Below are 72,089 nucleotides of genomic sequence, written 5' to 3'. Positions count from 1 at the left end.
GCCGGTGGTGCCAGTTTGGATGTACTCCTCTGGAAGGTGTGTTGGAGGGGGTGAGTCTGCAGGAGAACTTGGGGGTGAGGCATGCCGTTAGCAAGCTAGGTGGAGAGTATTGGAACTGCGCTCGTTCCCACGGGTATCCCTGTATGTAGGCCAGGGGGCAGGCGAGGGAAAGAGTACCCGCCAGCTCTTTTGTTCTTAGAGAAGTCGTCCAAAGTTCCCTGCCCTTCCAGCACACACTATGAGATGAGTAAATAAATCTCTGTGTATACTCCAGGCATCTTTCAAATTGCTGCTTCGCTGCTGTATCTCAGAGGATCTGTTTGTTGTGCTGTGTCTTTAATGGCAGGGGCTCGGTTTCCTATTGCCCTCCTGGCTCTCCAGAACCAAGCCTGCTGGTGTTTAAAGTTCCAGGTGGTAAGCCCCACTGATTGTAATAACTCATGAAGTTTAGCCCCCTTTGGTTTTCAACGCCAAATGTTATCAGGGATTTGTCTTCTCAGTGTGGATCCCCTGTGCCTGGGATGCCTGGTGTTGAGTCTGTGCCTCTCTCTTCTGTGTGCCTGTAGCACCCCTTCCTCACAGGGACCTTCCTGCAGGTTGGTTTGGCTCCTGACCACGTCTCTGCCCTTCCACCCTGCTCAATGTGGCCTCTTCTCTACATTTTGCTTTGGAGGATCTGTTATGCCAATCCTTGGGTAATCATTTACACTGACTATTATCTAGGTGTATCCAAGTGACGAGGTGAGCCTAGAATCATCCTCCTCTGCCATCTTAATTTGAAAATCACATCAATTTGATGATAACATGAAATCATTTGTTCGTGTATATCCAGATATATGGTCATTCAGTACACATTTATTAAGTAGTATATATACAAGGTGCTAGAACCATCCAGATAATTTGACTTGGGATGGAAGGATGGATTTTCCTGTCTATGTGTCTCACATATACTTGCTAGTCTGAGTGGATTTATAAATAGAGGTTTCTGGATCCAAAGGGATGATTATTGTGAGTCTGGTCTGCTAATTTGTCTCTAGGTCCCTTCCTTTACTCAAGTTTGGCATTTTTATCTCTATCTACAAATTCTCTACCTCCAGTTACTAGACTAAGTTATAATCTGAGAAGGGAAATTTTCAACCAGTTGCAGCCCGGCTTTCTCATGGCTTTTGCATCATAATCCTTGTCAATCTGAAATGAAGGTTGTATTAATGTCCTGAGTCTGCCATAGCCAAGTGCACCACTTTACTTACTACAGCTTTGTAGTAAAGCTTGAAATCAGGAAGTGTGAGTCCTTCAACTTTTTTTTGTATGATTTAGCGTTTCCATTAATTTTAGGATTGGTTCAGTTCTGCAAAACAAAGGCATCTCTATGCATCAGGAATATTGTTCTATAGTTTTCTTGTATCTTTGTCGTAGCCAGGAATAAAGCTGATTTTTAAGAAACCTATGAAACAGAAACTGTAACACAATCCTCGAGAGTGAATTTTGTATCGTTAAAGTAGTATTTGAAAAGATGAGAGAACATTTCAAATCAAGATATTAAAATTTTGAGTTAACCTGAATTATGATAAAAAGTAAAAGAAAATTACCTTAGAAATGAAGACTTAGTTACATGGTGATCAAATAAGAACAGATGTAAGTGAGCATCTTAACTGACTTTGAAGAGGGTAATGAAAACAGCCTAGAGAATTGGAAACAAAGAGGTAAGAAGGCTAGGAGAGAAAGTAAGAGAGAAGATAAGGAAAGAACAGTCAATGAAGAAAACCAGCAAATTATTTTTTAATTATATTCAAGAGAACTTTTTATAAAAGGTCTGAATCTACACATTAAGAGTCCACCATGTACCTAAGAAAACTGAACTTACAGTGTTCAAGTTTGAGTCCTAGCCTTAACAAACTACTAGACTTGAATGACTTTTTAAGTTGGAGGCTCCAGCTAAAAATCTAGATCATTTAACAAAAAAACAGAAATCAGTGTGGTGTGATACTTTGAGTAGCGCTCGCGCGTTTGCTCTAATAGTAACTATTGCAACTATTTCACTTGCCACTTACTGCGGAGTCTAGGAGTTGAGCATTTGAGTACAAGAGGGAAACCACAGGTCTGTTCTAATTCCACTGATGTGGAAATATTCTTGGAACTAAAGGTATGTTTTTCTTTCACTCCCCATGTTGCATAAGGAGTTCTTAAACCTTTCACCTTGCCATTTTGTTTCCTTTTGTCCTCGCTTAGACATGTTCTAGCATGTTCTGTCCAACAATGATTTATTCTGTGTGCTGGTGCATCATTGTTTCTTTACCACAGACACAAGTTGTTGGTGACCGGTTGTTGGTGACCGTAAAATTCATTCCATACCCCACATACACACATCTTTTTCCTTCCCTCCCTTCTTCCCTCCTTTCTTTGCCTTTTGAAAGTATCTGATCCTCCTTTCTTTGCCTTTTGAAAGTATCTGATCTATTGTTGCTTCCTTGGAGTATCTTGACTAATGTCAGTGGCATTGGTTTATAAAGAAATCAAGTGGATCAAAGTTTGGTAATTATTCACTGAGTATTCAGCAATAAAGGCATTTCAAAGAATAGAGAAGCTATTTTAAGTATGGGGCACAAAAGCAAACAAGATTTTCCTGATTTAAATGTTTCATAGCATTGTTCTATTTTTGTTCATTTTGTTTTCATTTGGATCTCTGCTAGTTGAAACTACATGAAGGGATAAGAATATCCTGCATGAAATCCGAGTAAACAATACAAAACATGTAAAAAGTACAATGCCTGATGGATGTTCTAATCCGAACAGGCAGCAAGTAACACGGGCAAAGCAGAAGGACCATTCATGCTGCTTGAGAGGTTGGGCATTTGACAGGAAAGTGCTTTTTTTTAGTTCAGCCTCGGAAGATAAGTAGAATTTCAGTATATAGTATAAAGGAATGTGGCTTCTAAAGCCAGGAACCAATGTACAGGGGTATTAGCGGAGAGTTCTTTGAGACTCTGTTTTAGGACAGATGTGACACAAATTCAATAAGAGGCTGGGAAGCAGAGGCTTCACAGGCTGAAGCCAGAGTGAAAGAGGCTAATTAGGTTTCTCCTTCCTCTAAAAGAGACCATCAAAGGTTTTCAAGCTAGGGGATCGGAATTTTAGAAATATTTTCCTTGAAGCGATGAAGGAGGTAAATGATGGAGAGACTATCAGAATAATTCATGAAAGGAGGTGATCTACACAAGTAGTCCTGAAACATTTTCGCTCATGAAGTCCCTAAAAAAAATTTGAAAAACGATGTTCCTCTTCACATATTTTAACTTGAAGTATACATTTTTATCATAAATTTGAATAATGACAAAGTGCAATTTTCAACTTATTATAACAATATTATAAAATAAAATAGTTTAAGACTTTTTATTTTTTTAATGTTTTTATTTATTTTTGGGGGGAGGTTGGGGGGGAGGGGAAAGCCTGAGTGGGGGAGGGGCAGAGAGAGAGGGAGAGACAGAATCCAAAGGAGGCTCCAGGCTCTGTGCTGACGCGGGGCTTGAACTCACGAGCTGTGAGATCATGACCTGAGCTGAAGTCAGACGCTTCACCGACTGAGCCACCCAGGCTCCCTAAGACTATTTTTAAATGTATCTAATGGAGTAAATATGATATGATGTTTACTGATAACCATTTTTCTTTTACATATACAATTTCTTTAATCCTTTAGTTCTTTAGCTTATATTTCCATTCCACTAACCCTCTAAGAATGTTATGGTTATATAACATTTTATACTTGAAAGTCTTTCATTAATCATGATAAATATTTTTTGCAACAAAACACAGGTGTGTGTATATGTATATATGCATGTCTATATACATATATACATGCTAGACCCAAATCCCTTGAAGCTGGAAGTTAAAAATTGAGCTACCTCCTTGAAATAGTTTTTTTTTTTTTTTTATTTAAATCCAACTTAGTTAACATATAGCATAACCATGGTTTCAGGAGTAGAATTTAGTGATTCGTCACTTACATATAATACCCAGAGGCCCACCCCTCTACCCACCTCTCCTCTGGTAACCATCAATTTGCTTCTTGATTTCTCTGTCTCTATTTTCACCTTTTGTTTCTTAAATTCCACATAGGAGTGAAATCATAAGGTATTTTGCCTTTCTCTGACTGACTTATTTCACTTAGCATGATACTCCCTAGTTCCACCCATCCAGAGAGTATAACATTTTGGCAAATGCTCAAATTTCATTCTTCTTCATGGCTGAGCAATACTCCATTGTGTGTGTGTGTGTGTACATACATACATATACACAATACAATACACAGCTTCTTTATCCATTTATCAATCAAAAGCCAATAGGGTTGCTTCCATATTTTAGCTATTGTAAATACAGCAATAAAAAAAGAGTGCACCTATCTTTTCAAATTAGTGTTTTTTATCCTTTGGATAAATACCCAGTAGTGGAATTACTGCATCATATGACAATCCTGTTTTTCTTTTTGGGGAATCTCCATACTGTTTTCCATAGTGACGACACCAGTTTGTATTCCCATCAACAGTACATGGGGGTTCCTTTTTTCTTCACATCTTCCCCAACCATGTATTTTAGCCATTCTGACAGGTGTGAGGTGATGTCTCATCATAGTTTTGATTTGCATTTCCCTGATAATAAGTGATGGTAAACATCTTTTCATGAGTCTGTTGACTATCTGAATGTCTTATTTGGAGAAATGGCTGTTCATATCTTCTTTTGGTGTGTGTGAGTGTCGAGTTGTGTACATTCTTTATATGTTTTGGATACTAACCCCTTATTGGATATGTTATTTGCAAATATCTTCTCCCATTCAGGAGGTTGTTTTTCAGTTTTGTTGATTGTTTTCTTTGCTGTGCAAAGGCTTTTTATTTTGATGTATTCCCAATAGTTTCATTTTGCTTCTCTTTCCCTTGCCTCAGGAGACATATTTAGGAAAATGTTGCTATGACCAATCAGAGATATTACTACCTGTGATGTCTTCTAGCATTGTTGTGGTTTCAGTTTCACATTTAGCTCTTTAACCCATTTGGAGTTTATTTTTGTGTGTGGTGTAAGAAAGTGGTCTAGTTACATTCTATCGCATGTAGGTGTCAAATTTTCCCAACATTTATCTAACAGACTGTCTTTTTCCCATTGGATATTCCTGACTCCTTTGTCGTGGATTCATTGACCATAAAGCATGTGCTTATTTCCATGCTTTCAATTCTGATCTATGTGTCTGTTTTTGCGCCAGTATCATACTGTTTTGATTACCACAGATTTGTAGTATAACTTGAAATCTGGGATTGTGATACCGTCACTTGTGTTTTTCTATTTCAAGACTGTTTTGGCTACTCAAGGATTTTTTTTTTCTGGTTCCATACAAATTTTAGGATTATTCTTTGAAAAATGCTGCTGTTATTTTGATAAGGATTGCATTAAATCTATAGATTGCTTTTGGTAGTATGGACATTTTAACAATATTTGTTTTTCTAATCCATGAACGTGAAATATCTTCCCATTTGTGTCCTCTTCAATTTCTTTCATCCACGTTTTACAGTTTTCACAGTATAGGTCTTTCACATCTTGGTGAAGTTTATTAGATATTTTATTCTTTTTGCAGTTGGGATTGTTTTCTTAATTTCTGTTTCTGCTGCTTCATTATTGTATAGAAATAGATTATTACATTATTAGATTAATACATTATTAGTGTATAGTGTATAGATTGCTATATGTTATGTAACCTGCAATCTTACTGAATTCATTTATCAGTTCTAGTAGGGTTTTGGTGGAATCTTTAAGGTATTCCATATATAGTATCATGTCCTCTGCACATAGTGAAAGTATTACTTCTTCGTTACCAATTTAGATACCTTTTATTCCCTTTCCTGATTGCTGTGCCTAGGACTTCCAATATTGTTTTGAATAAAAGTGGTGAGAGTGGACATTCTTGTTTCCAATCTTAGGGAAAAAGCTCTCAGGTTTTCACTGCTGAGTATGATGTTAAGCTGTAGGTTTTTCATATATGGCCTTTATTATGCTGAGGTATCATGAGTGAATGTTATATTCTGTCAAATGCTTCTTCTGTGTCTTTTAAAATGATCATATGTTTTTAATCCTTTCCCTATTGATAGGATGTATCATGTTGATTTGTGAATATTGAACCACACATACATCCCGGGAATAAATCCCATTGGTCATGATGAATGATTTTTTTAAATGTATTGTTGGATTTGGTTTACTAATCCTTTTCTGAAGATTTTGACATCCATGTTCATCAGAGATATTGGCCTGTAGTTTTCCTTTTTTTGTATCTTCATTTGCTTTTGGTATGAGGACAATTGTGACATCTTCAAATGAATTTGAAAGCTTTCTGTCTTCTATTTTTTTTTTTTTTGGAATAGTTTGAATATAATAGGGATTAACTCTTCATTAAATATCTGGCAGAATTTGCCTGTGAAGCCATGTGGTCCTGAACTTTTCTTTGTTTTTTTTAATTTAATTTCATTGCCAGTAATTGGTTTGCTCATATTTCCTATTTCTTCCTGCTTCAGTTTTGGGAGGTTATAGGTTTATAGGAATTTATCCATTTCTTCAAGATTGCCCATTTTGTTATATAATTTTTCATAATATTCTCTTATAATTCTTTGTCCTTCTGTGGTGTTGGTACTTATTTCTCCTTGATTTATTATTTCAAATCCTTTCTCTTCTCAATTTTGTTTATCTTTTAATGAATCAGCTCCTGGCTTCATTAATTTGATCTATTGTTTTTGTTTGTTTTTTAGTTTCTATTTCACTTATTTCTGCTCTAATCTTTATTATTTCCTTCCTTCTGCTGCCTTTGGGTTTTGTTATCCTTCTTTAGTTCCTTTAGGTGTAAGGTTAGGTTGATTGAGATTTTTCTTGTTTTTGAGTCAGGCCTGTATTACTATCAACTTCCCTCTTAGAATAACTTTTGCTGCTCCCCCAAATTTTGGACCATTGTGTTTTCATTTTCACTTGTCTCCAAGTATTTTTTGAAATACTCTTTGATTTCTTGGTTGACCCATGTATTGTTGAGTAGCATGGTATTGAACCTACATGTAGTTGTGTTCACTCAAGTTTTTCTTGTGGTTTAGTTCTAGTTGCTTATATCATTGTGGTCGGGGAAAGATGCATGGTATGTCTTCAGTCTTGCTGAATTTGTTTACACTTGTTTTGTGGAGAATGTCCCATGTGCACTTGCAAAGAATGTGTATTCCCCTCTTTGAGGCTGGAATGTACTGAATGTATCTATTAGATATGTCTGGTCCAATGTATCATTTGAAGTCATTGTTACCTCGTTTTTCTGTTTGGGGGATCTATCCATTGATGTAGGTGGGGTATTAAAGTGCTTTACTATTTTATTACTATCAATTACTTTGTTAATAGGTGCTTTATGTATTTAGACGCTCCCATTTTGAGTGCACAAATATTTATAATAGTTCTATCTTCTTGGATTGTTCCCTTCATGATTATGTAGTGTTCTTCTTTGTTTCTTGTTACAGTCTTTGTGTTAAGGTAGATTTTGACCCATATAAATATTGCTACCTTGGCTTTCTTTTCACTGCCGTTTGCATGATAACTGCTATTCCAACCCTTCACTTTCAACGTGCACGTGTCTTTAGGTCTGAAAGGAGTTTCTTGTAGGCAGCATATGGATTAGTTTTGCTTTTTTATCCATTCCATCACCATGTGTCTTGTGATGGAACATGTAGTCCATTTACATTCAAGGCAATTATTGATAGGTCTCTTGTTGCCATTTTGTTACTTGTTTTATGATTATTTTTTTCTCTGTCCCTTTATTTTTTTTTCTTTTATAGTTGGCTTTCTTTAGTGATATGCTTCTGTTCATTTTCTTAATTTTCTTGCATGCCTATTACCATTTTCTTTTTTAATGGTTATCATTAGGTTTCTGTACAACATCTCGTGCATATAGCAGTCTATGTTAGGTTAATGGTCATTTAATTTTGAACACATTCTAGAAGCACTAAACCTTTACTCCTTTCCTCCCAACCCTCCATTTTATATATAGAGACATACTTCACATCCTTTATTTTGTGAAATCTTTGATTTTTAGCAATATACTTTTTATTGTTTTCATGTTTCCTACTTTCCTTATTCTTGGTTATTGATTTTCCTTTATACTCAAAGATTGCCTTTTAATATTTTTTTGTAAGGCTGGTTTAGTGGTGATGAATTCCTTTAAGTTTTTTTGTGGCTCCCCCCCCCCCCCCCCCCCCCCCGCCCTGGGAAACTCTTTATCTCTCTTTCTATTCTGAATGATAGCCCTGCTGGATGGACTATTCTTTGTTGCAGGTTTTTCTCTTTTAGTACTTTGAATATACCACTCCCTTCTGGCTTGTAGTTTCTACTGAAAAAGCCACTGATAACTTTATGGGGTTTCCCTTCTTTGTAATAGTTTTCTTTTAAAATTCTTTTACAATGCTGTCTTTATCACAACTTTTTGCCATTTTAATTACTATGTGTCTTGGTGTGACCTCTTTGATTTTATTGGGGGCTTTCTGTGCTTTCTGGATCCATAAATCTATTTCCTTCCCCAGATTAGGGAAGTTTTCAGCTATTACTTTTTCAAATAAATTTTCTGCCCCTTTTTTACTCTGTCTTCTCCTTCTGGGATCCCTACAATGCGAATGCTTTTAGGCTTGATGAGTCACTGAGTTCCCTTATTCTATTCTTTTCTTTTTGTTTTTTTTTTGAGAGAGCACTCATACACTCTAGACACCCTAGCAAGGGAGGGGCAGAGGAAGAGGGAGAAAGAGAATCTTCTTTCATTTTTTATTTTATTTTTTTATTTTTATAGAGTGTGAGTTGGGGAGAGGGGCAAAGGGAGAGTGAGACTTAGGCTCCATGGAACCTCACATGGGGCTTGATTCCATGACCCTGGGATCATGACCTGAGCCAAAATCAAGAGTTGAACACTCAACTGACTGAGCCACCCAGACACCCATGTCATTTTTTTTTTAATTAAAAATTTTTTCTTCTCCTGTTCAGTTTGATTCCTCCCCATTACTTGATTCTCCAGGTTGCTGATCTGTTCTGCTTCCTCTAGTATATATTTTTTTGTCTAGTGTAATTTTAATTTCAATTATTGAGTATTCATCTCTGATTGGTTCTTTTTTATGTTTTCTCTCTTTGTTGAGGGTCTCACTGAGGTCTTCCACTCTTTCCTCAAGTTCAGTGAGTTATCTTTATGACTATTAGTTTAAATTCTCTATCAGTCATATTATCTCCATTTCAGGTCTTGTGATTTTGTCCTGTTCCTTATTTCGGGACATCTTCTTCTGCCTACTCATTTTGTCTGTGTGTCTCTGTGTTTTAAGAAAGTCTGCTATGTGCCATGCTCTTGCAAACGGTGGCCTTGCAGTGCCGTGTCCCGTTTGCTAGAACTTGGTGCTTCTTGGGTGTCTGTGTGTGTTGCACGTGCCCTACTGTTGTGCCTGAGCTGCATTTGACTTCAGTCGTCTGCAATGGCTTTGTCTGTAGTGGGCAGGGTTTGGTGCCTGTGTTGTTCATGTGCCAGTATTGGGCTGCCCTGGGCTTAATTTGAGTCAGAACAGATGTTTGCCAGAGCTGTGGCGGCACTAAACTGCAGAGCCCTCTCCCTGTGTTGTACCCCAAGGCTTTGGGTGGGTGGGGTCTGCAGTCAAACCAGATGTCTGCCCCCAACCCATTTGACCAATGTCAAACTGATGTGTGGTTATTTTCCTCTCTCCATGTGACTCCAGTCACTTTGGAGTGGTTTTGATCCTGTTGGGCCATTTGCACACTGCCAGGCTTGTGGCACCATTTTGGGTGGTCTGCTGAGGGTGGGTTAGAGGGGGTGGGTCTGTAGGAGAACATGGGGGCTGGTTTCACTGTGAGCGACCTAGGTGGAGAGTGTTGGAGCTGCACAGGTTTCGGCAGGTGTCTGTGTCTAGGCTGGGGGGCAGGGGAAGGAAAAGGTACCCTCCAGCTCTTTTGTTCTTGGAGAAGTCTCTTAAAGATCCCTGCCCCTAGAGTGCGTGTTCTGAGATGAGTAAGTCAACCTTCTTCCTGTATATACCAGTCTTCTTTCAAACTGCTGCTTCTAGGTTGTATCTCGGTGTCGATATGTGCTGTGCTGTCTCTTTACGGGTGGGGACTCAGTTTCCTGTTGTACTCCTGCCCTCCCAAAGTAGAGCCCACTGATTTTTAACTTTCCAGGTGTCACCTCACTGATCGTACGAACTTGTCATGTTAGGCCCCTCTGGTTTTCAAAGACCAGTGTTAGGGGGATTCCTCCTCCCAGTGTGGGTCCCCCATGCCTAGGGTGCTTGGTGTGGGGTCTGTGCTGCTCCCTTTCCTGTGCTTGCAGTGGCCCTCCCTCCTGTGGACAGTCTCACAGGTCAGCTTGTTTCCCGACCTGGTCTCTGCCCTTACTACTGCTTCCAATGTGGCATCTTCATGTTGAGCTTTGGAGTTTGTTCTGCCAGCCTTTGGGTCATTTTCTGGATTATTTGCCGACTGGGTGTTGTCTAGGTATATTCATGGGACAAAGTGACTTTAACATCCTCCTACTCCACCATCTTCACTGGAAGTCCTCTGGCTACCATGGCTTAACAGTTTTACTACTAAAATAGTTTTCCACATTTACTTCTCTTTGTATTTCCTAATACTGAACAGTGAAAGAACAATGCCAAGTACCCTGAGTTTTTTTAAAAGGTGCATGCCTATATAATCATTCTTTACTGCTATTACTGTTTCTAGTTTCAGGCCTTCAAACTTTCGTGTACTTGAAACAAAAGTTGATCAGTATAATCATGATGTTCATAAAGGTTCACGTGGTCACAATCTCAAATAGTAAAACCGAAGAGTAATGTAGTTGTGGGTTGAACTAGATGGCTGGCCATCCCTACAAGAAGGACATCAAGGATTTCCAAAGAAAAATATATTACCTGCTGATCTTACTGATTTCATTTTTACATAATATCTTCTACTTCTTAATATACATGGTAATGGTGGTATAATTTATACTTTTGTTGAATTGTACATTTTCACACAGTCCATTTGTTGCCAGTCGTAGGCACCGGTTTTTGAGTGTTTGCTGTTCTAGAGGCATTAAAAGAATATCCTCATTCATGTGGATTCTATTTTCTTGAATTATGAAGTTACTTCCTCTAACATAAGATTCGTTCAAAGAATATGACCATTTTAATAATCCTTGATACATACATTGCAACATAACTTACTAAAAAGATTGTTAGCCATTTGTTAGCCACAAAGCACATGGCTAAACCTGGTTTGGCCATCTCAAGATCTCGGGGAGGTGCTTACGAACTAGTTCTAATTCCAGAGGTGTAAAATGCACTCACTGCCACATGTAAAGTCTGCTATGTCAGAAAGTCGAGTGACTCATTTCCAGACTCTTCTCTTCTTTACACAGTGACCTTCTTAGATCTGTTTTCTGTAACTTGACATGGCATTTTCACCACACATTAGCAGTGTAAATCCTTTGACAAATCAGTCTTTCCCTTTTTCTCATCTGTACAAGGAGACTGCCTGCTTCAGTTTTTTCCCCCCTGTGGCTTAACGCTTACATTTTGAAAGTAAGCCTATATTCTTTTCCGTACCCTAAATTGTGACCCCCCACCCCCAAATCTTTAAGGATATATTTAATTTTGGTGAACAGCCAAAAGCTATTGGGTGAACAGCCAAAGGCAGGTCGGCAAAAGAGCTCATTTATTAAGTTGAATTATAAATGTTTTATCTATCAGAAATGTTTAACATTTTTAAAATGTTGGCATTTAAACATTGGTTTATGAAGAAAAATCATCAAACTCGTATCATTGGGCCATTCCTTGTGTTGTAGATCAATGCCAGACAGCTGAGTTATTACTGTTGTTTGTCCTCTACCTGCGTTTGTCCCCTAAGTTTGCCTTGTTTCCCTTTAAATGGATGAATTTGGTCCCTGGGAAAGCAAGTAGGTTATTGTCTTCAGGTTGGAGACAATGATATTCTTTTCCACTTTCCTTAAGAAACTTCTATTAGAGGGGTGCCTGGGTGGCTCAGTCGGTTGGGTGTCTGACTTCGGCTCAGGTCATGGTCTCACGGTCCGTGAGTTCGAGCCCCGTGTCAGGCTCTGTGCTGACAGCTCAGAGCCTGGAGCCTGCTTCAGATTCTGTGTTTCCCTCTCTCTCTGACCTTCCCCCATTCATGCTCTGTCTCTGTCTCAAGAATGAATAAACATTTAAAAAATAATAAAAAAGAAATTTCTATTAGATAGATGTCAAAATTTTGAATATACCTTCCATGTCTCAATTTTTCTCTCATACTTTGGCTTAACTGGTCTCTCACTGTGTTCTGGAAAGGGCCGTAATTCAACCTTCTACCTTATTAACTCATTCTTGGCATTCATTCTTCTATTTATTTCATCTACTTATTCTTATGACTCATTCACCAATCTGACAAACTTGTGTTGACTGCTTGTGGTACCAGAGACTGGGACATTTTTTAGATCTCTAGATCTTTTTTGGGATTGCACATCCTCAATTCTAAGGATACTGAGGTTTGTCTCGTTTCGTTTCTCCTCAAATTTCTAGGATTTGGTTGTCTACTTCTCTTTGTCATTTGGGATCCCTGTTCATTCTTTTGGGGTTGCTGTTTCAATCACAGGTAGTCTGCCTCTGTTGATTGTGGGAGAACCCTGGAACACACTGCTGCATGAGGTAGGTCAGTAGTTCGTGGTCCTTTGAGGGTTCTCCATCCTATTGGGCATCTGTAACTAATGGTTCAGGGTCTTCTCTGGCCCAATGTCCACATTCTGTGATTTGGTCTGAGAACAATTGCTGTTTCTGCCTACTGCTTGGCCCAAGTAGGGAAGAAGCCAGATGATCCACCTAGGTCAGGTATAGTCTCCCCAAGAAATCCTCTGGGGTTTTCCAAGACCTTCCCCTAGCGTGGGGTATATTCCTCCACTTCTGCAAAGCTGTGGTCTCCTCAGTCTTAGGGGAACAGCATTTGACACAGATCTCAGAAAATTCCTCATAAGCATTTGTCAATGGGTGGGTTTTTGTCTTCACAATGTCATTAGACTTCATTCACTTCACTGTCATTTTTGTTGGATTTGGGGAAGGAAGAGAAGGCAAAGGTTATTTCTCAGTCTAACCATCTTTATCCAGTCTCCCTTCTTAATTGGCATTTATTTCGGTTCTGTTCAGTGGTCAGCCTATTAAATCTGTCGAAAGTGCTAGACACCAGTCACAATATTCACAAGAGGGTTGGCTCATGCATGATTCATTTATCTCCTATAAGTGCCAAAGTACAAAGTAAGTGCCACTTATCTCCTGTAAGTGCAAAGTACAAGGAAGCTGTGGAGTTCGGAGTTCTAGCTAAGTGAAGGCATCAGAACTGGACCTCTAACAGGAAGATCTGGACATGTTGAGACAGGTGTATTAAGATGAGAAAAGCAACAACTGGCTACTTTGACTCTGGCTTGAAATGCTGAGAACTTAGTCACTTAAAGCGATAAGGGTAAGACTCTGTCAGATACGTATCTTTCTAGTTACATGGTATGTAAGGTGCAGTTGGAAAAAATCATTCGGAGATGTGAAAATCTATACACAGAATAACTGAACATTCATCAGAAAATTAGGGTCAAATGATAAAAGTCATGAATTCCCATTAGTAGCCTATCTACAGAGATAGCCTCTCTACAGAGATCATTTAATGCCCATTTGTGGGTGCACGCGCATACCACAGATGTAGATTGGGCACCAGGTAAATCCTACTTCCTTCTCATACATGCTTTGAGAACTATAGGTAAACTTTGCACGTATGCTACTACCCAAACACTACTTAACAGGCATTGAATAGTTGGTTATAAGAATGTTGAACACTTCAGCAGGACTATGGGTAAGGTAACTTTGGGGGGAATGGCCCACTCTTGAGACCACGTTTTCTGGAGATTTTTCAATAGTGTAATTGTGGGGGCAAAGGGTGGTCTTCCAGGTAGTCATTTCTTAATATATTTTCATAAAAAGATTCACTATTAAAAAATGATTTCTTTATAACTGGAAAATCCTAGCTGGGAAATGGGGGCCTGAAATGGTCAGTTCTGTTTAATGGTGTCAAATAAGGGTAACATGAAAAATGTCATCTTTATCCTAAAGGGACATGGCTTTTTTCTAAATGTTGAACCAATAGTACTTTAAAGGATTGTTCTAGGGCCCGAAGTCTCCTTAAGATACTGCCAAGAAAAAAAAGTAAACAGTAAGCAAAACTCATCTTTCATACTGACCTAAAATTTAAGAAAAAAATTATGAATTTAGCTTTTATTCAAAATTAAATAAGCAAAAGCAAAAGTTTAAGAAACTTTTACAAAGTACTTACATAAAAGAAAGTTAATCGGGACAGTCACAAGTTTGCAACAAATAATTACAAAAGTATCTAGGGCAGCATGAATATAAACCATGTCACAGCATGGTGATCTAATTGTGATATGAATAAGGCATAACTAACATCTGCACCAAGACTAGAATTAAAAAATAAAACATACTTTAAAAGCTTACTTCTACATTAAGCTTCTTCTCTTCCCCCAGATCCTTAATGGGTTTATACTACGTAATATTTTTTTTTTTTTAAACACATCATGTCAAACTATAAATTATATTGATGGGCAGTTGATGTGAAAAGCCCCCTAAAATGCACAAACTAACTGGTACTGAATTGAGTTATCCATTTACCTTTATGTACAATTAAATGTAAACCATATTTTCACAGTTTTAAGTGTTTTATGAATAGATGCACAGTACCATGGCAGGTTTGCAATTGTTCCTGAAAACTGGCTCTAGGTTCTGCATCCAAAGCCTGTTGGCCGCTAGGATGCAAGTATTTACATAAATAAGAAACTGTGTCATAGTCAATGGTCAAGACAGTTCAGCAAGAGCAGTATTTCCAACAAAGAGTGATAGTCAATACCATAGTTTACATACTTGTGCAAATATAAGCATTAGGACAGATAAATCTGAGGCAAATTCAACTTGCAAAAACTTGTATCGCTATTGTTGTAAACTTGGGCAAAAAAACCCTCAGCAAGTTCTGCTCTCTATGGCTTTTTTTTTTCTTTTAAAATTTTAAAGCCAGAGAAAATGCACGCGCGCGCACACACACACACACACCCCACATACACACAGTTCTCATTTCGTTTTAGAATATGGTACATAGTGCAACTTCATCACAATGTAGAGGTTTAACACACATTCAGTGCGTGTTTTTCTGTGCAAGTTCTTAGTGGTCTAAGTCCTAGTTGAAGGTAATCATTTGCAGAACCACATGATTCAGGAGGTTGAAGGAAAAAAAAGTTTCGTTACATTTCTTAAACCAGCACTGGATGTGCAAAAGGCAGCAGACAATCTGGCTGTCAACACAGCCAGATTAGGGTAACTTTAAAGGAAGATCCAAGCAGTTAGTTACTTAGATTGGTCTCTAGAAAAATAGGTCAGTATATGCTGTATCTTTGTCAACCGTTCTTTCAAAGACTTCATTGACAAAACTGATAGCTGGTATCGGGGATCTACGGGAAGAACTGCAAGAAGCCACCAACACCACGCGGGCCCATTAGGGGTCGCCTAAAAATAAACAACAGTTTACAGTATTAATACAATATATGTCTATGTAACAAAAACAGTGCTCATATATCTGATCCTATCTCAAACTCTCAGCGATCATGGAAGCAAGGCTATTATGTCCCTATAAAATGGGGAAACTAAAGACCAGAAATGTGAATTGTCCAAGACTGAAATCCAGACCTGACTTCCATGACTAACACTCTGTCCCCTGCACTGCCTGAATGCAGGGTTTCTCGACTTCAGGCTGCTCACATTTGGGGCGGGATAATTCTTCGATGCGGGAACTGTCCTGTGCTCCTGAAGCATGTTGAGCAGTATCTCTGACCTCTATCCAATAAGATGCCAATGGCACCTCCCAGTTGTGACAGTGCAAAATATCTTCAATTTCATGAGGAGTGAAACATTGATAGAGCCACAAATAAGTTGAAGCAGCAAGGGAAAAAAGTTAGAAAAGACTTGCTAAAAGTATAGGAAATGATGCATCTCCCCACTGTCAAAGAACAAGACACTGCCAAATATGCCAGGGGGGCAAAACTGCCCTAATTCAGAGCTACTTTCTGAAAACACATATTTAAAGCATTAAGTTAATTAATATTTAAAAATGTCTCCAAGGAACTATGGCAAGATGTAAGATCCTAGGCAAGACACAAGAAAAGGTCTCAGCCTCTAGTTTTGTTTGAAAAATAAACTTTTCCAGCAAAGAAGTCCTTCTGATGTTGCAAAGGCTGACTAGTGGCCATTGAAAGAACTTGGAATTTATACTAAAGAATTTTTAAGCCATCTCTGTTGCACACCGAATTGCTTTTTATTGAACCTGGAACCTGAAGTTTCAGAATGACAAAAGGAGCTCCTGATCTCCGTAAGCTCCCTCTAGAATCACACTAGATTTCTGTAGTTGTGTACTATCTGTTGTCCACTCAGCATCACTATGCCATCCTTCTTGCATTTCAGAGAGGTCAGAAACATTTCCCAGAATCCTCTCCCTCACATGGTTCTGGGTTAGACTTGGCCTAGGAGAGGCATAATCCCGTGAAATGTGGAAGCTGGAAGAGAAGAAGCCATTGTTCACTGGAGACTGTTGCCAAGTGTCGGCAGATTTGCAGGAGCCTTCCAGAGGATTCTTAACCACCTGCTACACTGCTCCAGACTGAGAGATACTGGTGGGTACCTCCCTCGTACTCCTAAGAAATACGAAATTTTCCCTGCAAGTTCTTGAAAAGCACAGTGCTCCCCTGTGTCAGGTACCCCCATCCTCCTTCCGTGATGACCCTCATCTTCACTCCTCCAGCTCTGCAGACAGCTGCGTCAGCCCTCCATCCCACAGCACACCCTCCGTGCCTGGATTATGCAAGAGTGGCTGCTTTTGTTTCACTGACCAAGTCCTGACTCACAATACTACCAACAAAGCAGTGGTAGAGGGCTGAATCATAAAAGGCAAGAGTGGTGAAAGTTTTTACATTTAAGATGTACTTACTCAATTTTATGCTTAGCAAAGGCTATTTCTATCAAGTTTAATCAGATTTAGGAAGCCAGAATAAAACAAACATGAGCAACTGATAATATGTATGACACCGAATGAGTGCTCAGTTTAGAGATGATCTGATGTTATAATTTCAAGTTCAGGTGAAGGACTCAATTGGGATTCAGACAGACTGAGGCCAACCTTTGAAAACCAGAATGAGAGGCAGTGTCCATCACAGTGGGCTGTTTTCTCTCCATCTCCGTATATTTATAGCCATTCCATTATGTAATCTACCTTCTGACCATAACCATTTTATTCAATTCAAAATGCTTGTCTAAAAGTTAGCGCTTTGATCAGTCTATCAGATTTTCCAGAGTCGTCTTTCTGTGCGTCTTACAGTGCCTACCACACCGATCTGCTTGCACAGAAAGTTAAGCGTCACCCCTAAGCACTTGAACAAGACCATCAGAACAATAATTTCATGAGGAGTGAAGCATTAAACATGAAGAGACACAAGGGAAAAACCTGGAGAGAAAAGGAGAGGTGAAAAAAAGATCTCCCAATAATTTACTGTAATGTCCCATTGTTAATTTCCTCATCCCGCCTTTGAGCAAATCCTCAGTGAAGGGCTTTCTCCTTCTGTGCAGTCACAGCTATGGACCCCTCAGCTCCCAGCTCTGTCCATCCCCTTCCCCTACAGATAGCAGCAGACAGCACTGCTCTGGAAATACGGTCATCACTGTAAAGACAGTGGGGACAATGGAAAGGCTGTGCAAAAAGGAAAACAAAAAAACTTAAAAACCCATTGCTAAAAAAAAAAAAGTGAGACTTTTGGAAACAACATCAAAGCCATCATACCTGAAGGTTTTCCTCCCTCCCGGGCATTGAGCCAAAGTGCTGAAGAATTTGGCTTCGAAATCTGTCTCTTAAATTCTGAAACCAGCTGCAGGCTTGTGAGTATACCAAGTCATGAAGCTGTCTGAGATTCTTGATCTCCTCGTCATTCTCAACCTAGAAACAAAACAGTAAGACTTGCATCTAGTCCCCCTGGTCCAGATCACTAACCCAACAGAAATGCAAAAATAAAAATGTAAGAAGAGGCAATCCCAATTTCAGTGCTGGATCAGAGTATTCTTATGCAATACATATCCTGTGCTTCTGCCTCACAGAGCGCCAATGGCCAGACTAAAGAGACACCACAAGGTGTGACCGCCACCTGGCCTCGTCACCAAAGCAATGCAATACGGCGGAACCCTACTGCCGGCCTCCAGCTGGGAGGGGTACAACTGACAGTGAGTTGGGAATTTTTTTGTCTCTCTGCATTGATGGTTTTTGAAAGCAGTGGGATAAGAAAGGAATATCGTCACTACAATAAGAGGGAAGATTGGGAGAGGTTTCAGGCAGAGAGAACATGGCAGAAAGCAGGTAACAGGAGGGACAATAAGCATAAGTACACCTTTTACCAGGGAACTGAGAGTCAAAACACAACAAGAATCTTAGCATAGAAAACCCGTATATCAAAAGATAAGAGAAGAAATTATGCAAGGAGGAAGTTCTCTAAAGGCAAGGCTGTGGCTACCTCCATCATTCCTCCTTGCACCCTTCAGATCACCAAACTACAAACATAAAATTAAATGCATCAGCTTTGCAGCCTCAGATCCAGAAGAAGTAGTCTCACAGGACACAGGAGATGAAATAGAGCATTAACTCCTCCATCTTCTATTGATTTCTGTAGCACGCTCTTCTAGCCCACTCGCTATGTGCCGGTGGAGGGCTCTAGTTCACATACATTAACTCATCTGAACAAATACCAGGCCTGACTCAGCCTTTCATACTTCAAGAATGACTCACTATAAAAGGGACTCTGAACACATACTTTTTATTTCTGAAAGATGTGAAATGAAAAAACTAGAAAGCACCTGCCTTTTGCACAATACTGTGAATGTACTTAATACCACTGAGCTAAATACTTAGCTATGATTAAACTGGTAAATTGGGTTAATGAAAAGGTAGAGGAGCCAGTTGAAGACTTCTGCTCTTGCAATGACTATACAAGATTCAGTCCCCTGCTAACACACGTTGGTCTTGACATGAGCTGGAAATAAACTTGTGACTTGTTAAAACTATTAAAGAAAACCTCTACGTTGCACCCTTACAGAATTCAAGGAAACAAACCATGGGCTGTAGAAAACAAGGAACGACACAAATGACAAGTGTCTGACGTGGAAAAAGGAGCTGGCTAAAAAGCAGGCAGAACTTTAAGGGAAAAAAAGACTGCTTATAAAGAAAATTTGAGAAGCTTTTCCAGAAGGAAGGGACAAGAAATCATTACAAAGATGAGACATGAAGATGAGGAAAAATTATTTAGACATTCCTAAGACTGCAAAGACAGCAAACAGTTTCTAAACACCAAACTCATAATGCTTTCAAGATGCTATTCTATTGTCCTATATTTCTATCTAGGCATATGGTTGGCCATATACTCAAGGGATTGTGTCATCTAATCCAAATGTGAAGATGTAAACTTACAAAGAATATTGCCTTTAGCAAATGATTCCATTAACTAAGCATGCCTAAGGCACAGAAACTATCAATCAGCTCAAAATTTCAACTTCCACAACACTTTTGGCCTACTGCACAAAAAAGTCTCCCCATAGCATCTTAATCATAGGACAGGAAATATCAGCCCAATCAAGTTGATCAGAGAGGCAATATGGCATAATGATGAAGCACAGCACTTGGGGCCAGAGAGCTAGCTTTAAATCATTTCTATGACTCTAAGGTATATTTATTACCACTTTTGGATCTGACTTTCCTCATCTAAGGATCTCAGAGTTCTGAAAATTCAAAGAGCTAATGTTTGTAATGCCAGCGTTCAATAAACGATTAAAATGAAGGGCCCAAATGAATGAACAGGGAGAGCACATGATCAATGGTTTTATAATGCCCTTCCAAAAGAAACTGCCTTTCATCTGATACTCATAGCATCACAAATCATTTTTTTGGTACCTAAACTAACTGCAGATGGTGAATTACTGGAATCATCAAAAGGCCCACATTAACCCTTTGCAAGAAGGTTATCACAGTAATGCACTCCAGGAAAGATCTCACCAGTGAGGCTAGTGACAGTACTTTCTCTGTGATGCCCTAGAGTTTGAACACCTCTCCTCTCACTGTGTCCATGTTGTCATTAAGGCTATGTCAGATACATACAGAACAGTTTTTAAAGGCTTTCATGTGTTTGCCTAGTAATAGATTCGATTAAAAAGGGCAGGGATTAGCAGCTTTCATAACCTAGATGGGTTCTAAGTTCAATTCAGTCCATTGCTGGTGTTAAGTGCCCACCATGCCCACGTACACTCTAGACACCACGTTGGTTGGGGAGCCTGCAGAAATGAAGAGGATCTGTGCTCTGGACTCTTCCAAGTTGACACACCGTAAGAGCAAGATAAGCAAAAGCTAACTGGGAGCTAACTTGTGTAAGTATCGACCAGAGTCTCTGGGACAAAGAACTGTTGTATGCGGCTAGACTACCAGCCTGTGCAATGCCAAGGACAGAGTACCCCGAGGTGTGGTCAAGAAGCATTTAATACCTTAACATCTTCCAGATATTCAATGTCTGCAGTGCAATATCCATCTTTCATTCCTCTCTTTAAGACCCTAAACCGCTTTCCTCCAATTGTGTCAACCACAGACCTCCCGTCAGGTAAGAAATGTACATTCCGAATTTGTAGCATACACCCATAATCTGCAAAACTAAAAGAAAACTTCTGATTAATATCAAAGTTCAAGTAACAAGAATGCAAGTTCCAATGTAAACAAAAATGTTTCTGTACAAAAACATACCTATTCTGGGTATCACTAACACACATCCCAAACTGTTTAGTTCCAGTTTGTATACTTCTTCGAATCATCAGTCTGTATCTTGGCTCAAATACATGAAGAGGGCAAGGCACAGTAGGGTAGGCCATAGTGCAAACAAATATTGGAACATTCTTGGTCAAGCTGAAGAGGAAAAAAGTCTCATTATCATCCATCAGAACGTACCACAAAAATGACTGAAGCTTGCAACACTCATCAGCATCTATTTATAAAACTAAATCTGAATTTAAGATACCAGCTTGTCATACAGAGCTAAGTATCTTTATGAATCAGGAGTACAGTTAGTATTAATACAAACTTTTGTTTATATTTTGCATTAATCTGTTTAAAATATTTAGAACAGTTAGTCTTTTATCCATCAGATACTCTTCCTTATAGATAATAAGAAAAAAATGGGCTCCCACAGTCCACAAAAGGCAAATCATTAAAATTCCTAGTGCATTAAAATATTTTCAAATTCACAATCAAAAACATAACTCGGTAACATTTTTTCTAGGTAATTAAAATTATAGAATATTTTTCACTGCCAGATTGGCAGGAAAGAAGGAGGACAACAGTACCGCCCAGTTCTGGCACGGGCATGGGAAAAACTGGCAGGGCTGAGGGCAGTTTCAAACAGTACAACCAAACTGAAGAAGAATCTGGCCGACCCTTTAAAAAGTTCATATCCTTTAAACTCCTAGAAAAACTTGTACAAGTACTTGAAAGGAAAGCTCACTGTAACATTGTGTACAGTAACCAAAACTTAGAAGAGGGGACTAGTAAAATAAACTGACATAACCATAAAATGAAGATATACGTATGTGTGTGTGTGCACATACACACGGTGATATGGAAAAAAAGATCCCACTTTTGTTCAAAATGTATTTACACATCTTAAAATCTGGAAGGATACATGCCGAAATGCCAACGGTGATTCCTTTTGGGTTATAGATGACCTTTGCCACCCCTGCTTATTTACAGGATCTTCTAGCTTTTCTTCAAAATGACATAATTATGTGAAAGTAATACAAGTATTAGCTCCTCTTTTAAAAAATGTGTAATCTACCATGACTAAGCATTCCATTTGGTCTTTTTCAGTTCTGCTGACAAATATTAATCAGCAAAACTCTGAAGTACCAGGGGATGAGTACTTAAGATGAGCACCCCATAAAACAGCCCTGGTAGTAAGTAACCAAGACTCCCTCAAGCTTCTCTGCATCACACTGAGCCCCCCTCATGTGATGACTTCATCTGTCATTTGCCGATTCCACTCGTCTGCCGGGAGTCTGGTTGCAGTCACTATACTTAAGATTTCAAAAGCATATCTGCGGCTTTCCTGTAACCAGCTTTTGGCAGTGTTGATCAAGAAAGTTCATAATCCTCATATCAGGACATTTTCTATCAAAATCACAATGAAATATCAGTATCATGGAAGACGAATCAGTACCAACTTAGAAGAATGGACACCGTTCTTCTATCAAAGGGCACTGGCCCAGTGAAGACATTTGGTGGACACATACTAAGTTTGCAAGCATAATTTTTTCTTAGAAAGTAAGAAAAAAAAAAACTTTGGGTGTGTCCAGTGAAAGAGAAAGAGAAAGTTAAGAAATTACGCAGGAAAGAAATTTAAAGAGACTCCTGTGACTCGAGCAAGAGGGAAAGACAGGAAGGGAAAAGAACGTCAGAAAAGGACAAGGAAGAAAATACAAAGCACCAAAACCAGGTCCAACCTACCCAGCCCCAACTAGCCCGTGCGTGCTCGCTCGCTCTCAGTAGTGGTCTGTACCACTCTATCCCTAAATTATCTCCCGACACTAAATCTGCTACCGGTAATCTTGACTAATTGAGACTTTGGCCCCTAAGCCACTCCTACCAATTTCAGCCTCAAGGTCCCACCCACTTCCCGACCTCTCATTGGCTAAAGCAGCTGCCAGTCCAGGCCGTTTATGTTCCACCTTCCTGCTAACCCTGCCTGGTTCCTGAGGGTTCAGTTCCCAACTCCACTGCCTGAGGTCCCGTAGGAAATTCCTCCTCCACCGAAACTGCCACTGCGGTGCAAAGGGCTTGAGTCAACAACCCCCAGTGGAACATCTGGAAGTTACCAAATGAACTTTTAAAAACTTCTGTCTGTAGAGGAGAGGGGAACCTGACCCGTGTTTGTTGAAAATTGCCTGGGGCTACACTAGGTTGAACTCAAGACAGGATCCAGCTGGCTGCGAGAAGGTCTCTCCTTACTGTGTTAAAGGGTGGTGGCTCGGGGCTTGATCACATTAGCTTTATGAGAAGAAACTTACTGTGACAGCTCAGCAGTTTCTTCATCATATATTTGTTTTCTCTCAGACAGCTCATCAGGCAGATACTTCACTATCAATTCTTCCAACAGCTGTGTCACACAGTACCTCCTATCTGCTAGATACTAAAAGACAGTGTTATTTCACACTCCAGTACTTTTCCTACAGCAGAAAACAGGCAAAACAGTTCATAGTAAAGCCTTTATTACATATTTATACAGTCGATTCTGAATTAATTTGTGAGGAAGAACGTGACAAGACACGTGGCTGCGGTGGAGACTACCACCGTCCAGAAGACCCTTGTCCTGCTACGACCTCAAATCCTTTCTGGGCAGCAGGACGCCCTGCCCTCTCCCACACCAAAGGCCAATTTCTATCTGACAGCTCGTGGGTACTTCAGACTAGCATTTTAACTGAGAACCAAAAACATAAGCTAAGGAATAAAGAAAATAATACACTTGCCTTATTTAGGAAAAGTGAAACTATTCTTTTTGTCCCAGTTTTGGTGGCCGAGTCTCCAGATCATTTTTCTTGACGATTTTCCTTCCCATGTCACCCACTGTCACTCAGACCCTTATCAAGAGGTTGCTTTTCCTACACGATCCACCCCCCAACTCTATATAAAATGGTACATTTGTACCACTCCCTTAACACTCCGGAAAACAGCCACTCACATTTCTGCGTCATTATTCCAACTGCTAAAAGCCATCCCTCTCCTTCCAGCCTGTAAGCCTGCCTAGCCTGCAAGGTCTGGCTCCAACTTTACCTTTTTCATGAAGTCTGCCTTAATTTTTCTGTCTCCCGAGAAGCCCAATTTTACTGCCTTTATCCCATAAAAGGCAGTTACCACACACCGCACTGTATTCCATGGACAAAAAGACATGTTTCTGTAGGTAAGTTAAAAAACTGCATAAGGCTGGGACCAGGTCAGGACGTGGGTACAGAATTTTGGAACAATAACCCATATAATAAAGTTAGGAACGACTCTTGGGAGACAATCAGAAGATAAAGAGAAGCCACATACTTTTAATCTGCAGTTGCAGCAAAAATAAGGGTTTGTCATTATCCAAGGAAGAATGGAGGAGGAGGAAGGGGGAGAGGTTGGGAAAGGGTAACAGGAGTGGTTTTCAAACTTTAGCATGAAATCAGGCTTGTTGAAAAGCAGATGGCTGAGCCCCACCCCAGAGTTCGTGATGTCGTGGCTCTGAGGTGGGGTCTGAGAATTTGTAACAAGATCTCAGGTAATACAGATGCTGCTCTTCAGGGGAACACATTTTGAAAACCAATGGGCTAAATAGTAGATATAATACTCGTGTATTAATTTGGGGGGAAAAGGAATCTAAATTGTACAATATTTCTGGGGGATGTAGGTAACCCAGCATTTGGTTTTAAGAGTCTTATAAATACATGGTTTTGGATCAGCCATTCACCTTCCAGAAATTTATCCTAGGGAAATAGTCAAGACGCAAATCATGGTATACAAAAAAAAAAGAACAAAACAACTTACATACCCAACAATAGGGAAATGTTAAATCAATGGATTATTCTGCTATAAAAAAATCTTAAATACATTCCGATGAAAGAAGAACAAAAGAAAATGACAAGAAAAGCATAAAATGATAGAGCGTATCAATTTGTTTTTTTAAATACATACTTAGATTTTACCTATTAATACAGGATACCTTTAGGACACAGGATAAAGTTATTTTCAAACAGTATGCTGGCTGTATTTTTAAATAATGCTTGTTTTCCTTCAAACTCCAGACATTTCTTAAGGTGAGGTAGCTCTAAATTTAAAGCCACGTATCTAATTGTTAATTTGAAAAAAAAAAAACAATATACTACAGAATATTTAAAAACTCTGGAAACACAGAAAAAAAACATGATTAGAGTACTTCACCTGAAAACATGAAGTATATAGGCAGAAATGTAATTAATAAACTTAAGAACGAGTTTGTCTTAGGTTTTTGGACTTTGTGAAAATTCTATATATGGTTTTCTGTTTGACATATTGGCTTGTTATGTAAGACTCCTATCCATGTATTTAATACACATATGCTATTATAATATCTGTACAGAGTTTTTTTCTGCATCGGAATTAACTATGTACGTTCAAATGCAAAATGGCTTAATTTTTTATTCATATTTGGAAGACTTTTTTTAAGCAATGCTGTCACCCCCCAGAGATAGGATCATTCTCGTGATCAATGCTACAGTCGTAATTGGGACCTAGAATTATAACACTGGGGCCTCACCTGATGGCTAAGGACACCCAAGCAGGACTGGGAAAATGCTGTCTTCCCATTGGTTACAAAAGATATGTACCTGAGATCCAGCTATTTCCCTAACACAGGTTATGAATAGCATTGATCATGACTGTACAAGGGGTGTGGGAAGCTGTGCCTCCAGTAAGTACACCACTTTCTAGAGCTGTGCTGCCCAAATGGTAGCCACCAGTCACGTGTCCACTTAAATGAAAATGAAAATTTAAAATACACGTCTTCAGCCACACTAGCCACATTTCAAGTGCTCAATTGCCACATGTGACTACCATGTTGGACAGCATAGTTATGGAGAATTTCCATCAATGCAAAAAATCCTATTAGTTGTTCCAGATGTTAAGAAGGCAAGACTAGGGCTGAAATCCAGGGTATTATTGAGGGTGGAAGGCAAGGCAGTTGGGTTTTCCCAATACTGTCTGTCATCATTAAAACTGAACCAAGTCTCGGCCAGGTACTTGACCATACCCCCCTTTGTTTAAAAAAAAAAAAAAAAAAAAAAAAAATACATGGGGCTTGGCCTCCAGAATGGCCCTCCTTTCCCCTATGCTCTCCAAATTCACATTTCTCCAGCACTAGCATTTTGGGTAATGTAATGTTTTCCTTCTTGGTCAGTCAGCATATATAATGTAATTTATTCTGAACATGATAATCACTCTATTTCTATGGGCTAAATACAAATCAGTATTGCCAAGCTTAAGATCAATAAACAGATAAATATGCAAATGTTTACCTCTTTTAAGCTTTCTTTGCAGAGAGGACAATACGGTGTATGATCTAAACAGCGCTCAAGGCAATTCTTACAGAAGGAGTGTCCACAAGGGGTTGTTACTGGCTCAAAAAACAACCTGAAATCAACCAAAATACATGTTTTCACATTAAACTATCCATGGGAAAAAGTGAAGAAATAATGGAACCATAAGACTAATCTCTATTTGAGGAAGAAGAAGGGTCTAGTGGGCAGGAGAGGAAGGAAGGGGCAGTGATACATACAATTATCCCCTCCTGAACCTTTTAAAAGTTCTCCATCAACAGAGGTACTACTCTGCCAAGGGGTGAAAGCTATACTGACCAATGGAACAGCCCACACGGGAGCTACTACACATTTGAAATCTGGCTGGTCCAAACTGAGAAGTGCAATAAATGTAAAATGCACATAGTCTCTGAAACTTGGTGTGTAAAATAAACAATATGAAATATGTAATTATTGTTGACTAGATTATTTCTTAATAAGCCTATAAAAGCCTTACTATATAAAATCCATGAAAAAGAATAACCCAATAAACTTCACAGTTAATTCGTAAAGAAATATTAGGCTTAATACCAGTAAGTAATGAATAATATAGAAATACTAATTTTACTTACATGGTAATTATTTCCTGAAACATGATACTTCGGAATTTCCTAGATAAAAAGGTACTTGAGAAATCATCTGGCCTAATGCCCTCACCTCACAGGTGGATGAAGCAGTCTAGGCTCAGAGATAAGGGACCTGCTCAGAACACAGCTCGTTCCTACCAGCCTGATGTGGCCAGCCACCAGGTCTCCGGGTCTCCGTGCACTGTTCCTCTGACTCCACCACAACTCAAGTAAATGGAACATGTCTTTCAAAACTATTAGTCTTCTAGAATTACAAGCATTCTACACAATGGAAATCTTTTTTCATTTATTTTTATTATTTTTTTAATTTGTTTTAAATTTACATCCAAATTAGTTAGCATCTAGTGCAGCAATGATTTCAGGAGTAGGTTCCTTAGTGCCTCTTATCCATTTAGCCCATCCCCCCTCCCACAACCCCTTCAGTAACCTCAGTTTGTTCTCCATATTTAGGAGTCTCTTCTGTTTTGTCCCCTTCCCTGTTTTTATATTCTTTTTGTTTCTCTTCCCTTATGTTCATCTCTTTGGTTTCTTAAAGTCCTCATGTGAGTGAAGTCAGATGATTTTTGTCTTTCTAATTTCACTCAGCATAATCCCTCCAGCTCCATCCAAGTAGTTGTAAATGGCAAGATTTCATTCTTTTTGATTGCCGAGTAATACTCCATTGTGTGTGTGTGTGTGTGTGTGTGTATACACACACACCACATCTTCTTTATCCATTCATCCATCGATGGACATTTGGGCTCTTTCCATACTTTGGCTATTGCTGATAGTGCTGCTATAAACATGGGGGTGCGTGTGTCCCTTCGAAACAGCACACCTGTATCCCCTGGATAAATGCCTAGTAGTGCAATTGCTGGGTGGTAGGGTGGTTCTATTTTTAGTTTTTTGAGGAACCTCCATACTGTTTTCCAGAGTGGCTGCGCCAGCTTGCATTTCCACACAACGGAAACCTTTATCCAACTTTACTTAAAAAGGACTTTATAGTTACAACAAGAGAGAATCATATATATACAACACGTTGTTAGCATTTTTACCCAAATCTAAAACCATGTATGTGTCTAAGTTTCAATAATATGTATAACTTTTATAGTCCTTTACAATATGTAAGTCATTAGATTCTTACAACACCTGTATAGGCTATGGAACTACCCCACTTTGTAAGTAACGAAAATCCAAATAATGTTCAGAGATTACCTGCCCAAGTTGTGAAAGGTAAGCCGAGAACTAAAATTCATATCTTTTGATTTTTAGTCCAGTATTCTGTCACTTTAGAGTAGATTACCTTTATGTACTCTGTATTTTATTTGGTAATATAAAATATGCATCTTTATAAAATTTTATACACTTACCTCATGCAGAGAGAACACTCAAAATCTGCAACATCTATTAATTCTTCTGGGATGTCACCGTAAGTTAATGAAAACGTACAGACTTCATTGCGAGTTTCTATTAAAACAAAGAGGGTTATCATCTTTAGGAAAAAGTTTAAAGACCATTCTAAATAAATAAATGTGTTCTAAATGAGTGTAGTCACATTTTTACCTCCTTGTTTTTTAAGCTTATTTCTTCCGTCTTCGTCTACAATCACATCCTGGTCTAAAAGAGACAACTTTCTTTTCAGCAGAGCACCTTTTTCTTGAACAGAGAGTAGAGGTTCCGAGGACACTCTTTTTAAACAGTCCTCTCTGGCAGGCATTTCTGTTGAATTTATAGCCTGTGCTGACCATGCACGGTTTAAGCTTCCTTTGATAAGCTCTGAAGTGACCTCTGGTATTTCTTCGTTCTACAAAAGTACAATAAACAAGGGTAACTATATTGCGGCTCTCACCACGAACCAAACTGAAATGAAATTCCACTGTCTGAGAATGTTCTTTTTACCATTCATTTAAAAGCACCAACTTTTAATTCTAAAACCCTGATAAATAAATCATTTTACTAGTAATTATAATATAACCTTAGACATCAAGCTGACATGTTATAATGAGGTCGATGCAGTTATGCTAATATAGTTGTTACAACCCTGAAGAAACTAAAATAAATACCATGTTCTACATTTCCCATGAGACTAAAGTCTTCTGATATTCAGGTGACCTAAAATTGTGATTAATGAACACATATTTTACATAAAAGTTCAGTGTAAAATAAAAGGCTACAGACAAAAAAATCTAATTCAGACCATGCTTAATAGATTCTATTTCTTGAAACCCAGAAAGTGAAAATCTTAACCTGTAAAAAAACAGATGCACTCAACCCATGAAAATCTTTTCTCACCCCTTACCTGCTCTGGGCTAAGCTCTGTGGCAGAGTGAGACTCTTCCATCACTACAGGAAAACCAAAAGGTTTGTTTTTAATACATGGCAATGAACTCCAGGAAGAGTCCTTCAGGCCTTCTTTTAAGTTTTCAGGTGACAATAAATCACATAAAATCTGTAAGAGAAATGTAAAGGTAATGGAAAATGTATGATTAGGGATAATTTAATATAAAGCTATCTAAGAAATTTTAGAAAATTCACAGCAGACATTGTTTTTAATGAGCAGAGGAGGAAGAGATTAAGCAATAAACAGAAATGCCAAACCATTCAAAAGTCTTGTAAAACCACGGTGTGCCTGAATGGGGTCAGATCACGTCAAAGAAATAATTCAAAAGAAAAGCATTGGAGTGGCTAGACTACCAGCCTAGAAGTTACCCAATATTAAAACTGACTTTTTTTTTTTTTTTTAATTTTTTTTTTTTTTTCAACGTTTATTTATTTTTGGGACAGAGAGAGACAGAGCATGAACGGGGGAGGGGCAGAGAGAGAGGGAGTCACAGAATCGGAAACAGGCTCCAGGCTCTGAGCCATCAACCCAGAGCCCGATGCGGGGCTCGAACTCACGGACCGCGAGATCGTGACCTGGCTGAAGTCGGACGCTTAACCGACTGCGCCACCCAGGCGCCCCTAAAACTGACTTTTTAATGGAGGATTATAAAGAGATTTTTGAATGAGAGAGAGAGAGAGAGAGAAGGACTATGGGAAGGGCAGACACAGGGAGAGAGAGAATCCCAAGCAGCCTCCGCGCTGTCAGAGCAGAGCCCAGCACAAGCTTGAACTCATGAACCATGAGATCGTGACCGGAGCTGAAACCAAGAGTCAGACACTTAACCGACTGAGCCACCCAGGTGCCCTGTAAAAAGAAGAGATCTCAAGAGAAGTAGAAAATATTTACCTCTCAACATTAGTGAGTCCCAGCCTATCAAGTTCACAGTTCACCCCAAAGTATACTTTAAGACTGGACTTAGAGTGTTTAAGCGAATTAAAGAACTTGTAATTCTAATTACAAAACTCTTAAAATTCCACTTATTTACCCTGAATTTAGCTTCTCACTGAGTAACCTACACGGGTAGCCACCATTGCCCAGCTCTCTCGGTTGGGAGCACCATATGGCAGCTGTCCCTTAACAGCTGTGAGTTAACCTGGGAGGCAGCTGTCCCATCAGAATTTCTGGGTGCTTCTATCAGGAATACATCTTAAACAAAACCATGGTAGGTTAAGCGAGGGAAGAACCTGGCTAGAAGGAAATGAGTAGGACCCAAATGATTGTTATTGTCGAATAAACTATATTAAATGAACAGCAGAGCATTTCTTAAAGTCTAAACGTGGATGTTTAGTTTTTCAGTTGCATTACCTCTCAAACTCACAAAAATCAGATTACTCCTGAATCATTGCTATAAGGTAGATAAACAGGAGATATATTCAATGTATATAAAAGTGCTTATCTGGTAGGAGCTCAAGCAATATCTCCTTTAATGAACAAACAATATTCCCTTTAAAATTTGTATGTTTTTACTTTTCTCCTGGCTTAAAAAAATGCATTAAACACTCAACTACTCTAGAACCCAGCAACTCTCCACTAAGTATTTACCAAAGAGATATAAAACTTATGTTCACAAAACAACTTGTTCAAGAATGTTAATTCATAGCAGCAGCTGGTAACAATCCAAATGAAAATCACTATTAACTGTGAATACCACAAATTGTGGTATGTTCCTACGATGGAATACTTAGTGAACAAGAAAAAATTGTTGGATAGATCCCAAAACTATGATGTTCTGCAAAAAAAACCAGCCACAAAAGAGCACACACTGTGTGGTTTCACTTGTACGAAGTTCTAAAATAGGCAAAACTACTCTGTGGTAATAAAGATCTAAACAGTAGTTGTCTCTGGGATCAGGGATAGAGGCGATTTGCTGAAAAGGGAATGACTGGACTTTCCAGCATGGTGACAATAGTCTATATCGTGCTGTTACATGGATGCTTAATTTCTCAAAATTCACCAGACTGTAAAATCCATGCAGTTTATTATATGTAAATCATACCACAATTTACAAAAAGCGTACTGGGAGAAAACCAAATATTTCAAAGTATCACTTGTTTTGCATTTACCTGACCTTATTAAACAACAAACGTTTACAGAAATATAAGGATATCTAGTAGCATAGAAAATGCAAAATTATAAGCCCTTAAAAAGGTCTGCAGTGTCCCCAGGGAGATACCACTAACAAATATAAAACAGTTGGAAAACACATGGGAGTAAACGATTTTTTGTTAAATCGATGGGCTGGAAGGTATATGCAAGCAAGCCTCAGAGAAGATACACAGAGGTTAGCTGTATGTATGAGGCATCCGGGACCTGAGAAAATTTTCAAAATTCTCATACTTCAAACTGCACAAGAATTTTCCTAGGTGTTTGTAAAACTATGCCTGAATTCCAGAGATTCTAATTCCAAAGGTCTGTGGTGAAGTCCAGGAATCTTTATACTTACCATGCCCCTAAGGTGATTCTAAATTGAGCCACAATGTAAAAAACACTATAGAGGTGATAAATAACACGGCATGTTTTAAAGATATTGAGGAGAACATCGTGATTGGGCACTGCAATTGTATCAGGGTAGATTTTCCAAAAACACTTTTCAAAGACTCTAGTCTTTCCAGATACTCTAAATAAGTTTGACAAAAGTTGAATGCTACCGTCATGTTAGTACAGCAAAAACTGAGAATTTCTGAACAAACCTGTTTAACCCAATGTTTCCCGAAGTCATTTAATCAGAGAACCTCCTCCCTTTTTTCTTAACACCAACTAACACACCACAAAACAAACTCTGGAAAGTGATAGATGGATTACTGAAAAAATTAAGGAAGAACGAACCGGGCAATACTATGGGCAACCATGGAAAATAAGCAAAACTTAGACTGGAAATTAAACGAAAAAAGCAAGTCAACAAAAATTCCTGAATAGGAGTCCCAAAGTGAGAAAAGAAAGAGTAGGAAAACTTATTTGAAGAAGTAGTGGCTGAAAACTTCTCTAACCTGGGAAAGAAAACAGAATTTCCAGATTCAGGAAGCACAGAGTTGCAAATCAGATGAACCTAAAGAGATCCAAACCAAGACACATTATAGCTCAAACGGGACAGTTTAAAGAGAGAATCCTAAGAGCAGCAAAAGAAAAAACTTATTACACAAAAGGGAAACCCCATATGGCCATTAGCAGATTTACTACCAGAACTTTTGCAGGCCAGAAGGAAAATGGCATGACATATTCAAAATGCTGAAGCTGAAAGGAAAAACCGTCCACCAAGAGTTCTCTACCCAGAAAGATTATCATTCAGAATTAGAAAAAAAAAAAAAAAAAAAAAGATTAAGAGTGTTCCAGGCAAGCAAAAGCTAATGGAATTCATCACCACTAAACTGGCTCTACAAGACATGTTAAAGGGACTTCTCTAAACTGAAAAGAAGTGGCACTAATAGTAACAAGAAAACATATCAAAGGAAAAATCTCAGGGGGAAACATAAATATACAGTAAAGGTGAGTAGAGCAACCACTTATAAATAAAGCAAATATGAAGGTTAAAAGAAATAGTAAAATTAACTGAAATTACAATAATTGGTTAAGAGATGTCTAAAATAAAGAGATGTATAAGGTGACATCAAAAATGTAAAAGGTGAAGGGGGAGAAAAATGTAGTTTTGGAATGTGTTCAAACTTAAGTTGCCATCAACTCAAAACAGACCATTACAAAGTAAGTTATATGTGAGCCTTACAGTGACCGCACAAAAACTGACAGTAAATATGCAAAAGAAAATGAGAAAAGAATCGAAGCATAACACTAAAGGAAACCATCAAACTACGAGGAGAGAAAAAGGAGAAGAGAGAGGAATGATGAAAACAGGCAAACAATAATTAACAAAATGGCAACAGGCACATAACTATCAATATTTAAGTGAAAACAGACTATACTTTCTAATCTAAAGACAAAGGGTGGCTAAACAGATGAAAAACCCAGATCCATCTACATGCTGCCTACGAGACACTTACTTCAGGATACACACATTGTGAAAGTGAAAGGATAGACGTTCCAAGCAAATGGAAATGAAAAGAAAGTTACACGCTGTACTCATAGCAGACAAGAGACTTTAAAACGAAGACTTTAAAAGAAGGGCAGCACATAATAATAAACAAGATTCAACAAGGAAACAACATTTATAAGCATATGTACATGCAACACAGGAGTACCAAAATATGCAGCAAATAAAATGAACCTAAAGGGAGAAACTGACAGCAATAATAATGAGGGACTTTAACACCTCATTTACATCAATGGACAGATCATCCTGATAGAAAACTAATAAGGAGCAATTGGTCTCAAATGACACATTAGACCAGATGGACTTAACAGGTATATATAGAACGTTGCATCCCAAAGCAGCAGAATACACATTCTTCTCAAGAGCACATGAAACATTCTGCAGAACAGATCATGTTGAAACAAGTCTCAAATTCAAGAATACTGAAATCCTATCAAGCATCTTCTAGAACCACAATGGTATTACACTAGCCATTACAAGGGGGAAATAAAACTGAATAAAAACAACCCAAAATGTGGAGATTAAACATCATGCTATTAAACAACAAATTACTCATCAAAGAAATCAAATAAAAAAAAAAAACAGTTAGAGACAAATGAAAATAGAAATACAACGTACTGAAATCTTTAGGATGCAGGAAAAGATGTTCTAAGAAGTATACCTCAAGAAACAAGAAAAATCTCAAACAATCTAATTTTATATCTTTGGGATGCAGGAAAAGATGTTCTAAGAAGTATACCTCAAGAAACAAGAAAAATCTCAAATAAACAATCTAATTTTATACCTAAAGAAGCTAAAAAAGAGGAACAAAGCCCAAAGTCATAGAAGAAAGGAAATAATAAAGATCATAGCAAAAATAAATGAAATAGAGACAAAAAGAGGGAAGGTCAAAAAATTAAGAGCTGGATCTCTGAACAAATAAATAAGATGGGCAAATGTTTAGCTAGACTAACCAAAAAAAAAAAAAAAAAAAAAAAAGAGAGAGAGAGAGAGGGAGGGCTCTTGACTTAGAAAGAAATAGAAAATTTGGACAGCCCAATTCCTGGCAATGAAATTAAATCAGTAGGAGCGCCTGGGGGGCTCAGTTAAGTGTCCAACTCCTGATTTTGGTTCAGGTCATGATCTCATGGTTCCTGAGTTAAAGCCCCACATCTATCAGTGCAGAGCCTGCTTGGAATTCTCTCTCCCTCTCTCTCTCTGCCTCTCCCCTACTTGTGGCACGTTCTCTGAAAATAAATAAAACATTGTATAAGGTTGTTTAAAAAAATTGAATGAGTAAACAAAAACATCCCAACAAACGAAAGTCCAGGAGCAGATGGCTACATAGAGGAATTCTAACCAAATATTTAAATAAGAGTTAACGTCTATTCTCAAACTATTCCAAAAAATCAAAAGGAAGGAAAGATTCCAAATTCATTCTATGAGGCCAACATTATTTTGATACCAAAACCAGATGAAGACAATACCAAAAAAGAAAACTACAGGCAAATATCTCTGATGAATACAGATGCACAAATCCTCAATAAAATATTAGCAAACAGAATCCAATAGCACATTAAAAAAAATCATTCATCACAATCATGTGGGATTTATTCCTGGGATACAAGGGTGGTTCAATATTCACAAATCAATCAACGTGATACATCACATCAATAAGAGAAAGGATAAAAGCCACAGAACCATTTCAATAGAGGCAGTAAAAACAATTGACAATTCATGATGAAAACCCTCAAAAAAAGTAGGTTTAGAGGAAATATACTTCAACATAATAAAGCCCATATATGAAACCAGAGCTAACAACATACTCAGTAATGAAAAATTGAGAGCTTTTCCCCTAAGGTCAGGGGATAGGCAAGGATATCCACTCTCAACACTTTTGACATAGTATTGGAATTCCTAGCCACGTAACCGACAAGAAAAAGGAATAAAAAGTATCCAAATTGGTAAGGAAGAAGTAAAACTTTCACTATTTGCAGATGACATGATACTCTATATAGAAAACCCTAAAGACTCCACCAAAAAACTACTAGAACAGACAAATGAATTCAGTAGAGTCATAGGATACAAAATCAATGTGCAGAATTCTGTTGCACTTCTATATACTAATAAGCAGCAGAAAGAAATCAGGAAAACAATCCCACTTACAAATAAATTATTTACTGATAATTGATAATCTTATTAAAATAATAAGATACCAGGGGCGCCTGGGTGGCGCAGTCGGTTGAGCGTCCGACTTCAGCCAGGTCACGATCTCGCGGTCCGTGAGTTCGAGCCCCGCGTCAGGCTCTGGGCTGATGGCTCGGAGCCTGGAGCCTGTTTCCGAGTCTGTGTCTCCCTCTCTCTCTGCCCCTCCCCCGTTCATGCTCTGTCTCTCTCTGTCCCAAAAATAAATAAAAAAATGTTGAAAAAAAAAAAAATAAATAATAAGATACCAGGAATAAACCTAACCAAAGAGGTGAAAGACCCGTACTCTATAAACTATAAAACATGGAGGAAAGAAACTGAAGACAACACAAATGGAAAGACATTCCATGCTCATAGGCTGGCGAACAAGTATTATTAAAATGTCTATACGACTCAAAGCGATCTACAGATTTAATACAATCCTTATCAAAATACCAACAGCTATTTTCACAGAACTGGGACAAACAATTCAAAAATTTGTAAGCAACCACACAAGACCTCGAACAGCCAAAGCAATTTTGAAAAAGAAAAGCAAGCTAGAGGAATCACAATTCTAGACTTCAAGATCCATTACAAAGCTGTAGTAATCAAAGCAGTATGGTACTGGCACAAAAACAGACAACAGATTAATGGAGCACAATAGAATACTCAAAAATAAATACATGATTACTTGGTCAATTAATCTTCAACAAAGCAGGAAAGAATATCCAGTTGGAAAAAAGACAGTCTCTTCAACAAATGGTGTTGGGAAAACTGGACCACTTTCTTACACCATACACAAAAATAAATTCCAAATGGATTCAAGACCTAAATGTGAGACCTGAAGCCATAAAAATCCTAGAAGACAGCACAGGCAATAACATCTCTGACACTGGTCATAGCAACATTTTTCTAGATATGTCTCCTGAGGTAAGGGAAACACAAGCAAAAATAAACTATTGAGACTACATCTAAATAAGTAGCTTCTGCACAGCGAAGGAAGCCATCAACAAAACAAAAAGACAACCTCCTGAATGAGAGAAGATATTTGCAAATAACATATCCAATAAGGGGTTAATATCCAAAACATATACAGAATTTCTACAGTTCACCACCCCCTAAAATGTAATCCAATTAAAAATGAGCAAGTACATGAATAGACATTTTTCCAAAGAAGACATACACCTGGCCGACAGATACATGAAAAGGTGCTCAACATCACTAATCATCAGGGAAATGAAAATCAAAACCATAATCAGATATTGCCTCACACCTGTCAAATGGCTAAATAAAAAACACAAGAAATAACAGGTGTTGGCAAGGATGTGGAGAAAAAAAGAACCCTTAGGCATTGTTGGTAGGAATACAAGCCGGTGCAACTACTGTGAAAACTGTGTAGGTCACTCAAAAAATTAAAATAGAAATACCATATGATCTAGTAATTCCACTACTGGTTATTTACCCAAAATGAAAACAGTAATTTGAAAAGACAGATGCACCCCTATGTTTACTGCAGTATTCGTAATAGGCAAGCTATGGAAACAACAGATGAGTGGATAAAGATGTGTGTATACACACACATATATAATGGAATATCACTTGGCCATAAAAAAGAATGATATCATGCCATTTGCAATAACATGGATCTACAAGTTATAATGCTAAGGGAAATAAATCAGTCACAGAAAGACAAATACCATATGATTTTACTCATACGTGGAATTTAAGAAACAAAACAAATGAACAAAGAAAAAAAGAAACAAAACACAGATTCTTAAATATAGAGAACTGGTGATTGCCAGAGGTGAGGCTGGTGGGGTAGAGGTGAAACAGATAAAGGGGTTAAGAATACATTATCATGATGAGCTCTAAATAATGTATAGAATTGTTAAATCACTATAGTGTACACATGAAACTAATATATGTGTGTGTCAATTTTACTAGAATAAAAAACAGTAAAAAAAAAAAAAAATCTGTCAAATCCAAAAAAAGAGGGCTCAGAGAAACAAAATGAGAAATGAGACGTTACAAATGACACACCAAATTATAAGACACTACTACAAACAATTATATGCCAACAAATTGGACAACCTAGAAGAAATGAATAACTTTGTAGACATATACATTCCTCCAAGACTGAGTCATGAAGAAACAGAAAATTTGAATAGATCAATCACTAGTAAGAAGATTGAATCAGTAATCAGAACCTCCCAACAAACAAAAGTCTAGGACCAGATGGCTTACTGGTGAATTCTACCAAACATTTAAAGAAGATTTAATACTTATCCTTCTCAACTCTTCCAAAAACTTGAAGAAGGAACACTTCCAAAATAATTTTATGATGCCACCAAGCTGACAAGAACACCACAGAAAAAGAAAATTACAGGCCATTATCAGTGATTAAAATTAATGCAAAAATCCTCAACAAAATATTATTTAACTGAATTCAACAATACAGTAAAAGGTTCATGCATGATGATCAAATGGGATTTATTCCAGGGATGCAGGGATGATTAAACAACCAATCAATCCAATCAACATGATACACCACATTAACAAAACAGGATCAAAATCGTATGATAATTTCATTAGATATGGGTTTGACAAAAGTCAACATCCATGTATGACAAAAACTGTTAAAGTAGATACGGAGGGAATGCACTTAAACATAAAGAGGCCACATATGACAGACCTGTAGCTAGCATCATACTCAGTGGCAAAAACCTGAGAGCATTTCCTCTATGATCAGGAATAAGATAAGGATGCCCATTCTCACCACTTTACTGATCATAGTACCGGAAATCCTAGTCACAGCTATTAGGCAAGAAAAAGAAACAAAAGGCATCCAAATTGGAAAGAAAGAAATAAAATGTCACTATTTGTAGATGACATGGTACTACATACAAAAAACTAAAGATTCCACAAAAGACCTGTTAGAACTAACAAAAGAATTCAGTAACTTAGCAAGATACAAAACCAACATATAGAAATTTGTGGCATTTCTATAAATTAATTAGGATTTATCAGAAAGAGAAAATAAGACAATAATCCAATTTACAATTGCATCAAAAATAAAATATTGGGGAATAAATTTAATGAAGGAGGTGAAAGATCTATACACTCTAAGACCCTGATAAAAGAAAGAAACAAATAAATGGGAAGATATACCATGATCATGGATTGGAAGAATAATATTATTAAAATATCCATACTCCCCAAAGCAATCTACAGATTCAATGTAATCCCTATCAAAATCCCAATGGCATTTTTCCATCCAATTAGACCAAGTAATCCTAAAATTGTAGAAAACCACAAAAGATCCCAAATAGCCAAAGCAATCTTAAGAAAGGAGAAAAATGCTGGAGCATGCTCCCCGATTTCAAACTATAGGACAAAACTACAGTAATCAAAACAGTACAATGGCAGCATAAAAACGGACACACACACACTGATGGACCAGAAATGAATCAAACCCATACATATACGGACAATTAATTTACAACAAAGGAGCCAAGAACATGCAATGGAGAATGAATGAGTCTCTTTAATAAATGGTGCTGGGAAAGCTGGATAGACACAGGCAAAAGAATGAAACTAGACCAGTATCTTTCACCATACATAGAAATTAACTCAAAATGGATTAAAAATGTGAATTTAAGACCTGAAATCGCAAATTCCTAAGAGAAAACATAGATGGTTAACTCCTCAACACAGGTTTTAGCAGTATTTTCGTGGATCTGACTCCAAAAGCAAGAAAAAGAGCAATAATAAACAAATGGGATTGCATCAAACTAAAGAGCTTCTGCACAGTATAAGGAATCATCAAAACAAAAAGGCAACCTACCGAATGGGAGATTTTTGCAAATCATGTATCTGACAAGGGATTAATATCCAAGATATATAAAGAACTCCTACAACTCAACAACAAAAAAACCTAATTAGAAAATGGGCAGAGGATCTGAATAGACATTTTTCCAAAGATATACAGATGGCCAACAGGAACATAAAAAGGTGCTCAGTATCACTAATCAGGGAGATATAAATCAAAACCACAATGACGTATCATCTCACAATGGTTAGAATGGCTACTATCAAAAAGACACAAAATAACAAGTGTTAGAGAGGATGTAAAGAAAAGTGAACTGTTGGTGGTAAAGCCGCTATGGAAAACAGTATGGAGATTCCTTGACAAATTAAGAACAGAATACCACATCATGCAGCTATTCTACTTCTGGGTATGTATCTTTAGAATGCAAAAACACTGATTTGAAAAGATTTGCATTCCTATGTACATTGTTATGCATTCCTATGTACATGTAGCATTCTTTACATAGCATTCTTTACATAGCATCCTATGTACATATGCATTCCTATGTACATGTAGCATTATTTACAATAGCTGAGAAACGGAAACAACTTAAATGTCCATTAATAGATGAATGAAGATAACAGTATACATATGCGATGGACTACCACTTAGCCAAAAAAAAATGATATCTTGCCATTTGTGACATCAATGGACCATGAAGGTATTATGGTAAGTGAAATAAGTCAGATGGAGAAATGCAAACATTGTATGACTTCACTCAAATGTGGAATCTCAAAAAAACAAAAAACAAAAAAACAAAAAACAGATAGACATGAACACACAAAACAAAAGGAAAACAAATTCCCAGATATGGAGAACAGATTGGTGGTTACCAGAGAGGAAGGGGTCTGGATAAAATGAGGGAAGGAGGCACTGTATGGTGATGAATGGTAAACAGACTTTTAGTGGTGATCTCTTTGTATACTAATGTTGGATTATAATGCTGTACACTGAAACTTATATATGTTATATACCCATTTTGTTTCAATTAAAAAAAATTTCTGAGCAGGAATATCATGATAACAATATTTAATTAAGGATGGTTAGTCTGGCTGCAAACAAACTATTAAAAACACCTAAATTTAAGCAAAAATAATGCTTTTAAATATCTGTGAATGAAATAGCTTGATTTCAGTAAAAACTCAATATACTAAGTATATGAACCTTAAAACCACTTGTCAAACTGCTACTAAAGTTGACTCATGGACTCCTTATGCTCTTTCCCAAGATTCCAAAAAAGCATTTTTAAAAAGACCTATGTCTTAGACGTGCCTTGAACTATTATAGTTGGTAAACCAGTTACCTTTTCTACTTCTAGCTTTGCAGGTGCAAAATCTTCATCAAGGGCTAAGCATTGAAGAAAGAGTTGTAAGGCATCACCTAAAAAACCAGCATCATGGAGTACTTTTCCTTTCCTGAAGTAGACCTTCAATGAAAGCACACATACACAACCTTTACTAACAGAATTATTTCTTAGAAATCCATATCAAGGAAAATAAAAATGGTCTGCTTGGAAATGTGCATTTTGAAACTCTAAATGACTCTGAGAGTCCGAAGCATTTCAAAGGTATATTTACACACTTCCCTGGAGAAGCACTTCTGGGAAAATGACTTCAAAATCAAATTTCTAATTATATCACTTCAGTAATAAATCTAGAGATTCTTTCTTTTTTTAACAGTTTTAAAGTTGTGCATACAGATTATTTCCCTTGTTAATATATATTTGCCTTGGGCATCATGGGATTCTGTATCATTTTCCTTATTAATTTAGAATTTTTACAACATCCTTACTATTGTGTCCTCAAAAGCATGGTTTTGAACAGGAAGAAATCATATAAAATAGTAACTTCTGGCTTAAAAGGACATATATGAGACATGAACTGATTTGCCTTGGCAACTTAATAAAAAGGAGAATTAATAAACTGATTACTTATAATATACTTGCCTCAAGTCTTTTTTAAAACCATATGGGCAAGGCAACCTCCATTGTTCCCATTTACTGCATTAAATCACTGCCTAATCTGATCCCCATCGTTGTGCCTCAATTTACAGCCTGAAGGACCTCTTCTCTTTCCATCAATAAACTTCCTTCATCAGTTTTCAGTTTGGCTCCACCTTTACAATGTGACCAGTTTTATGTGACGAAATTCTGTATAATAAGATCTCTTATTTTTTTTTTCCCTCTGTGCCTGAATTCAGGCTGTTCTTTAGTTAGGAAATAGAGGTCTCTTATAATTAAAAAAATTGTTAGATAGCCATCCACTCAAAATATTAACCCTAGATTTCTAGAGCTCCATATACTTTAAGAGTCAATCAATCTATTCTGTTAAAACTTATAACCATAACTTAATGCATGCTCCCTACAGGTTAAACTTGAAACGTATGCAAATGTGAAACAGTAACTTTACCTCAGGCCAATTTGGCAGTTCCAAGAGAACTGCATTTAAATCTTCTATGGCTGCTTTAAACTCTTGGAGACCAGCATATGATTCCGCTCGGTAAATTTTGAGAGTCACATCGCTGGGCTCTGAAACACATGTTTTATAAAGGTTTATTTTAAAAATATTACTGTATAATCTACAAAATACATACCAGATTAAGAACTGACTTAGTGATTCCAGCCAATAACCACCAAAGTACAATACAGGTGCAACCCACTTACATGTTGAGTTTTATCTAGAAGTTTTATCACATGACTATTAAGTAGATAATGTGAGCACAGGAAATGATGGTTTTTAAGTACTGGAAATATTTTATAATATGAATAATCACCTTAAAGAAAATGAATGTTTTCTTAAAATAGGGCATTCTATACAAATTTGAAAAACGGGTCTTAGATGTTTAAAGATTTATCTTTCAATGATAAATCTTATGCTATGATAAATCTTAATTTTTTATACCTTAAATTCTAAGTCCTTACTTATAAACAACCATATATGTAACTAGTGAACAGTGTACAAAGACTGACCAAGACTGTCTTAGGCTCAAACTAGTAACAAAGACTAACCAAGGCTCAAACTTAGGAGGGTATACAATGGTCCTGATTCTGGAGGAAATGGGGTGAGAATTTAAGAGGTCAAAATTTGAATTCCTGCCATTTGAAAACACTGGTATTGGATCATCCCAAAACAGATTTAATTTCAAGTATTTCTGAGGAAAAAAGCTTTGTCGATAATTTCACTACTACCCTCTACATCTTTACCTGAGAAACCAAAGTAGTATTCAATAGCATTCAGAATTTTGGTTAGCTGGTTCACCTATATGATACTATAATCAATTACTGTAGGTACCCAGATCGTAAAACTGAAGTCTGAGCCAGAAACTAATTTTCAGTGCATCTAGACAAAATTAATCTGACTTTTCTTTTAAAGCTATTCATCTTGGGGCGCCTGGGTGGCGCAGTCGGTTAAGCGTCCGACTTCAGCCAGGTCATGATCTTGCGGTCCGGGAGTTCGAGCCCCCCGTCGGGCTCTGGGCTGATGGCTCAGAGCCTGGAGCCTGTTTCCGAGTCTGTGTCTCCCTCTCTCTCTGCCCCTCCCCCGTTCATGCTCTGTCTCTCTCTGTCCCAAAAATAAATAAAAAAACGTTGAAAAAAAAATTAAAATAAATAAATAAATAAAGCTATTCATCTTTGAAGCCTTCAAAAATGTATGCTTACCAACTAAAGCTTTCATCATGAAAAGGGCATAAAGACCCATAATGCCTCATTAAAAAGAAAAAAAAAACCCACTAATAAAACTCCCCAAGAGCTCCCTGGTTTACTCTAGTTTTTAAAGGACTGCTTTCCTACAGGTAAGTCTCAACAATGAAATTGGCCTTTTTCAGCTGATGCTTAAGAATTGGAACTAAGTATCTCAGGAAAATATTTCATGCTTCCCAAATAAAAAAGACATGTCTAGAATATTTTGTCTTTTGTTTCTTAAAGTAATATAATTGGAAACCATTATCTCTGAACAAAAGCACATGGAAAGTGAAAGCTCAGTATGATTCATCATCAGGCAAGAATGAAGAGTCCTGGCACAAAGCTTGACCCTGTAGGTGTTCAAAAGATTTTGTTTTATCCCCATTTTATCCCTTGAAGAGCTTACAATCTAATTAGAAATGTTTATTTTATTGTGAAATGGGATCATGTAATCCTCATTTGACAAACACAACTGGAGTTCAGAAAACGGAGAGCAGCGTGCCAAAATAGTCCAAGAATGAGTAGTCAACGCAAAAGCATCTAAAACCCTGAGCCGCAAAGGACTGCTCACCCAGAGCTGGGGTGCTTCCAGTAGCCTCCTTAAGACCCCCTCCTCTGCTCCAGCACCTCAGAGAGAGGGAGTTCACTGTTGCAAATCCTTGACTTTGCCAACTTTACATCCTTCATTTCTTCAATCTGACCCTGGTCTTTTCCAATCTTACTGTTAACAGCTTTTGTTAAGGGTCCAAACCCGCATCTCTATGATTTTTTCAACAGCTTGCTAACTGCTCTCACTGCCTCCATCCAGTTTTACCCTACTATATCCTCACCATCCACAAGATCAGATGGGTATTTCGTACAACAGACCAATCCCTACACACCCGGCATCTGCCCATCCCTCCAGCCTTTCTTCCTGCATGGTCAACCTCCCCCTTTGGGCTCCAGTAATACCTAAGCTCACCCTGCCCCACACGTGCCATTCTATTTCATGCCTCCTTCCTTTGCTCACAGAAGTCCCTCCTTGTCACAGCTCTGCTTCAGTGCCGCCCTGCTGCCCCATGGTCTGGGGAACGGTTTCTCATCCAGCATGACTCCGCTCAGCAGTCTCTTCCCAAGATGCTTTGGCCTGAGCCCGCCTTCACTTGGCACATTGCAAGGATCAGGAGCAGCAGCCCTGAGGTCACACTGCCTGGGTTCAACTCCAGGCTCCTCCACTTGCTCGGCATGACTGGGACAAACTGCCAAACACCTCTGTACTGTTTCCTCAGCTATAAAATTGAGGATTTTTAAAAAAAATTATTTGTGTTTAAGAAACACCACTTGGTGTATAATATTCTAGATGACTTACACCTTCAGAACAATCCTAGTTGGGTCTAGCATTATCCACATTCTCATAGATAAGGAAACCAAGCACAGAATTTAAGTACCTGGCCCATGATATAAAAACTGAGAAGTGGAGGATTCAAGATTCTCTCAGGCAGTCTGGCTCCGGGGTACTCGCTTGCACTTCTATGCAGATAACAGCATTTACCTCCCAGGACTACTCCAGTGCAAGTTAATGTATACAAAACACAACAGACTTGGTACCTTGCAAGTGTTCGCTGTATGATCATGTTCCTTCACTCTACGTGCACTGCATTCATTTTAAAATCTATTTTTGAACTCCCTCCATTATTTCCTGTCTTTGTGTTCTCAAATCCCGGCTTTGCTAAATGTTTGCCGAACAAGGGGAAATTCATTAAAATCTGTCCCCTTATGCTCCTTAATTCATTGCTCCCATTTTCTCTTAGACCTAGTAATATCGTGAGTCATCAGGCAAATTAAAAAAATGAAATAAAATTCTGCTACACATCTGAGGAAATCAGGTCTTTAGCAATCTGAGGAATTTCATGGGCTGAGGAACGTTCTCCGGAGTTCCAATTCCTCATCTTTGTTCTAATCCTTAGGGGTAAATGGTCAGTAATGGGTCTATGGGTTGTTTCCTTAGTTCATCTTCAAGAAACTTTGTTTCAGATTATAAAAGTTATAAAATGTTTACTTATAAAAATTTGAAAAATATACAATATTAAGAAATAAAAACCTTTCTCCCCATCATAAAGAAATAACTAATATTGGCATAAAACACACCTTTCTCCTCTGTGTGTAGATTATATTTGTAATTTTATAGTTTTATGAAATCTACCATATATACAGTTTATAACCTGCTTTTTTGCCAATGTCATTAAATTCACATGATTTTTAATGGTCGCAAAGTATTCTACCATGCTCACAATTTAAAAATGTCCAACTCAGCATTTACTTCCAATGTTTGCTAATATAAAAAGTACTATCATGAACATCTATCTGTATGCCTTTACATTATCTGCTTATTTCCTTAGTCACAGTCTACAAAGATGAATGGCAAAGTTTTCAATACATTCTGCTAACCCTCCTTTTATAAAAACTTATTTTATATTCCCACAAGCTATGTATTTTTGTTTCCTGGAAAAATACAAAAAAATTTATTTTAATGTGCTTAAACTTTAATAAGTTTGACCTTTACAATATATATTTATTGATTACTTAGATTGTGTATGCATAAGAATAAACCTTCCATGTTCATAATCTTTTACTTGTTCTTCGGAGTGTTTTTTTCTTGGATTTCTGTATTGAGCTATTTCAACAATTTCAGCAGCTAACCAAAATGCCAAATTTCTTTGCTTCGATTACTTTTTCAAGTTCAGTATGGTAGGACTTTGTTATCATAAACTAAAAGCTGCCAATTGACAAGTTATTAGGGAGTGATTAATAAATTCCAGGAATAGTAACTGGCACACTTAAGATCATAACCACTGGATTCAGAACATCTGGTTGAGATCCACTTTGGACAGTATCTTACTCTTTAAACCTCAGTCTCTTTGAGGACCTAGAGAATGCTGGTGACACATCTTCTGACTGTCGTGAAGACTACGTAAGACCACGCATGTTGACAACACAATGCCCGCCACACAAATGCTCAATAAACGTTAGTATTACAAAACATTTCTAAATAAGTTGGATAGCAGTGAGATTTGCTCTTGATACAAGGCATTAGGAAAAGTACTTTCTTTTATCCAAATAGATCTTTGCCAGTGAGCAACATCTTTAGGGATCAGTAGTGCAGACTGAACAAAAGGAGAAGAGGGGCGCCTGGGTGGCTCGGTCAGTTAAGCGCCAGACCCTTGATCTTGGCTCAGGTCATGATCTCTGGGTCTGGGAGTTCGGCCCGCATCTGGCTCTGCACTGGCAGCATGGAACCTGCTTGGGATTCTGTCTCTCTCTGCCCCAAACCCTAATGTATGTACGTGGCATGCGCACACACACTCTCTCAAAATAAATAAGTTAAACAAAAAGAGGGACGCCTGGGTGGCTCACTCGGTTAAGAGTCCAACTTCAGCTCAGGTCATGATCTCACGGTTGGTGAGTTCGAGCCCTGTGTCGGGCTCTGTGCTGACAGCTCAGAGCCTGGGGCCTGTTTCAGATTCTGTGAGACCCTCTCTCTCTGCCCCTCCCCGACTCGTGCTCTCTCTCAAAAATAAATAAACATTAAAAAAAAAGAGAGAGAGAGGAAGGTGAAGGAAAAAAAAAAAGAGAGGGAGGAGAAGAAAAAAAAAAGACTGATCCTATTCTACCAAAGTGGGGGAAATCTGAACAGAAGTTTCCGTATTGCATTTTAGAGTCTAAGTCATTCATCTTGTACAGTAAAACACAGTACGATTTTGAAAAATATCTCTCCAATGCGAGTGGTAGAATACTATATAAATTCATTTAAAATTTCACACGAATATATCTAAGCCTCTTAGAAATATTCCACTAAACAGAAAAACAATTCTGAATATACCAAAGGTTAATGTACAAATAACTAGAAATCTAAGACAATGGAGTTTTGGTAAATTTTTCATTGTCTGATGAATCAAAAAAGATAAAAAATGGCATTATTTAAAACAGAAAATATAATATTTACATAACCCCTTTTCCCATCTTCTGTATCAATAAGAGTATGCCATTTAACTGATCCTTGTAGTGATGCTGAGGCACTGTAAAAATCCTCAAACTTAAGTTAAAGTAACATCCTTAAAGAAAGGATGAATCAAAGATCTACCATGTTATAGGGTCTGTTTGTTAGAAGTCAATTTAGCAATATAAACCCCTGTTGTAGTGATTTTCAATAAATACCAATTTGCTACAATTTTAAAGGAAACACACAAAAAAATACACATTCTGTAAGGACAGATATTTTATTTTGTTCACTTCTATATTTCCAGCACCTAAAACAATGCCGTTTATGTACTAAGTACTCAGTAAGTATCTGCTGAAAAGACAGTATGGATACTTGAGATCTGATTTTATGCTAATTTTTTTTGAAAGAGGGAGAGGGACAGAGGGAGAGAGAATCTTAAGCAGGCTCCACACTAAGTGCGGAGCCCAAGGGTGTCCGACCCAGGGCTGGATCCCAGGGCCCCGGGATCGTGACCTGAGCTGAAATCAAGAGTTAGATGTTCAACCAACTGACCCACCCAGGGGCCCCTATATGCTCATTTTTTATATCAATTTTAGTCTTAGAAGCAATATCCACTGCTTCTACCTTTCAGTTCCAACTTGGTTATTTACTTGCCTCAAGAAAGTCACTGAAAAGTCTTGGAGCTCCCATCTTCAGTCTGTGAATTAGCAATGCGAAAGCTGCCCTCCTAAATCACATGAGCTTTCCTAAGGACCAGTTAAGATAATGGAAATGAAAATATTTTGTCAACTAGGAAACATCATATAAACGTCCAAGTGTTTACAGTTTCAAGTGTCTTACAGAGTAAGTTAGGACACGCAGAAGTTTACTGATAAAATAAATTGAAATTTCTTCACATTAACCTAGTTAAGATATTAAACACCTTCATATCTTCTTTAAATGTATTCAGTAGATACCTATAATCTGACTATTCTTTTTATAACTAAAGCCTTGTAGTATCTGTATTTTATCAATGTATGCTAAAAATGTTACTAATTCACATATACAGGCTAGAATCAAGATTCAACCCTCACTCGGGTAATATTATTAATGTGGTAGACAGAAAAGAACAGGACTTGACATTACAAAGTTTAGATTTTAATTTTAGCCAAATCGCCTTCTGGCTGTAGCACAACTTTCATATTTTAAAAACATTTTTGTTACTATTTACTAGGCATTTATTCTCCCAACAGCTCTAGGTAGCTGTTACTACTGGTATCTATCTTGCAGATACCATTCTCGCTTTTTCAGATAAGGAAACCAAAACAGACAGGTTAGACAACAGGCCCAAGGTCAGAGAGTAAGTGGAAGGTTGCCCTGGGATTCAAACCGAGGCAGTCAGCTAGCTTTAACCACTAGGCCACACTGCACCTCCACTTCTAGATGCCTCAGTTTCCTTCTGAGGATTCTTTGTGAAGACCAAATGATACAAAAATTTTTTTTAAATGCTTAACAGGTAAGAACTACATAATTAATTTTAAAGACAAAAATTTACAAGTATTTTAAATACACTATTCTCCCCCTTATGACCTTTATTTTTTTCTTTTAATCAGTTCAAACTGTTACTTATATGGTTCTTTGGGTGAGAGGGGTGTACACAGGGAAGAGGCAAGCCAGCATACAAATTTATTAAAAATAAAAGGAAAATAGCATAGCAAAGTGAGATCACTTCAATAGGCTCTTATGTATAAAGATTCCATGTAGAAAAGACTTTTACATAATATTCCTGAATACTAAACAGACAGAAAGTTATGAAACATCTGAGAGTTAATACCAAAAGATCAATAGATTAAATGTTATCTAAATATATTTCAATTCAACAGAAACTTATGTAATCTCAATGGGAAACTTCTGATTTTGGCAAAGGTTTTCAAGCTTGCCTTTCTTGTCAACAGGGATAAATTTGGACGGGTGTGGGCTAACTGTAGACTAGATTATCTTTTTCTAGTTAATAGTATTTAGTTCTTTCATCATAAGAATTCTATGAAGAAATTATAGTGGTCTTTCTTCTCATCAGCAATAATGAAAAGTATCTATCATTAGTAACCACAGAACTGTACAATTATATAAACACATTTCAAATGCCTATCTAGCGAACTAGCTGACTCTGAAAAGTCAAAGCCTAATAATACAGATGTATAATTCTACTAAACATTTTTATTTACCCCATATATTGTTAAACACTTGGTATCTATAGTTGACCAACTACAATTTGTTAGCTGTAAGGTTTTTTTTTTTTCCTTCCCACTTTGCACTAAAAATTTAAGGGATGAAAAAAATTTTTCTTCATTAGTAACATTCAGACACACTTTTCAGTATGGAATTCATGACTTTTGAAAGACCTCAGAGAATAAGGGAAAAGAAGCTAATGAGGTGAAAGTCAAAAGACTTGAGTTCTAGTTCTGCCAAAGTAAGACTTAAGTAGCTAAATAGGCAAAATCCCCGTGGGCAGTCCATGCAAATTGGAAAAAGGAGAGAAAAGGTCTTTTTTTTTTTTTTTTCTGTTAAAAAAAAATGTCTTTAACCCAAGGCCCAGAGTCTTCCTTAATTAAAAGATTACTGGTTAGAGAATATTAAGCCAGACCTTAATTAGTAAATGTGCTCACTGTTCTGTAGATTAGGATATAAATTTTTATGAAGTGTCTAATTTAAGAGGTCAAATTAGTAATTAATACTGCATAGTGCTGTCCATAAGTTTCATCCTTTGTTTTATACGAGTGACAGGAAGGAAGGAAGGAAGGAAGGAAGGAAGGAAGGAAGGAAGGAAGGAAGGAAGGAAAGAGAAAAGAAAGAAAGAAAGAAAGAAAGAAAGAGAAAAACTTCCCTGGAAATTTGTATCAAACACTTTTCATTGGGTGAGCTATAAGGGCAGAATGGGCCCTGGTGCAACATTTAGGAGAAATGGAGAATATGATGTTGCCTCTAAAACCAGCTAGCTGTGTGACTTTGGACAAGTCATTTCACTGCCCTAGCTTCTGCTTCATCGTTGAAACGAGGCCCATGGCCTAGATGGTTTGTGCTTCCTTACTCATGCTCCATTTACCCAGAGAGGCAGAGCTGTCTGTATTTGAATTCTGTATTCCAAATACTGTTGTTCTCTTTCTTTCTATCATTCTATTCCATTTTATAACTGCCTACACTTCCCATAAAGATACTGAAAGACTATGAACATGTGCCAAGTTTATGCTTTGAACTCCAAAGGTATTAAGTAACTCAATGTATTGTCACTAGTTCAAAATGACTAAGCACTTAGGATAAAAGACCTGCAAAAAGATCGTTTTGGTGACACAGTTTATAAATTTACCTAATACCGGTTTATATTTTAGACGTCTGTTTTCTCGGGGATAATTCCCTCAAGCATTATTTCATGCCAATAAAGACACTACTCTTGCAATATACTTATTTAACACAAGGTTTAACAGTGACACTATTGACATTTGGGGCCTGACAACTGTGTGGGAGGCTGTCCTGCGCGCTGTAGGATGTTAGCATCCCTAGCCTCTACCCAACACATGTACCAGCACTACACCCACAAGGGGTGTCTCCAGTTATCACCAGATATTGCTCTAGATAATGTCCCCCGGGGCGGGGGGGCTGCTAAAATACCTCTGGTAGAGAACCACCGATTGACTTAAAGTAATCTTCATTTCACCTAGGTAAGTCCGGCAGGGTCCCCTTTGGCAGCCCGAAACCACCTTAAGAGTGCTAACCTAGGTTAGGAAGCCAATGCTGCTTCTTGGAGGCAAAGAAACAAACAAAAAACCTAAAAGGCTTTTCCCCACAGCTTGATCAAGAGTGGAAAGGCAAACAAAAGCGTGTCAAAGAACTCGATCAGAGACTACCTCTTTTTCTTTACCGAGAACTAGGAGTGCTCTGAAAGTAAGCACACGTGTGTTTATGAAATAAGTATTATTTGAAATAGGCAGGTAAACCATCAAGAGCAACCAAGGTTGCAGACGTTTCAGGTAAGACCTAACACCCCCGGGCAGCTCCGACACCCGCCCCAAGCCAAGGGGCCGGCGGGGCCTCCCGGAGCTGGGTGCGGGCGCCGAGCTCCCGCCACGCCCACCGGACGTCACCCGTTACACAACCCCCCCCCCCCACCAGCTTATGCAATTCTGCCCTCCCGCGGCTTCAATTGCCCCAATGACTTTCGTGCGAGACGACGGTAAACGTTGCACGCCTATCCTCCGGTGGGGAGATCCTCTCCCCGCCCCGGCTGTCGTTTGCCGGCGGCGGGCCCGGCCCGGCCCGGCCGGCTAATTACCGGAAAGAGCGCGGCAGGAAGCGAGCGGCCGCTCGGGCTCGCCCAACTTCCACCCCATCCCGCGCTCCGGCGGCCTCCACCGGGCCCCCCGCTCCGCTCGGGACGCCCGCTTCAGACCGCAGGGCCGCGGCCAAGGGAACCCCGAGCCTGCGCGCCCCTCCCCGCGCCGCGTCACAGTCGGCTCCGAAGGCGATCCCCATTGTGACCGAAGCACCCTGGGGCGCCGCCCCCTCCCACACCCTCGAGGACCCCGAAACCCCACGCACGGGAGTCAGGCAGCCTCGGGGAGGCAGAGACGCCGGGCAGCCAGCCCGTCGGGGAAAGGAGGGTGGGGTCGCCCGGGCCCACGCCGCATCCCCGCGCGGTCACCTGCTCGAAGCGCCTCGCAGGCGGCGGCCAGGGCCTCCCGGTAGCGCCCCTGGTGCAGCAGCTCCCCGAGCCGGCCGGCCGCGCGGGCTCGCTCCCGCTGGCCCGGGAACCACTTCTCGGCCAGGTGGTTGAGGACGACGCTGGTTCTGAAGCCCGAGGCGGCGATGGCGGCGGCCAGAGGCGGCGGCCGCGGGGTGGTGCCCTCAGCATCTGTGGCGGCGGCGGGCGGCAGCCGGTCCCGGCAGAGGCGGCAGCGGGCGCGGAGCTCTCTCCGCAGGCAGCGACGGCAGTAGCTGTGGCCGCAGGGCACGGTCACCGGCTCGTTCAGGAAGCCCCGGCAGCCCAGGCAGCTGAGCAGCCCGCCTGCGCCGGGGTCCGCGCTCGCTCCGAGGGTCGCGCTCCAGCCCAGCCCGTGGCGAAGCCGGTAGTTGAGCACCAGGCAGTCCACCAAGGTGCCGAGGCACTCGGGCCTGACCGGGGCCCCGCGGCGCAGCGCCGCCGCGTACGCCTCCAGCGCTCCCTTCAGGTGGCCGCCCAACGCCAGCAGCTCGCCGCGGCGGAGCAGCAGCTCCCAGCGCTCCGACTCCGCCGCCGCGCGCTCCAGCCGGTCGCCGCTGCCGCCGCCCACTTCCCAGAACCGGCCCCGGCTCCGCGGCGTGGGGGCCATCTCCTGGCTCCCTCCGGGGGAGCTCCTCGCCACGACCGGAGAAGACATGGCCCGCGGAGGGCTGCTCCTCCGCCGCCGCCCGCCGCCACGGTCGCGGAGCCTCCGGGGCGCGCGGCTCCGCACGCGGCCCGCGAGCTGGGGGGCGTGGCGCGCGGACACAGCGGGGCGGCGCGCGCCCGGGAAGCCCCGGGGGCGGGGCCTGGCGGGCGCGAGGCGGGGCGGGGCTTCGCTAAAGCGCCCGGGACTCCCCCGCACGGCCGGCGCCCTGGTCCCGGAGGAGCCTCGCGCCTGGCCCCGCCCCCTACGAAGCCCCTCCTGGGGAGGAACGCGAGGTCAGATGATCCCCCAGCGGGGATCTAATTGGCTTCTCCCGAAACTGGGGCCTGGCTTGTAATTGAACAAAGCCTCTTGGAACCCAGGCCTCCGCCCCTGTCGCCAATCCGCGGGACAACTACCCTCACCTGCCAAGGCTTCTCTCCTGATGCTTGCTTGGTGGGCGGTTTTTCTGCCAGGCGTCTGGCCTCCCGGGACTAAAGCCCAGATCACCAACAGTCTCCTGACACACCGGGCTTCCTGAGTGGCGACTCGCCTTTTCCTGGCCGGCGGGAGCCTCCCGGAGTAGTAGTCAGGTGCACGTCTGCATTTTTTTATGCCCAAGTTACAGATGGACATGTAGAGGCAGAGGGCCTAGGAATGCGCAAAGTCAGTCTGATGACTTTGTGACTCCTCACGTCTAGACTAGGTCAACTTTAGAAACAAAATAACCCCACCCATGTTTCTGAGCCGACTCCCTCCAGAGGGCAAGACAGTTTTCTATGGTGGCAAGTTACTGCTGCTTTTCCACTTTAAAACCCACCCCTACCTCGAGGAAGAAAGCCCACAGGTTCCCAAGGTATCAGACGTACTCTTTACATCTCATTCGGGGCTCCACAGCTGGCTAAGTCCTATGTTTGGCATTTTTAAGAGAAGACACCAGGATGAATAGTTTTCCTACGGCGGTCACAATACCACTACAACCCAAGTATTGCCAACGGAAGAAAAAAGACAATCTGGGTTTTGTATAATGGATTAAATTTCCTTTAAACTTGATGTCAGCGAGTGTAAAGCTCTCAGCTGAAAATACAGATTTAATTATAGGCTACTAGAGTGTTAATGCTGGAAGTGACTTAGAACTTTTAGTCCTTTTTCAAACGGTTAGAAACAATGGCCCAGAGAGGGAAGGTTACCTGTCTCAAATCACACAGCTAATAATATACAGAGGCCCTGCTCTCTCCTCTCATTTCACTGTTGGGTCACTATGTTAGATCTTAGAAATATATTACATGAGATTTTCAAAATAAAGGAAGTTGGTAAATGGAATGTTAACCTGAGCATGCTATGCCTGAAATTGGCTAACGTTTAATTAACAGCCTTCTTTATATGGAACAGGCAGTTGGGCTCAAAACTGCTTTGAGTTACATATGTTTTTACTACACAATGAGCAAATCCTGTAACTTCAGAAAAGATGTAGATCTATTGCCCTAAAAGGAACAAGGAAAAAGCTAGCTGAGGAAAAATTGAGGCTTCTGTTCCAACAGGACACAGAAGCAAACAGGTTCATGTACCATCCACATGGCACCTGAAACAAACTGTGGCCAAGATACAGGAGCAACTCCTCATCATTTGAGGTGGGGAATATTGGGATTAATTCATAAGCATAACCTTGAATTTAATGCTAACCTCCCTACCATGGTACTACCCCCCTTCGATAAGCAGAAGAATGACTTCACACAGATGCTCACATACTCATTTAAGACTTGAAACCCTAAGTGGTTAAACAAATATCCATATGTAGGTGGATATTGAGTTTTTGTGATACATTCCGGTCCTTAACAACAGCTTGCAAAATGTACAATAGTAAATACTTCATACATAAGTTCATGATTATACACAAAGTATAACAAATTCATAAATATGCTTATATTTCTTATCACATACAGTTCAAATCTGGTTTTATTAGGGAATTTCCCCCAAAAGTAAAATGTATGGTTCAGAAAATAGTGTGAAGTATCATTTGTCCTTTGGAGCTTCTCTCCCTAATAAATGTGACAGATAACCACATCTGATTCTGGTGTGAAATGAAGTGGTACAATTACGATAATGTGAGAGGGGAAAAAAAAAATGGGACTGTGGGAGGAATCTTGCCGTGATCTCCTTGGCATTTGTGAATGGTTATAATTCATGTTTGCTGGTTTATACATTTACATAACTGGTTCTCATTTATGTAACTTATTTATGTAAGAGGCTGTACTGCCTCTGTGGCCTTTGTGTGCTGCACAGTTTCCCTCTGAAACAGGAAGTCTGGGGCAAGACAATCACCGGCTCGAGACAGGTCCTTCTTCCATCATTCCGTGCCACCACAAGAGGATATGCACTTTGATGTGACTGCTTTTTAGATTAAGAGGAGAGGAAAATTAGTACCTTTCTTCATTCACGTTCTAAAATTCGGACTTTGGTCTCTGGCTCACCCGGCAGGCTGCAGTTGGAGAAGAGGGAGCCGGCGAAATACGCCCCCCCCCCCCCCCGGGGGCCAGGAGGAGAACACTAAGGGTGAAGCTCTCCTCTCTCTTCCTCCGAGCATTACTTGCTTCTGTCTCAGCTAACCAAGTAGTAAAATCATGAGATTTGTATTTCATTTCAGTTTTTTAGTGTTGTCTTCTAAAATAGATCAGTTATGTAAGAGAGTAAGAAGAAAAGCATATCTGTTTCCTAATTTGGAAAATGCTTATCACCATCATTCCGTTCATATCCCTGCCCTCCCCCCGCCACACCAGAAGGAGACTTTTCCTGATATAGTTAGGTAAACTCCTATTTAAGAATAACGTAACATAGTGCTTTTCCTGGACACGAGTCAGCTGAAGATGTGTATTTGAGCCTTTTTTTTTTTTTTTTTTTTGCCGTGGGTGAATTTACCATTTGTTTCTTCACATTCTTACCATTAAAAAAGACTGAATTTGAGCTTTAAAGAGCCAAGCAAAATGATGTCCTCTTCCTGATTTATTTCATCTGGTTACATCCTAGTCAATGCATTGGAAACCGTAAACTCTAAAGTCCAATAAAATCAGTACACACCTAATAGCATATCTGTACATAATGCACAGAAGAAAAGGTCTTCAGACATCACCTCTCCTACCCCTTATTTTTATGTGGATGAGAACACTGAGATCTGAGAAGCTCCTGGTTTAATGGAAGTCATAATGGAGAGGCAATGCAGAGACCTGGTGCTGACCGTATTTGTCCCTCTGTGTCTGGGAGGAAGTCGTCTGGCTGCCCCGAGAGAGCCTCATTTGCCATCCGTAAAATGAGGGAATGGAACGATCTCTTGGGTGCCTCTACTTCTGGAGCTGAGCCCCAGGGGTTTGTTTGAACACAATGAGAGGAGGCAGAGAGCCTTCCAAGCTCAGGAACACAGCAACGTGACACCTGATGAAAATGTAATAGCAGAGGGAAGGCTGAGAATAGAAGAGGAAGGTATCAGGAAGCACACTTTGTTGATACACGCCCAGCCCTGGCCAGGGGAGGGGGAACCAGTCTCTGGGACATGAACACTTTTTGTCACAGGACCGGGATCCCCCCACCACACGCACTTCCTCGCCCCTACTGTAATTCCGTGAGAGGCTGGAGGAAAGTCTGGGGGGGGGGGGTGGTTATATAACTTGGGCATTTGTGGGGAAGTTTATATAAGATGCTAAAAATACAGTATATGATTGCTATAATGGTGTTCTAAGTGAAAAGCCCTAATGAGGACAACCTGAGTAGGTTAAATAGAGGTGATGCTAAGTAGATGCCGAAACCCAATCGTCTGCAATGACTACTGTCTTAACCAAGTGCAGTTTACTACTGATTATTAAAATATTCTGCTATCCTCATGGGGAACACTGTCAGTGTGCCAAAGGGGCACCACCCTTACCACGGGCACCATTAATTCTTCTTTCCAATACTCAAAAGAATCTAGAAATACTAAGTATGTAACCCATATTCCATTTCATGGTAGTCAAATTGATAAAATGAATGTATTTCCCAGTATCAAGCTGTTAAAAAAGAAATAGATGCAGGAATAAATGCCATGTATTATTCAACAAGTTCTAAGAATTAACCACATATGAATTCCTCCGGTACTTTCTCTCCTCCTCCCTTGTCCGCACCCTGCCCCCACGCACTTAGCACTTACCATCATCTGACATGTTATATTTATATAGAGATCTATATTATTTGTCTCTATCCTGGAGAATGTAAACTCCTCAAGAGCTAGGATTTTCTGCCCATCCTGTTCACTGATGTGTCTCTAACACCTAGGGCACTGAAAAGACCCTAGCTAGTCACTGTTGAATGAGTCACTGACAAATTATGATGCCACCTAATATTCTTCATTCTTGTTAGTGATGGACACACATTTACCACTAAGACACTAGGACAATTTATTTTCTTCATTTCTCCTCTCCTTCTCTCATACCTCCCACCTGGTCTGCCAGAAAAGTTTTTGGGTTCTGCCTGCAGATTGTATTGACAATCTGACCCCTCCTCACTGCTCACTCTGCTCCCTAACCTTTTGCTCCCTCCCACACCCCCTCCACACTCCCCGCAGTCACCCTGGCCCAGGCTATCAACATTTCTCCTCCTAAAGTAACCAGTTTGGGTATTTTTAAAAAAGTGTTTATTTATTTATTTATTTGAGAGGGAGAGATCAGAGCTAGCAAGCAGGGAAGATGAAAAAAGGAAAAAGAGAGAATCCCAAGCAGACTCCATGCTGTCAGTACAGAGCCCAACGCAGGGCTCAACCCCACAAACCATGAGATCAGGACCTGAGCCTAAATCCAGAGTGGGCCACTTAACCGACTGAGCCACCCAGGTGCCCTGAGTTGTGGTATTCTTTAGAATAAGAGAAATAGTTTTGCAAATGGAAACAGATAAAAAGAAAATTATGTTCAACTATATATACGTATACACAAATCAAGAAATCAAAGAAATATATAGTCGAACAACACAAATTTGAACTGTGCACGTCCATTTCCACGTGGATTTTTTTCCCAATAAATACAATACAGTACTCTAAAGGTGTTTTTTCTTATGGTTTTCTTCATACTATTTTCTCTAGCTTACTTTATTGTAATAATATAGTATATAATACATATAACATACAGTATATATGTTAAGCAAATGTTTATGTTAACGGTAAGGCTTCTGGTCAACAGTAGGCCCTCAGTAATTACGTTTTGGGGGAGTCAAAAGTTACACGTGGGTTTTGGACGGCATGGGGGGCGGGTGTCAGTGCCTCTGTCCCCTGCATTGTTCAGGAGGCAACTGTGTACCCACCTAACATAGCAAATGAAGCTTTAATAATTTGAAAAGCACTAATAATCTGGACTGAATCTAGCATTATTACTACTGTTATTATTTAGAAATGCTTGCTAAAGTGGGAATAGTAGAAAGCCTTTGAAGATTTGAGAAGGCACGGTGGGAAGCCTGTATGGGCCAAAAGATCCTGGAGCCACCCTCAGCTCTGCTCTTTCTTTCATATTTCACATACACTAGGCTCACAAATCCTTTGCTTCTACCTTCAGAATGTAGCCAGAAGTGCAACGCACTTTTCCCTGGCTCATTTTCAGCTCCTGTGTGACTGTTTCAGAATCTGAGTTATTAAATTGCAAAAATTCAAGATTGTAATTCGTAAAAGAATGGCTGATGTGTATCAAGGGAAATGCTGGAGGAAGTTATCTGGGTGGGGTGGGCATTTAAGCTGGTGAAGGAGATCCGCCAGATTAGGTAGGAAAATACATGTGACTAGATTAGGCCAGATGATCTGTGTCCCAATTTGGTCCACACGTTCTCCAAAGAAGGAGAGAGAAGGACCTCAGATGACGGAAGAGTTCATAACCAGGAGATGAAAATGTACAGACGAGAGAGTCAGAGCAAGGACGTAATGGTGGAATGAGCAACAGGTTGGAGGGTTCGGGTTAAGAGAAAACCAGAGGAAGAGGAAGATATGGAATGCTCAGGTGGGTGTGCATTACAAACCATCTTTATTCAGGGTGAAGTGCATGCTTTAGGCCAGGCTGGCTTGGGGCCTTGGACAATGGGGAAGGATCTCTTTCTATCCCTTTTCCAATTCTGAAATAGCTAGATGAAGTCACATTCTTTCAACCTTAAGTGAAATAAATTGAGTCTATGACAACATAGACTCTTGTCACCCAGCATGGAAAACTGTCACAAAAATAAAGGGTTTTGAACAAATTTAAGAATGATGGATACATTAAAATACTACTGAGGGAAGTCAGACTCAAGTGGAGCTTTAGGTTAGCAAGAAAGACAGTGATGCTTTCCCATGATGCATCCTTTGGTGCTTTTGTCAATAAGAGAATACTGGGCTGGAGGGTCCGAGGACCTAATCTGGTAAGTTGGTTCCTACATTCTTTTTCTTTCTTTTCTTTTTTTTTTTTAACATTTATTTATTATTGAGAGACAGAGAGAGACAGAGCATGAACAGGGGAGGGGCAGAGAGAGAGAGGAAGACACAGAATCCAAAACACGCTCCAGGCTCTGAGCTGTCAGCACAGAGCCCCTATGTGGGGCTCGAACTCATGAACCACGAGATCCTGACCTGAGCCGAAGTCAGAGTCTTCACCGACTGAGCCACCCAGGTGCCCCTGGTTCCTGCATTCTTATGTGTTGTTCTAATAAGTCCCATCAACACCCTTAGCAAACCAAATCACAAACACATAATAGCTTCGAATAAAATGCCTTGCAATCAAAAATGTCTTGACTTGAGCTGTTAGCAGATTGTAAAATATAGGAATATGTTCATATTTATCAGCACATGTATTGGTTGATGTTAATTTCTTCTCATTCCTGACTAGCTCAAATGAACTCCGAGAATTCTGGCCACTAATTTAATCTGATTCTGACCCCGATCTCTATAAAATTCAGAACCTGAGATCTCTGACTCTGACTCATTTGTTAGGTGACAGTGCTTCTGATCCAGCGTGGAGGGAACCAAAGCTTCCCGAAAAGGCATTTATTACCAGGGTAACTTTGCTACAAGTGCCTTTGGCTTTAGAGGATTTATTTGTCCAGGTATCACTTTATCATTCTCCCTATTACATCAACTCAGGCCTAAAAGAATTAGGCCTATCCCATAGAAAGTGCTTCTCCAGATTTAGATCAAACCTTTCTGACCAGAAGAGGCATTTTGAGTAATAGAACAGCTCCATTTTTGTTTCTCCTGAATTTGATGTAGCCAAGTTATTCGGCTCCAAATGTAACTAGACAGCTCAATGCAGCTAGCAAGAGCTGCTTTTACTAAGCTCCCATCTACAGTTGACCCTTGAATAACACAGGTTTGGACTGTGAAGTTCCACATACAGGAAGCTTCTTTTCCACAGATTCAGTACGGTATTGTAAATGTATTTTCTCTTCCTGACAATTTTCTTCATAACATTTTCTTTTCTGGGGCGCCTGGGTGGCTCAGTCAGTTAAGTATTGACTTCAGCTCAAGTCATGATCTCAAGGTTTGTGGGTTTGAGCCTGGCATCCGGCTCCAGGCTGTCAGCTCAGAGCCTGGAGCCTGCCTCGGATTCTATGTCTCCCTCTTTCTTTGCCCCTCCCCTGCTCATGTTCTGTCTCTCGCTCTCAAAAAACAAAAACAAAAAACAAAAAAACAAACCTAAATAACATTTTTTCTCTACTTACATTATTGTAAGAACACAGTATATAATACAGATAACATACAAAATGTGTGTTAACAGACTGCATTATCAGTAGGCTCTCAGTAGTTAAGCGTTGAGGGAGTCAAAAGTTATACTCGGATTTTTCACCAGGCAGGAGTCAGCACTTCTCCCTGACATGTAAGAGTCATGTAAGTGACATATAAGAGTCACTTATATGTACAAGAAAAGTCTGCGAGCGCGGGGACGGTGCGAATTGAAGGGCACTGTATTGTACACGGTGATAAACACAGTGATGCCAAAACCCATCTCACCCAGAGGCTAAGCCGCCCGGATTCTGTGTACCTACGGGGAAAGTTCTTCCAACTCTGTGTGCGATGAGCGGTTGTAATGCCTAGTTTCTGAAGTCCCTTCCAGCTCAGGGAGGCTGTAATTGCTGAACAAATACATCTCCTGCCCTTTGATAATTTTCCAGCGGAAAACCACGCCGTTTGGGCCCACATGTGAAATCTTTAATTTTCTACTTAGAACCTCCCCTGCCACTAAGGTTTCCCAGTTCCTGGGGCGTCGGTGTCTACGCATGTGCAATGTGCTTCCTCCTGGGCGGGTCTCTGAGTTTGGGGGGTGGAGTCCCTACCCTGAGCGGCCCACAGTTGCAGGTGGAGGACCGAGGGCGAGGGCGGTGTGACGGTGTTAGGTCACAATGGGCAGATGTGACAGTGGTAGGTCACAATGGGCAGGAGCGGGTTAAAGGTGGGTTGGTTGAATGGGAGGTTCAGGAAGCAGGCATTTGGTTTCAGCTTCAAAGCAGAAGTGGAGGTGACCTGGGGGGCCAGCTGGGGGAGGCCCCTCTTGAGCATGCCCTACATCTCCTGCTCTGGCAGAGCATGTCAGGCTCGTCCCCAGCAGGCTGCAAAGCACCCCCAGAGCTTCCTGGCTGCTCCCCTCGAGGTGTTCTGGAGCAAAACGGAATCTGCGCAGACCAGACCCGGCCACCTGTCTTCGAGGCCTGGGGAGCACGGGTGGGCTGCTTGCCAGGGTGGTGAGGGGGGTGTGGAGGAGCCACGGAGCGCTGTCGTGATGAAAGATAGCCAGGAGCCGCGAATCTGTGCTCCGATATGACAAAGCAGAAAGAGTGTTCAGTGAGGATTTTTATCACCTCCACGGGGACCCTGCGGTGACAACCACACAAGGGAGAATGTGCTTCATTCAAGTAGCCACCGATCTTTGAGAGAGACTTTATCCAGATCAGCAGAAGAGAAAGGATCGATGTATACACAGTGTGTTAGTGGTGACCTTGAGCCTCGTATCCACCAGCCCAGCAACACCTGATACTATCTGCTGGCCCCAGCAGCTGCGAGCTATGAGAAGCAGGCCAGATGTGGAGACACCCAGGGAAGAGGTCACAGACCTACACAGACCTTTGAGCTAACCAGGCAGCTTCCCTCAACGTCAGTCTTGACAAACAACAGCCCCCCTGGAGCTTGCCATTGTGGCTACATTTTGAACTTTTAGCTGTGTCCCCTTCAGGTGAAAGTGATCTTTTCTTCTTTTTTTCCCTTAGGAAAACTTTGTTTATCCCCTCAAGACCACCAGTGGAGGCTTACAGCTGTACCCAGGCCATGCCGGCAGAGGTCACAGTGAACATACCTGTGTTTGAGGCAGAGCCCAGTGCTTATGGAGCCACGTGGACAAGAGGGTCACCATCAGGTCCACATCAGGAGCCTCCCCCATCATCCCTGAGGTGTTTGGGGCTACCTCCTTTCATTATTCGGAGGGGGAAGGAATCCGACATGCCTCCTGCACATACCATGTTCATGAAAGCACACTGTCTTTCCTAATCAGAGCGTCTACAGTGCCTGACAAAGGGGCAGCAGCGGTCATGACAGGCACCATGGTCGGTGCTGTAGACAGGGGGGCATCTGAGCACAGGCTGGGCACATTCATACAGCAGGAATGGCTTTCATAGATCCAGCAGGAAGTGGAACCTGCACGGCCAATGCAAGTGCTTCTGATGTGGCCTCAGAGGTCTTCACGTAGAGCAAGTGCTTGATCCCAGTGCATAATTGCAGCCTGTGACCAAGAGCCGCAGGTCCCTCACCTGCGGGCAGCACATGCATGGTGACTACAGGGCAGAGACGACCAGCAAGCCTGTGGCAGAAGTTAAAGGCTTCGCAATGAATGGGACAGAAGCCAGGGAGTCCCCCAGCCCAGGGCTGAAGCCTGGAGGGAGAGAAAGGAAAAGGACAGAATTCCACCGGAAGTCAGCCTCAGCACCATAGGGGAGGACAAGACAACCCTAGTATCAGCCTCTTCTGCTCTTTAGCTCCCTAACAGTAGGAGTGAAGAAAAGGAAAAAGCCCCAACAGCTCGGGAGGCTCCTCCCCCATGAAAACACCAGTCTCAGCCCTACCACAAAGGTGTCCAGGTTATCCCCCAAACTGGGAGGAGCTGAACCACCAACTAGTTCGGGGTCTTCATGCAGAAATGGTTCTTGGTGAACTTCAAAGCCTGCCTTACTGGACAGAGTAGAGAGGTGGACACCAAATCCAACATGGCAGAGGAGACAGCACGGCAGCCACTGCCATCTCAGTGTGGCAGGGGCTGGGGACCCCTGCAACCGTATCTGAGACCAAGAACACAAAAAGCAGGAGTGCCCAAGGCCAGATTCCAAAGCCCAGGTGAGAAGCAGGACCTTTTTGTCCCCAATTCTGCCTCTCTTTATCCTCATTTTTCACAAAACTTGAATTAATGCGTCTAACACATTTCCTCATTTCGACACATTTGGAGGAGATAAGAGACTGGCCCACAGGAAAAAGTGAGAGCTGAAAGTCTGACAACAGAAGTGGCCTAAACCGCACAAGACACGGGCGTAAGACCTACAGATACTCATCATTCTGGGGCCGTTTGTCTAGGGGCAAAGAATGCCTCAAAAGGCTTTGAAGTCAACAGTACCCTACTGTCCTGTACAATATTTGAATTTTCAAAGCGGGAGTCAAATTAGATGTGGCACACACTACTTGAGGAAACAGGAAATGTATAGTGTTATTAAAAAATTATCTGTATCCAAATGATAAAAGACAAATGAGTTAGAGCATGGAGACCTAGGTGTCTCCAGTTTAGCTTGCCTTAGATTTAAGTAAATAACTTAAAACAGTGAATAAGACACATTCTAAGAATTTCTGTTTTTAAGAAAAATGTTTATTTTTTGAGAAAGAGAGAGCATGCACAAGCCGAGGAGGGGCAGAGAGAGGGAGAGAGAGAAAATCCCAAGCAGGCTCCACACTCCGTGCAGAGTCCGACACGGGGCTTGGTCCCACAACCGCGAGATCACGAGCTGAGCCACAATTAAGAGTCAGACGCTTAACCAACTGAGTCACCCAGGCGCCCCCTGAGAATTTCTAATCCTAAGAATTAGAAAAACACCACCACCATAAAGCACACTTCAAAGGCACATCTGTTTTCATCATGAAATTCATGTATATGTGTGTTGGTGAGAAGAGTCTGGTAGGTGATGAAAGAATCTGAAAATACTTATATTCACACTGAGACTGAAACAGTGATTCCGTGGGCCTATGCTGGTCAGAAGAGGAATCTCTTACCTCCTTTCTTACTGTTTGGACTGCTGTAACAAAAATATCATAAACTGACTGGCTTATAAATATACATTATTTTTCACAGTTCTGGAGGCTCAGAAATCCAAGATCACTGGCACCAGCAGATTCAGTGTCTGTTGAGAGTCCCCTTCCTCATTTATGGCTGTCTTCACATTGGAACCTCCCATGGCAGAAAGGACAAGGGGTCACTCTGGGGAGTCTTTTATAAGGGCACTAAATACATTCATGAGGGCCTCATCACCTCTCAAAGACCTCATCTCCGAGTATCTTTGTCACTTTGTAGGGTAGGATTTCAACATTAAGAATGTTCAAGGGACACAAGCAGAAAAAAATCTCTAGTGCAGTCCTTCCTTTTCTCCATGATGCACATGTTTAATTACTAGTGTAGCCTAGAGATTCTCAAACTGCAGTGGACTTAAGAATCCCCAGGGGTGCTCCTTGAAATGCTGATTCTTGGCCTTAGACAAACTGAGCTAGAACCATCTTAAGTTATTCTGATGGAGATGATTCACGATCTTCACTCAGAAGAACACTGGTATGTGGTCCAATTTAAGAAATGACCTACAGGCGCTTAGACGACTCCATTAACTAAGCCTCCAACTTCGGCTGGTGTCATGACCTCCTGGCTTGTGAGTTTGAGCCCCACACGGAGCTGTGTGCTGACAGCTCGGAGCCTGGAGCCTGCTTCGGGTTCTATGTCTCCCCCTTCTGCCCCTCCCCCGCTGGTGCTCTGTCTCTCTTTCAAAAATCAAAAAAACCAACCAAACACACATGAAAAGAATTGACCTTGAGAGTCAGCAAGTAAGCCCTGTAGGTTTTTCACGGAGATGCGCTCATATTTTTGAACTCTGTGCTGGTTCATTTCAATCATACCTACTGTAGACATTCACTTATTAACAAATGTTGGAATAAGAGCTACTGTATGCCAGGAACTGTTTTAGGTGTCTACCAGTTGAAACTTTTTCTTATTCATTTAAAAAATTTTACTATTTTTTTTTAATTTTAAGTTTATTTATTTTTGAGAGACAGAGGACACAAACGGGGAGGGGCAGAGAGAGAGGGAGAGAGAGAAACCCAAGCAGGCCGGGGGCCCAATGTGGGGCTCAAACGCACAAACGGTGAGATCATGACCTGAGCCAAAATCAAGAGTTGGACATTTAACTGACTGATCCACTCAGGTGCCCCGAACCTTTTGATTTTTTAAAGATGTTTTTTATAATGCTATATACAGTCTACTTTATTCTTTGAGGCTGTATTGCATGGAGAGTGCTGTATAACCTAAGGCACAGAGAAGAGAGACAATGGCCCCTTGTTCTTATCCTTCTGATAATTACCTTTGCAAAATATAGGGCATGCACTGAGCCTCCATGGCTTTATAATTTTGCCAAAAATAGAAATACAAATATGCCATGAAATATGTAAGAAAAGACAATTGTTTACCAGCACTGGGTTGGTTGGGGGGAGGTTGTGAAGCAGAGGATACACAATACAAAAGAAAATGACATACCTTTCTGTTGTTTTGAGAAGGCATCCAAATTGGGAAACCTAAACTTCTCTTCCTCCCCTCTTAATGACTGGGAACCAGATCGAAGGAATAGAACAACATACATATTTAAGGAAATGAAATAATATGCCTTATTGCCTTAAGATACCAAATGATTGCTGCTTTCTCACAATATTACCTCGTCATAGTCTTGGGTCACATGTAGGAAAAAAATAAGGTCCTGTAGCAAATTATGGTCACCATTGGGAAATCCATTTGCTCTGGTGTTCTTCACCAACAGAATGAGAGGTTCACAATGTTGACAGGTCTGGTATAAGACCTAAAATGAAGGTCCTATATTATGGACCACCTTGCCATCTGGTAAAATTGGGGGAGGGGGCTTGACTGTCCTAGTGGACCTCATGGATAAGGTCCCCAGCCAAATAACCATCCTTATCAAGGAAACCAGAGGCAGTTCTTGCTTATCTGGAAGGAATGGGTTTCAGTCATCTGTCAACTGGCAGAATTATTCAAACAAGCCACCGAGGGAACCAGGTGCCATCCCACTCTCTCAACACTACGAAGTCTGCCTGCCACAGCCTTTAGCTACTCATTCTGTTCCTGTGTGGTCCCGCATGACATCAGTGTCCTCCTCTAGGCCGTGAGTATATGTGACTCACGATTCTTCTGCGGGTCTCATCTGTCCAGTATCCATGTCCTATGTTTGGCCATCCCTATAACCCTAGGGCGTAGGAGGTAAATTAAAACATGTTTCATTCACTGACTAGGATCTTTGTTAAAACAAAACAAACCTCTATACGTCTAAATAAAATATGCCTGGGAGTAATTTTAGAAGGCATTGGAACTCAAGTCTTTTTTCACCAACAACAAGACCAAGGTCAAAAAAAGTGACCAACTCGGATACTTTCTTTTCATCATAGACTGTCCTTGTGATAGATCGGCAGTAAGAACAGAACTGGCCAATTATACAGTGTCTGCAAGGGCCAGAGGTTATCATGGCCACAGCGAGCCCAGAAATTAGTCAATATGGGATAAAGGAGGGAGACATCATTTCTCAGGAAGCAAGCTAAGCAAATACAAGAAACAAGCCTCCCCAAATTTATGTGTAGGTTAGGAGTATGATTCATAGCTGTTGCTTCCTTCACCACACATAAGAGCTAAGCTCCCAAGGGGCGGGCAGCACAGCAGACATCAGGGCTCCAGAAGAAGGTGTGAGTGGGAAAGAAGGGAAGAGGGAGGGGGTGTGTCACTGAGTCAGTGTTCTGACCCAACTGCACATGCCCAGTAGGAGCACAGGGGCTCTTCGTGATTTCTGCCCAGGGATGGTTTCCACCCGTAAGTGACTGGTGGCAAAGCAATGAAGGTCCACTCAGGCTTATGTTATATGAAGAATGGCCTGGGGCGCCTGGGTGGCTCCTGTGGTTAAGCGTCCAACTCTTGATTTTGGCTCGGGTCATGATCTTATGGTTTGTAGGCTCAAGTCCTATGTCGGGCTCCGTGCTGACAGTGTGGAGCCTGCTTGGGATTCTCTCTCTCCCTCTCTCTCTCTGCCCTTCCCCCCCCCCCCCCGTCTCTCTCAAAATAAATAAACTTAAAAAAAAAAGAAAAAGGATGGCCTGGGAGGTGAGGCCAGCAAGAACGGGAAAGCGGCCTTGGACCTACCAAAGGCAGCGCTGTGGCTGAGGGGCTTCCTCTGCTCATGTTTGCGAGAGAGCTCCTTCACAGTGCCCCCCTGGAGTGGACCATGAAGGCTGGTGTGCACATCATCAAATGCAGCGGGGTGTTCTATTATCAAAGTAGCTACCACTTATTAGCTACTGTGTGCCAGGCCCTGCTACCTTATCTCCTTTAATCTGCTAACCACTCTTTTGAGATAGGTACTATCCCACATTTTATCCATGAGGAAACCGCAGTTAAGTAATTTCTTCAGTGTTGCACAGCTAACAAGAGGTGGAGTCTAGATTCAAACCCGGAGCCACGGTTCTTCATAGCAACCAGGATGCGTCTGGGCATTTCTGGGGAGAAGGAACTAGAGAGATGGAGTGGCTCTCTAGGACAATCATCTCCAAGTACAAGGTTAACAAAGAGACATGGCTTTACTACAGACACAATTTTGCATTAGAGAAAGAAATCAACCAGGTGTCCCATAAGCATAAACCATTAGGGCCTAGTTGGAATACAGATGGATCTACGTAGGAAGTGACAAGCCAGTTAAGACGGAATAGATGCATAACCACGCTGTGTATTTTGATGCCATTTTCTAAACAGCTTGCAACTTATTGTACCAATTTATCAGAGTAGTGCTTTGTGTTGCGTATAAAGCACAATTCAAAACATGCGTGCTCTGGCATCGATCAGCAACCCGGGCCGCGTTGGTTGCGTGTTTATTTCTCCTTTCCTTACGTAAGCATGTTTACATAACATCAATACCCAGAGCAGCAGCCAGATGATGTTATGCTAACTGATGGGAACAGAAAAGTACTGCAGAGCTCAGCACTTTAGGACAGCGCTGCCTTCCGATGGTATCTAGTAATGAGAAACTCTCCACCTGGAGAACATACCTCCTGGAGATGTGCACTCAGTTCATTTACTTTTACTGCCTCTCTTGTAAAAGAGAGCCTGTCTTTAATTCCCATTGATTAGTTAGGGTTTGATTTAAACCACGATAAAATCCCCTGGAGCTTAAAAGAACTGACCTGGCTGAATATGTGGTGACCTTCGTGAAGATCTCTTATAAAAATTCATTGCGATGACATATTTTAGACATAATGATTTATAAGGGCATTTACAGAGCTTACTGGCGGGTCTGAAGGATTCCCTTGTCAAGTATGTAATCTGAGCTACATGCCTGATAATTGTGTTAGTTCCGAAAAGTATTTACATGGCCATGAAATCACTGTTTTTGGGGACACTCTCTTCCAACCAGATTAGGTTAGTTCCCCTCACTCCCTCACCACTTACTTTAATTAGTATTTATGCACACTATATAAATATATAATTGTTTGTACATATCTGCTCTATGGCCTCTAATTTGCTTTGATCCCTTTTTATTACATTGAAAAAAAATTTTTTCGGATGCATTTATGTCTCCCTCCTCTCCAAGTCTCAAAAGTCCTAGTTGAATATTCTGAGCATTGTGGACGCACACTACAGGATTTCGTCTGGCAGTACGAGTTCCAAAGCAATCAACGATCTCGCAGCTTTGCAAGCCTCTCATAGGAATCGAACCAAACTGACTCTTCCCAGATACAAGTGATCTCTTGGGTAGTTTCTTGTCTTAGAGTAAAAACACTTCCAATTACTTGTTTATGTAATCAAATGGCCACATGCTCCTCGGAGAACCCACATTAGAAGGAAATTCAGCATCTAAACAAGGATTCATTTGTAAAAGATCTTCCTGCATCTACAGGCCAAAGATAGTTTAAATGTATATGCTGCTTCTATGTTATTTACCTACTAATGTACCTAGTTTCCTATTTACATTATTTTTCTCAGCCTTTTTGCTCAGAGCTATCTGTGACATTTGATTTTCCCAGTCTATCCCTATAAATATTCCTAGAGCTCTTTTGTATGCATTGGTTACCTGACAGGTGTTTCTTAGTTAAGAAAATCAGATATATAGGGGGCGCCTGGGTGGCTCGGTTGGCTTAGCATCCAACTCTTGATTAAGGCTCAGGTCATGATCTCAAGGTTGTAAGATCAAACCCCACATTGCACTCTGTGCTGACAGCATGGAGCCTGCTTGGAATTTTTTGTCTCTCCCTTCTCTCTGCCCCTCCCCCTCTCGCTCTCTCTCAAAAATAAACATTAAAAAAAAAAAAGAATTTGACTAAAAAAAAACCCAAAAAATAAAATCAGGTATATTAAAGTCTGAACTTCTCTAATGGTTAAATTGGGAGGGATTTTTTTTTTTTTACATTACAAAGGATTTTTCTCTTTACTAAAGGGACCAGGTATTGAGCCCATCTGTGAGATAGAAAGAGTTCTCCGAATGACAACACGACAATGTGAAAGTACTTACTGCCACTGAACCGTGCACTTAAAAGTGACTGAGATGGTCATTTTCGGTGTATTGCACCACAATTAAAAAATATATATTATGGAGTTACGGCGTGCTTGCATGGTACTAAATGCCATGGCCATGGCATTGAGTTCTCTTCACTGACCACGTGGCCCTTCTGCTCTAGTGGGATTGTCTAGTGCACTGACCAAGTAATGCAACAAATGTGGCCTTGTGCTCTGAAACATACATTGCTACAATCAAATATCTAGCAGTGGAGACCTAATTTACACACAGGGGCTCAGAGGAGGCCTGACATCAGGAGGGACATTAACATGAGATGTGTGTAGCCATCGGAAGCGTGCAGGGAAGGGCTGCACCATCAAGGGATTGGCGTGGGCAAAGGATCTAAGGTGGGAAAGAATTCAGTGTATTTGAGCAACTGACAAAAGGCCAGTGTGGCTGAAGAAATGCAGGGGTGGAGAAAAATGTGAAATGATAAGAAATTGGAAAGGAGTCAGAATCCAGATCTTGCAGGTAAGAGGGATTTGGAGTTTATTCCAAGTGAAAGGAAAGCCACCAAAAGGTTTTAAGTTGGGGACTGATGTGATCTTATTTATAGAAAACAACAACAACAACAAAAAAAAACCAATCCCGACTGTAGTAAAGATAATGCGTCAAAGAGGGAAAGTAGAAACAATAAATGAGGAACTATTTGAGTCTAAAAATATAATTTGCCTTTATTTATTTATTTATCTATTTATTTTTAAAGTTTATTTATTTATTTTGAGAGAGAGTGTGAACAAGGAGGGGCAGAGAGAGAGAGAGGGAAAGAGAGAATCCCAAGCAGGCTCTACGCTGTCAGAGTGGAGCCCGATGTGGGGCTCGATCTCATGAACTGTGAGATCATGACCTGAGCCAAAACCAGGAGTCAGATCCTTAACCGACTGAACCACCCAAGTGCCCCTAAATTGTCCTTTATTTTTATTTTATTTTATTTTATTTTATTTTATTTTATTTTATTTTTTTAACGTTTATTTATTTTTGAGACAGGGAGAGACAGAGCATAAACGGGGGAGGGTCAGAGAGAGAAGGAGACACAGAATCTGAAACAGGCTCCAGGCTCTGAGCTGTCAGCACAGAGCCCGACGCGGGGCTCAAACTCACGGACCGCGAGATCATGACCTGAGCCGAAGTCGGACGCTTAACCGACTGAGCCACCCAGGCGCCCCCTAAATTGTCCTTTAAAACACAAAGGGCATTAAATGTTTCAGGTAAAATAAATGCAATGTACATCCACTGATAATTGTTTCACTATATGCATCTGATTTTTTTTCTTGCTTTTTCTATTCTGCTACTCTTTAACTTGCTTTCTCTTGTATTTTTCCTGAATTTTTAGGGGATGTTTTTTGACCAAAGAGGTCATTTATGGTAAAGCTATAACCTATAGGCCGTCTAACATGACTCATAGGTAATGTGTCACTATTGTGGTTATTTAATTATCATGGTAAGAACACTCTAAACAATATTTCACTGGCTCAAAACATGTTCTAAAGTACTGATTCTTGTCTTACCATCCGAGGTCAATGTTGTCTTCCCTTTCATCTTATTTGAAACATCCAATTCTTCCCTGGCTGATGAGCATCAAATTGGAGGTTCGTGAAGAAACAGCACGTCTCTGGAACAGGCCACGTACTCCAAGAGGTGTCCGCTTCAATACTAAAAACAAACAAACAAAAAAACAAACAAATAAATAAAAATTTAATACCGGAATCACCAAAACCAAGGCCTGGTGGAAAACACACATGGAATGAGGACCGAACTCCCATGACCAATAGTGAAAATGAAGGTGCATTGAGAAGATGCAGGTGGCACTGTTTCCCTCACTCCCTCTTCAGTCTTCACTTCAAAGAGCAAAAATCACCTAAAGTATAAGAAAATACCTCATGATGGAACAGGACTCAAAACCCGCAGGCTGTACACAGCAGAAAACAGGACTTGTGTCCCTATCCGCAGCCTTGTGGTGTGGCAGGTAGCCTACGCACTGTCATCCTACCTACGGGAGTCCCACCCTCTTCTCCAAGCCTATGTCTCTCCAGATCCAGCCACTCACAGGAAATAACTGCGATGGGAAGGAAGAGAAGGAGGAGAATGTATATTGGTTTAAGTATGTTCACTGCTGAAACAAATAAACGCTGACATTTCAGTTGATACAGTAGAGCTTTTCCCTCCCTCGCAAAGTAGTCAAAATTGAGTTGCAAGATGGTGATGAGGAGGTGAGGCAAGGTCTGTGCACAGCGATTCAGGGATCCAAGGTGCCACAGGCTCTGCCTTCTGAAATATGTGGCTTCTTGAGGAGAAAGGTAGGGGGAATGGGAAGCAGTTCAGAGGGTGTAAAGTGAACAGTTATACAAGATGTATAAATTCTAGGGCTCCATCGTACAGCCTCGAGTCAACAATGTGGTATTGTGCACCTTGAAATGTATTAAGAGGGTAGATCTCACGTGAAGTGTTTTGTTTTGTTTTTAAAGTTTATTTACTTATTTTCAGAGGGAGAAAGAGAGCGGGGGAAGGGCATAGAGAGAGACAGAGAGAATCCCAAGCAGGCTCCAGACCAGCTATGCAGAGCCCCACATGGGGCTTGAACTCATGAACCGTGAGTCACGACCTGGGCTGAAACCAAGAGTTGGACGCTTAACCGACTGAGCCACCCAGGCACCCCACATGTGAAGTGTTCTTATCACACACACACACACACACACACACACACACACAAACACACAAGCAAAAGGACACATGGAAACCTTCTGAGGTGATGGATATGCTTTGGGATTTTTTTTGAAGGATATGTTTATTATATATTGTGTTGGTATCACAGATGTGTGTGTAAGCCCATGCTTATCAAATTGTACACATCCATCATAGGCAGTCTTT

The 72,089-nt window shown here is 40.4% G+C and overlaps 1 protein-coding gene across 2 annotated transcripts; it reads right to left on the bottom strand.

Annotated features, from left to right (window-relative positions):
- Positions 1–14,309: 14,309 nt before the first annotated feature.
- Positions 14,310–52,473, bottom strand: LONRF1 (LON peptidase N-terminal domain and ring finger 1). Of its 2 annotated transcripts, XM_047856109.1 has the most exons (12): positions 51,668–52,473; positions 41,740–41,858; positions 40,635–40,757; positions 29,175–29,324; positions 28,439–28,679; positions 28,246–28,342; positions 26,250–26,364; positions 23,241–23,362; positions 20,929–21,087; positions 20,676–20,838; positions 17,941–18,093; positions 14,310–15,620 (listed from the first exon to the last, which is right to left on the bottom strand). In XM_047856109.1, exons 1-12 carry the CDS (start codon positions 52,380–52,382, stop codon positions 15,462–15,464), a joined length of 2,316 nt encoding a protein of 771 aa, XP_047712065.1. In that variant the 5' UTR covers positions 52,383–52,473; the 3' UTR covers positions 14,310–15,461. The 2 variants fall into 2 exon arrangements, with proteins under 2 accessions (XP_047712065.1, XP_047712066.1); XM_047856110.1 differs by lacking the exon at positions 17,941–18,093.
- Positions 52,474–72,089: the final 19,616 nt, after the last annotated feature.

The sequence above is a fragment of the Prionailurus viverrinus genome, chromosome B1 (genome assembly GCF_022837055.1).
Source record: "Prionailurus viverrinus isolate Anna chromosome B1, UM_Priviv_1.0, whole genome shotgun sequence".
NCBI lineage: Eukaryota > Metazoa > Chordata > Mammalia > Carnivora > Felidae > Prionailurus > Prionailurus viverrinus.
This window is presented reverse-complemented; position numbering and strand designations above follow the sequence as displayed.

What these genes read in the sequence shown, in the direction of transcription:
- LONRF1 (XM_047856109.1), bottom strand. Translation starts at nt 52,382, where the DNA reads ATGTCTTCTCCGGTCGTGGCGAGGAGCTCCCCCGGAGGGAGCCAGGAG. An exon ending in AACTGCCAAATTGGCCTGAG is followed by an intron (nt 40,758 to 41,739) that starts GTAAAGTTACTG and finishes CTTTCATTGAAG; the next exon opens with GTCTACTTCAGGAAAGGAAA. An exon ending in TAAGCTTAAAAAACAAGGAG is followed by an intron (nt 28,343 to 28,438) that starts GTAAAAATGTGA and finishes TTGTTTTAATAG; the next exon opens with AAACTCGCAATGAAGTCTGT.